At 44.8% G+C, this 71,810-nt stretch overlaps 1 protein-coding gene and 1 long non-coding RNA gene across 2 annotated transcripts; one reads left to right on the forward strand and one right to left on the reverse strand.

The window, feature by feature from the left end:
* Positions 1–15,653: 15,653 nt before the first annotated feature.
* Positions 15,654–48,336, forward strand: APCDD1 (APC down-regulated 1). Its single transcript, XM_059139510.1, has 5 exons — positions 15,654–15,830; positions 28,866–29,049; positions 31,977–32,508; positions 44,420–44,741; positions 46,213–48,336. The coding sequence occupies exons 1-5, from the start codon at positions 15,773–15,775 to the stop codon at positions 46,662–46,664; spliced, it is 1,548 nt and encodes a 515-aa protein (XP_058995493.1). The 5' UTR covers positions 15,654–15,772; the 3' UTR covers positions 46,665–48,336.
* On the reverse strand, positions 34,666–53,929 carry LOC131811227 (uncharacterized). Its single transcript, XR_009345852.1, has 3 exons — positions 53,830–53,929; positions 50,922–50,965; positions 34,666–35,333 (listed from the first exon to the last, which is right to left on the reverse strand). It is a non-coding gene; the product is annotated as an uncharacterized LOC131811227 (long non-coding RNA).
* Positions 53,930–71,810: the final 17,881 nt, after the last annotated feature.

The raw sequence follows: 71,810 nt of genomic DNA on the forward strand, positions 1-71,810 counted from the left end.
CATCCTCCTGTCTCCAATATAAGGTCTGGGATAAGGCAAAAGTATAACCACATGCTATGATGTTAAATCAGCACCTGACAGTTATATTCAGAGAAAGCTGATGCTGGCAACTCTTTCCTCTCCATGTCATGGACCCGGGAATAGGGAAAGCATTGGTGAGCTTTCAAGGATTTTCCTGCCTTAAGTAGGAGTAGAAGTTCCATGAGCTCCCAGTAGGGGCTCCAGGAGCTTCTTCAACCCTCATCATACACAGGGTTGGACAAGCCATGCTGGAGCCAGGCGACAAGGCATAAGCTACTCTGAGCTGACTTCCCGGCAACCCGGGGGCTCTCCCTGAGCTCGGGAGGAGAGACAGTGATACGTTGGGGATTTTGAGCCTGTGCCTTTGGCTGACTTCCCTTCTGAAAACCCAGTGATGTCCTCTTTCATACTCATATTTCCATATATTGCTTTCTATTCCCACTGTGTGTTCTGTCATTTAACCCCCTGGATGTCTTCTGCATGGAGACCCACCAGTTCCCACTTTCTAAGCTTCAGGGAAGACAGAGACTGTTACAGATGGGTGGGCCAAAGCACCCAGAGCCCAGCCACCAACCAGTTCTCAAATATCCCTTCTTGAGCCACAGCTGGCAGGTGCTGAAATGAACTTGGTCCCCACTCTGGAATCAGGCAGCCCCTAGGGGGCAGTAGTGCAGTCAGCCAGAATGAGGGCACCCCTCGTTCCCCAAAGAGTAACTTCAAGGGATTCCAAGGGTGCCAATCCAACTCACCCACCCCAGGTTTGTAGCTGGAGTTCATGGTGACAAGAAGGGTCCCCTAGGAATCCATGCTGGTATGGGTGTAGCCAGCAGGTAAAGTCAGTCATCACCTTTGAGGGAAAGGGACAGTAGTTCTAATGGTCATTCCCAGGGTTCAGTGTCAGTGGGGCCCACTGGGCAATCTTCACGGTCTGGCCCAGGAACAGCCATGGCTGTGTCTTTACCAGACCAGCTATGTGCTTTCAGTTTAAACCAACTGAAGTTGGTCTCTGTTGCTTTATAGGCAAGAATCCTAGCTTGTACAATTGATTCAAACAGATTTCAGGGAGAACGTGAAGAGTTGCCACAGGCTCTCATACTGGCTGCTGGCACCATCTAGCACCATTAAGAACTCATCTGCCCAGCTTATCTCAAAGGCAGCTCAGCTCTTCCCACTAAACACTCTTTTATTGGCATCTGCTAGGCGCCAGGCACGGTGCACAGAGCTTTTGGTGTCATCTCAGCTAATCCTCACACGATGCCATGAGATCCGCACAGCTGTCATTACCATTTTACGAAAAAAAAAAAAAAAAGGGTTTCGAGAGATTGACTAATGCACCAAAGCCCCATCGCTATAGTAAAGATTCAAAACTGGCCCCATCATACACCCAAGTCCACGTACTGACCTCCAGTCCTGTCTTCTCTTTCCCCCAGATGCATAGTTATCTACCACCGCGCAGACCAACAACACGTTCCTGACCCTGACCGGACCTCACAATTTGATCCGGCATGAACTAATTTTAAAACCAGGAGCAGTCTGCAACCTAGACGTCAAACCTTTGGTGCCAAAATGTAAGTTTGAGAGACAGCTGTGAAATTGGCCAGTTCGCGTCACTGTAGCCATGGCCATGACTTTCAGGGTCACTGAAAAAGAAATCGCCGAAAACCATGGTTGATGCCATAGCCTTAAGTAGCAGAAGAGAAACCTGTCTCCCACCGTGCAGCTGTCTGTGGGTCTCTGCTGGGACAGATTACTCCCTTGAATCAAGTGGTTGAGTGACCTTATCTGACTGAACGCTTACCAGGAGACATTATCAGAATTTTTCCTAAACATCTCATCAGTAGCCTTCCTGCTTTATATCTAAGCCAGTGCCCACCACATAGGTGCTACCTAATTGAACATCTCTTTTGTCATCTGTCTTGAGGCTGAGCAATGTGAGCGCTGATGCTGGGACAATAGAAAATCAGCACACTGAATACTCTCATTCATTGCAGATCCTAGCCCCCGTCACGCCTTCCCTGCGCACCAGTCTTTGCCCAGCAGATGGTTTAGTTTACTTTTACAAAGCTGTGTTGTCTAATCTAGTGACACCATCTACACTTCATACACTTCATAAAAGGAGTTGGTTCTCTTCGCTATGGTTTTAATATTTTCCCTCTTCGTAGGAATGTTAGTGCTCAAATGCTCACAGGACATTGTTAACTGGCTGACATGTGAACTTCGCCCAGTCCTGTTGTGTTTTTCTCTGGTTTATTCATATTACCATGTGTGTTCCGTGAATATGAAGCAGGCACCCCCCACCCTCACACACACACAAAGCTTGATTGTTTAACAGCTGCCTGAAGATGGCTTCATTGTATAGTAAGATACAATGTTTTTTAATATGATTACTATTTTTCTTTGTGTGTGTGATTTCAAGCTAGCTTTTAGCCATGCTGTATATTTTATGGATTATAAGAAAAACTGAGCCCCCAAAAGCAAATGAGTTAAAACTAAACTATTCCATTCTTCCTTTGTAATAACTTCCGTTTCCACTGGAAATTACCTGAATATGTTAAAGATTCTACATCTTTGAATTACTAGAAGAAGTTTTTCTACTTTGAAAAAAGAAAATAAGCCAAAGAGAAATTTTAAATAAACAGGGACAGCCCACCTCTCAGTGGGACAAGAACAACAAAAAAATATACACCACTTTCTTTGCATTTCCTATCTCATAAAGAATCACAAGGCTTACTGCAATCCAGAGAAATGTTTTTCATTTTACTGTTTATTTTCTGCCTTCTTATTTCTATTTATTTTAGCTTCAAAGAACTTTGCATCCGAAAGAAATCGATATTGTAAAAAGTTATTTTGGAATTCTGATATGAAAATGTCTCTGCTTTCATCCTCAAAAGGGGAAACCTCTTTCCAAATGAAAGAAGTGATAGTAAGTTGTTTGCTAGAGTGTGTCCTGTTTATTTATTTATTTAAGCCAGCTACTCTGATTTTCATAATGAGTTAAAAAATAAGTTTGTTATAGCTGAAATTTATCACACCAAGTCCCACAGGTAAAAATAGACTTAAATTTTCCCTTAGTTAATACTGAAATAGCAGATTGACTTTTTCAGCTCTCAGGCCAGGCAAACCTCAAACCCAGGCCACCATGACTATTTTCAGGGTCTTTGACCCATCTTTAGATTCATCTAGAGCCTGCAAAGTCCATCCTGACACAAAGGGCTTCTTCCAGCCTCCATCCACATTTCCCCATTTCAGAAGGTGCTCTTAGACAGCAGGGGAGACCATCAGCGTGTTCAATGATGGGACCATCGACCACCTCTTGAAATGCACCAACTGCCCATCTATTACAGAGAACTCATCTATTACTAGAACTCATCGGGATGCCACTGGCCAGTAGCAGGAATCTCGATCCCTGCTGACTGATGATGGAGAATTCGCCACCGGGAAAGCTAAGATACAGCAATCTGAGCACAACAGGGAATGAAAACCAGGCAGAGCTTCCGGTTACGCCATGTACGTCAAGTCTTTCTCCAGTGATACTTTAGAGAAGATACTGACTAGCCAAGCGATAGTAAAAGGAGAAGAGATGAGAGAACCTCTCTACATGTGAGAAGCAAATGATGCTATAAATCTAACTAAATATGGGGGCACCTGGATGACTCAGTTAAGTGTCTGCCTTCAGCTCATGTCATGATCCCAGCATCCTGAGATCGAGCCCCTCATCAGGTTCCCTACTCTTCGGGGAGCCTGCTTCTCCCTCTCCCATTCCCCCTGCTTGTGTTCCCTCTCCCTCTCTCTCTCTCTCTCTCTCTCTCTTTATCTCTATCTCTCAAATAAATAAATAAAATCTAAACAACAACAACAACAACAAATCTAACTAAATACGTACACGACTATTTGTAGTCATGTCTCATATTCCTCTTGGCTTTCACATGGGAAAAGGAAGGGTTTTGCAACCCAATTAATGGTTCAGGTTGAAGTTATATTACATAAAGTGGAAAACAGAATAGAACGAGATAACATTTACAAGTTAGAACAGAACGAGCAGACAACACTCCAGTGGTGTCACCAAATTCTCCACCCCCAGCTAGAGAGAAAACATAAAACAACCAGAGCCATAATGTAAACGAAAGAGAAATCTGGCTTCTCCGGAGTTCAAAACAAACACAGCAAAGCCAAGTCTCCACCACTCCCTCCCTCACACCCCCACAGGGGAGTGAGCAGCCTCTTACAAAGGAGCACAGAGGTTCACAGGCAACGTGAGTGCTGCGAGAAGGTGAGATGCTCTGGGATCTGGCGGTTACTCAAAATGGTGCTTGGATATCCTTCTGCTTTCAACTGAGATGCTCTGGGGTTGGGGTTGTTACTCAAGACAGTGCTTGGAGAGCCCTCTGCTTCCAACTGATCCCTAAAATTCCTCTCCGGTTTCATTCTGGGTCAGGGTTTCATCTGCAGTTTAAATGCTGACACTTCAGACTTATTAATTCTTTGCATTTTAGCATGAATGGTTTTATGAGATCAACTCTTGTTTTGTTAGGGAATAACGGCAGAGGACATAAGAGCCTTCTGGTATCTTTGGGGAGGATGGGCGAAGGAAGGAAGAAGGTCAAGTCAGATGAGTGCTGAACATGACCCAGGGCAGCACCAGGGAGAAGGGGATCTTTCGGAGACTCATTTCTCTAATCCTGATGCTCTTCTGTGTTTTTCTGGTAAAAATAGTGGTGCACTTATGTAAACAGAGTCTGAAATACAGTGGATGCTAAGTAAATGTTTATTGAATGAATGTATGATTTAAGGTAGATGCGGAAGGCTCTTGGGAGTTCGAGCAATGTTATAAAGGAGGCCCAGAAGGCAGGAGGACCTCATGGCAAGAGTCATATCCCCTGGAGAACATATTTCTTAAGATCAAGTTCACAAGCTACACTTTCAGTGGGTTCTGAAAAGCACATAGCATCATGCGGGAAATCAACAAAAAGATAATTTAGAGTTTCCCCCAGCTGCCTTTTCTCCTTCCAGCAAAGCCCAGTTGATATAAAAATTCTCCCACTCCTCCTTCAAGACAGGACTTAGGGCTGGGAGGGGTCTAAGAAAGCCCTGATCTTGCAAATGGAGAAACGGAGACCTTTAGCTGTCAGGAGCAGAGCTGAAAATAAATGTCCCCACCCTCTTCCACATGGTCTCCCAGATTCTCTATGGTCTCATGTTGCCCTGACTCAGATTATCAATAGAATGTGTCCAGAAGAAGATACGATTCTCAACACACTCTTCACGCTGACTCTGAGCTCCCAGGGGAAGAATTCTACTGGATTCTCATTTATATTTCTAGCACCTAGCTAGATGTCTAGAACATGGTATTCACTCTCTTAACCATTCAGCAAAAACGTAGTTGATGCACAGTTGTGCCGTGACTGTCTTCGAGGCTGGCCTGAGGCCCTGCCTTCCCACAGTCATCGAGTCAAGTGGACTGGCATCACTCCTCAAGGTCTAGGCTGGTGTGTGGGATGGCCTGAGGCCCAGGAAGTCTTCCAGGAGGAAGTGGCATCTGAATTCTGACCTGCGGATGTGTAAGAGGAGAAATAAGACTCGATGAATATTTGTTAAACTAAGGAAAAAATGTATTGAATATTTTCCTTTCTTTGCATTTGGCTCTCTGTATACATCAGCTTTATTCTAAGATTGTTCAGTTATGTTTTGTCCCTTATTCTTCATTCTTAGCTAGTTCCTGTTCTTTGGCTCATTGGAGAGAGCTGCTATTTGTTTTCAAATTATTTTGTTATCATAGGATTTCTGTGATTGCTTGTGCAGAAGTCTCTGATTAAAGACATGCTTAACCACCGACTTATCTCTTTGAGCTGACCCGGTCAGCCATGGAACTTACTTATTCAAGATGGGAGTTTGGTTTTGTTTTGTTTTTACTTAAGTTTTTTGTTTTAATTCCCATATAGTCAAAATACAGTTTGATATTAGTTTCAGGCGTGCAATAAAGTGATTCAGCACTTCCATATATCACCCAATGCTCATCATCACAAGTGCCTTCCTTAATCCCATCACCTACTTCACCCATCCCCCACTCACCTCCCCTCCGGTGACCTTCAGCGTGTTCTCTAAGTTAAAAGTCTTTTTTTTGGTCTGTCTCTTTTCTCCCCCCCCTCTGTTCATTTGCTTTGTTACTTAAGTTCCATATATAAGGGCAATCATATGGTACTTGTCATTCTATGACTGACTTCACTTAGTACTGTGCTGTCTGGCTCCATCCATGTGGTTGCAAATGGCAAGATTTCATTCTTTTTGATGACTGTGTAATATTCCAGTATATATATATATATATATATATATATATAGAGAGAGAGAGAGAGAGAGAGAGAGAGAGTATATGGAATTCCATAATATATTCCATATATAATGGACATATATACTATATCTATTATGGAATATATTATACATAATGGAATAGATAATAATATATTCCATATATAATGGACATATATACTATATCTATTATGGAATATATTATACATAATGGAATAGATTTTATATGTAAGGGTATGTTGGACACTTTATATGTAAGGGTATATTGATGGACACTTGAAGGTGAAGATTTTAAAAGTGTTGGAGTCAGACAACTGCCCATGTGGCCTTGTCCCCTGGCAGACATTGTAATAACCACTGCTGACTGTCCAGTGCTTTGTGGCTCTTCTGCTCCAGTGCCCACCTCCTGCGGCCAGACTCAGCTCTGTGCAAATGCTTGGGCTCCACAGGAAAGTCACATCTTTAGGGCAGAGCTGTAGAGGTATGTGTGGAAGTGGGGAATGAAGGGTCTTTTGTGAAAAATTGTGTCCAGGAGATTGGATTAAGATGTTAAATCTGAGTCACTGAATTCAAGTATCATATGTGGGGTCAGCCATCTTCAAATGGCCTTCCAGAAAGCTGTCCCACCTCAAAAAAGTGGCACATCTCAGGAAGTCTATCTGTCACTGTGGCTTCCATGGAACTGATGGCAACAGGGCACTGTGTTAAATTCAGTGTGGGTCAGGCAGGCCTCAGCCTCTCCTCCACGAAGCATGGAATCCACCACTGCTCCTCTCCCTGTCTACCACGTTCCTGGAGAGCCACCAAGCCTTGGCATACTTGTCAGTTATGCAATGGCAAGGAAGACGTCTCTGCATTTCATTCCGCATTAAAATATTAGAAAGATGAATTGGAGGGTCTAGGAAGGTATGACAGAGTCTCTATCAACACATAACCTCCAATTTCTTTCCTTGTCCGTCTCTCCCCAGACCTGCTCCACAACATGAATGAATTTTCAAGAGTAGTTTTCCCCAGCAAGTCATCTCACAGAATCACAGTGGCCCTTCTGCACAGAAAGGCACAAAGTCAACAGCTACCATGATGGAGACCTAAAGAAAAAGAATTATAAGCACCACAGATAAAGTTGAATCACTTAGTTTACCAAGTTAAAAACTTACAAGATTATAAATTAGGAGCTTTTTGTAAAGTAGAAAATATTTTTATCCAGGACAGAAGGACCTCATGTACCTCCAGAAGCAGCAAAGGCAGAAGAGATGCAGTGAAGGAAAGAATTAATGATGCAGAATATACAGTGATGAGGAAATCCAAAGTGTAAGTAATTCAACAAACCTAATGCCTCATGAGGTCCTGCTTTCCAGGATTTTTCCAGGTTTTTGATCATTATGACAAAGAAAATACAGATCTGAAGCAACCGGTGGAAGGGAGAGATGCTCTGGAATGAGATGGGACACCTGGAGCCTGGCCCCGGCTCTGGACCCAGACCCTGGTTTGTGTGACCTCGGGAAGGTTTGACATCAAGAGGCCTCCATCTCCTTGTGGCTGTGGAGTCTCTGGTTAACCTCAAGGTGCACATGACTCAGATTGTTCCCTCCTTGTCTGTTTTTCTAGCACAATTTGCCAACATATTTGCTGCTTTTCATTTCACTCGATGGAGCCATTGCAGTACAACCTTAGGTTAGGTCCCATCTCACCACCTGAGGGTCTGCAAATAACTTCTAATTTAGGTACCAGGCTACAGCATATGAAAAACCTAGAGATAAAATGTGAGGAAAAAAAACTATATACCCTTATAGCTTACCTAGATTAATATGATTAATTTATTTTTTTAAGATCTTATTTATTTATTTGACAGAGAGAGAGAGCACAAGCAGGGGGAGAGGCAGAGGGAAAAGCAGGCTCTCTGCTGAGCAGGGAGCCTAGTGTGGGGCTCAGTCCCAGGACCCTAGGATCATGACTTGAGCCAAAGGCAGACGCTTCACCGACTGAGCCACCCAGGTGCCCCTGATTAATTTATTTTCAACTGAACTCTGGTGCTTTTTGAGTGCTCTGTCTAATCAAAAAAGATTCCCTCTGCTGCCTGCATAAGGGTAGAGGCAGCAAGGACACCAAGTTCTGTATAAAAAACAAAACAGTTACGGGGGCCTGGGTGGCTCAGTCATTAAGTGCCTGCCTTCAGCTCAGGTCAGGATCCCAAGGTCTTGGGATGGAGTCACGCATGAGGCTCCCTGCTCTGCGGGAAGTCTGCTTCTCCCTCTCCCATTCCCCCGGCTTGTGTTCCCCCTCTCTCTGTGTCTCTCTCTGTCAAATAAACAAATATTTTATTTTAAAACATAAAAAATAAAATAAACCAGTTAGGGCCTAAGCTAGGGCGTCCTGTGCCCCAACAGAGCTGGAGTAATATTGTCAGTGTGTAGAGATGCAAAATGGTCTAATGTTCTGTGTCATGAGATCTTAGCACGAACATCATAATCCTCTCTGAAACTCGAGTTGGCATCCCGACATCAGCACAGCCCAAGCGGTCCTCTGGCCTTCACTAGATTACGTGAAGGTCAAAAGAAAACATGTCCTTGGACATCTTTTGAGAATTACAAAGTATGACACCATCCCGGAGGTTAGACGCTGCTACTACGGACTCCGTGAGGTTGCTGTTGGTGGCCCAGAGGACTGTTTTGTTTAAGTGCGTTAGAGACCTGCACTTCCGGAAGACGAAACACGAGCGCATCTAGTTATGCCTGCACAGCTCATCACCCTGCATATATGCTGCAGAAAGTGCATATAAGCCTACGAAAGCATGAAAGCACGGTGACACAGACTTCTGATGGGGCTGGGCCCGCCCTTCTGCGGAGAAGGTGAGAGACTCGGGGCAGCGCAGCTCCCTTTATGACCTCCTGCTCAACCGCCCTATCTTACAGACCTCAATAATCTATTAGAAATTAGACTCTTTGGATATTTTACATGTGGAACTGCAGCACCAACCATCCAGATGACCGTTGCAAGAAATGTCCAAAGAGCCTCAATGGCATTGTCTTTTTTAGTTTGTTTGTCTCAAAACCCAACTCAGGTTGTTTGTTTTTACTTCTGAGAGGTAAAAGGCATTATTTATTCTTGGTGGTATGGCCTTAGAGCTGAAGGTAACACCTCCTTTGGAAGTTAGGAACCCTACCAACTCCGCCCTTGGAAAGCTGTAAGACTTTTATGCAAACCATTTAATTTCTTTGGGCTTGACTTTAGCGTTCCCATCTGTGAAGAGAGCTAGTAATTGTTGAAGTATCTAAATCAAAGATAAACAACATTTGAATGTGATATCATGATGATGTAATCAGATGGTAGAATGCCACACCAGATGGTCAGTTGAAGTAAAACATTTGGTTTCATATAATCAAAATGTATCAAGTGAATTAAAGAATTGAAGTTATTATAAACGTTTCCTGTATGATTAATTACAATAGGACTCGCTTAAATTTCATTCCTCTAGTACTGGTACTCAGACTTTTCTCATTATTGGCCCCCAAGAAGCCTTTTATTTTATTATTTTTTAAGATTTTATCTATTTATTTGACATGGAGAGACACAGTGAGAGAGGGAACACAAGCAGGGGGAGAGGGAGAAGCAGGCTTCCCGTGGAGCCGGGAGCTCGATGCGGGGCTCCATCCCAGGACCCCAATATCATGATCTGAGCTGAAGGCAGACGCTTCACGACTGAGCCACCCAGGCGCCCTGTCCCCAAGGAGCCTTTTAGACATTTATTCCTAACTGCTTCCTGCCCCCATTAAATGGTAAGTAATGTGGATATACAGTACACATTAAGCCCTGTGTCCCTTGGGAAAGTCACAAACCATCAGAAGAGCTTTGTTTTTGTTTTTGTTTTTGTTTTCCACACCCTCTTCCCACTCAAACTCAATTTTCACCCTCTTGTGGGTGATTTCACCGTCACTGAGAACGTATGTGCTCGTCTGACATCATCATTATCAATAAGTGATTTATTTCAAGGTGCGCTGGCATTGCTCTTGACCCTGTGCAGGTATCTGCTACTCTTATTCCCACTTCACAGCCATGTTAAGTAACTTGCCCAAGGTCCTGGAGCTATGAGACCTGAGCCTGGTGGATCTGGCTCCTTACCAAGCGTGCCACACTGCCTTCCATTTGACAAACATGTTTGAGCGTTGCTATGTGTGCCATAACAACACAGGGCGTGCTCGGATTGAAACCCAGGGTTTTTGTGTCTTCCTGTTTCTGTAGTTGTGTGCTGCAGTGGCTTAGGGAGGTGTTGGCCTCATAAAGACCCTTTCTTGATGGTCTGATCTTATCCTTCCTCATCTACCAGCCCAACAAATGCCCATTATGGAAAGACTTGTGAAGGGAGGGGATGGAGGGAGAGGCAAACATAATACCCAATTTTCTTCCCGCCCTCTAAGAGCCAAGTAATTTCGTTAAGCAGATAAAGCAGTTAGACCTACAGGACAACCAGGCAGACAAGAAAGGATGTTATAAGGGACGCATGAAAGTATAGACAAAAAATGTTACTGAGGGGGCGCCTGGGTGGCTCAGTGGGTTAGGCCGCTGCCTTCGGCTCGGGTCGTGATCTCAGGGTCCTGGGATCGAGTCCCGCATCGGGCTCTCTGTTCAGCAGGGAGCCCGCTTCCTTCTCTCTCTGCCTGCTTCTCTGCCTACTTGTGATCTCTCTCTCTGTCAAATAAATAAATAAAATCTTTTAAAAAAAAATGTTACTGAGGTCCGTTATTGCCTCCTGTCCCCATTGATCTCATATTTTCCTTCAGTGTTAAGGGTCCCAAGTCTTGTCATTGGCCCTGCAAAGGCTTGTGACATGGGAAAATGGATGGGTAAGCTGGGCCCTCCTCGTATACCTCTCTTCCTATTTGGGGATGATTGTACATATATATCTATATTCAGCAGTGGTCACGTGTTGGATGATTGACTGGATGAATGAATGAATGAATGCTAAGTTCACAGACATTTTAGTGGTTTCCTCTGATAACAGCCAAGAGGATGCAATGGAACGTAACCTTTAATTTCTGAAGCTCAGAAGACCATGTCGCTCAGAAACACAGCTCAGAAACCACACTTTATTTTCAAAATAGAGCTTGTTCTAGCAAATGTATTTTTCAAATGTAAGTCAGACATATGTCCCTTTCTAAGGACTCCTCAGGATAATGTTATTAGCTCTGCCTCTGAGGAAGCTGTACAAGATTTTCTAAATGCAAGTCTTTATCAACTACAGAAGTCCTGCTGGGAGGAAAAGACTGAGAACACTGACACAGGTGCTCAAAGGGGGGCTGAGTCATGACTAGACACCATTCCTGTCCTCCAGGCCTCCCACACTCAAAGGCATTTCCACGGTGTCGTAGGCTGGTCACTGATGTCCAGCGGGTTTCGAAAAAAGTCTATTCCCAGTGATCCTTCCCATCTTCTGAGGATGCAAGTGCAGTAAAATGCTTTCAACTTTATTCATAGCTGAATATGCTACAGAATTCATGTTTTTATTCCTCCAACCCTTCTTGACACTATCACTTTCTCCAAGAAAGACATGGAATCTTCAACCTTATAAATGACTTGCCTGATGGTAAGCCTTCAGTCAGTTTTCTCAAGGACTGATTGGGAAATCAAATTTTGGCACAGGTTTTAAAGGACATTGGTTCTTGTGCCTTCCGGGATATCAACGCAGTTGAGCTTTCTGCTACTCTGCTCGGTCATACTTGAGACAACTTCCTAAGAAAACCAAGCCAGGGTGATCCACTCAAGCTATGTGGCCAATACAGTCCATTCCAGAAAATGTGCTCATGGTTCAGAGTGACTGGGAAAGAGCAAGAGCGTGGTTTTGACTCAGAGACGGAGTCGAATGTAGAGGCTCAGTGTTAGGATCAGCAGTGATGGTAGGAAAAGGCTACTCTCTGAACATGTTAGAGGCCCCGTGAGCTGGTGATCGAACCATCACGGAGTTCCAAGTGCACCCCTGACTTGCCGCGTGCCTGAGAACTTAGCCCCTTTGATTTTCCTCTTCCCCATCAACTCGCCCAAAGTTAGTTGAGTAGCTCTAACTATTGCAACGTACTGGTTGATACTGGTGAGGGTATCTTGTCCAGCTGTCCCGGCTAGGGACTCACTCATTATTACCAGGACCTGGCCACACACACTCCTGCTCAAGGAGTCGTTGAATGTGGACTTGGTCCTTGCATGTGGCCCCGGGAAAATTCCTTGCAGGTGGCCAGCTTCTGAGCTGGAACTCATTGCCACTTTGTTACCTCCCAGAAAAGGCCCTTCCAATTCTATTACTCTAGCCACATACTATACAATCACTCTAATACAATTCCTACTGTTGTTTTCATTAGTCCCTTCCAGAAGCGAGCACCCTCAGAGCAAAAGCAAAAGCAAAACAACAACAACAACAACAACAAAAAAAAACGAATACAGTGTGTGAAACCTACAGCTAGGACAAGGCAGGAGGTGATGAGGGAATTTCTGGGAGCGGCGATTTGGGCTGAATATTATGTGGAGGGTTGAAGGTCAAGCCTTTAAGTCTATGACACTACATGTAGAAAATAAACTGGCAAAACACATTTTAAACTGATGACACCATTCTGGCTATGTTTGTTCCACACCAGTAAAACCAGTTGGAAAAACAAAAATTGAATGAACTTGACTGTCAAGATGACACCCAATTACTGGCTGGCCTGCTGGTTTTCTTCTTCTTTTTCTTAAATAACAGAACCAAATAATTATTTAACTAAATACATGACCTAATTTTTCTGCTAACATGTGATGAATGACCTTAACCTTTTTCAGTTACTATCAACTCAGTCTCTTATTCATCCCTAATGTTCTCCCCTCTTGTTTGCTTCTTTCAAATATTCGCTGATAGACTTAAAAAGCATCAAATGACTAGAAGGCATAGAAAAGTTAAACACTGCCTAGTATGTGTTCTTGGTGACAAGGCGAATGTTCTGCTGGAAGCAGCCAAGTCGTCTGTTTACATCATTTCCAACTGCCCAGCACTCGTGAGGAAACCAAGTTCCTGCTCTAAACACGACTGACCTTTGGGCAACATTCAAATCCAGCAAGTCATAATCTGCTACCCAAACCTCCTAATGGGGACAAGCCAGAGGCAGGGAACAAAATGGGCCCAGAAAGATGCTGCAAAACAAACCCAGCCCAAAAGAATACTCCGGCTCAACCTTGCCTTCTCTCCCACAGTGAGAGAGTCTTTCATCTCTGAGATTTGCAAACATTGGCTTGGAATCCTCACAACAACCTTGTGAGCCAGGCAGGTGGTACATGTTATGATCCCCTCGTATTAAAGATAGAAAAGATGAAAATGATGGTGATAAAAACTGAAGCACATCAAACAGTATCAGCACCATCCCATGAAAAGTGCCATGGCTTTCTCAGGAAGAAAGAGAAAGGAGGAAGGAAGGAAGGAAGGAAGGAGAAAGAAAGAAAGAAAGAAAGAAAGAAAGAAAGAAAGAAAGAAAGAAAGAAAGAAAGAAAAGAGAGGGAGGAAGGAAGGAAGGAAGGGAAAAGTAGAAACTCTCAAATCTATTCTTATCTATTTTATGAAGTTTTACACCCATGCTAAGGTCCCACTAGTTTTGAAAGTCTAGAGCATAAAGAGTTGAATTGTTACATTGTTCAAAGGGGCAGAGAACTCTCTTGGGAAATTAGGCATTCTTTTTAAGTGTTTTATTTATGAAAAACACTGGCAGAGTCAAGAAATGTTCTCTTGATTCCATCTGGTCCCGTGGCTGCTCCTTATCCCAGTGTGAGGAGGGGGTGACATTTAGCCCAAGAGCCTGCAGAAACCTCCAGGGAGCTGGTGAATGGCCCATGGAGGAGCTCTGCAGAGGCTAGGACTCCAGAGAATTGAGAGAGCCCTGGCACATCAGCCCAGCGGGGTAGCTGCCTTGGACGGAAACAGCTTGTACCTGAGCCCTGGGGGAATCAAGGGAGTGGAAGCCATTCCCGCCTTTGGATCTTAAAAGCCACTGTAAAATTGACCATACCCCCCCCCCGCCCCCCACTCCCAAAGGCCGACAGAACATAGATAAAATCAAGTTTTGGGCCGGGCGAGAGGAGGAACCAGAGAAGGAGCCTCGGTGCCCTTTCCTGGGGACTGACAGCGAGTGTTTCTCGGAGATTTCTCCCGTGTTTCAACAAGTCCTTTGCCTCCTGCTAGGGGAAGGGGAACAAGAGCTCCTGTTGCCTCCACCATTCCCTTCACAGGTTGGGGCCTGCGACAGGGCTCCTTGCTCCCGAGGGTAAGATTGTCCGCGAAGCCGCACATGGCACCCCTGAGGCAGCAGACACTGCAGCGTCCCCACCCTGAGCAATTTTCCAGAACTCAACTCCTCTTTGCACTAATCTCCAGTCTCTCCTAGTCTCTTTTTCCCTCCTGCGCCCGGACACGCGCGCGTGCGAACACACATATACACGCACCCCAATCCTTCCAAGCGGACTTTTCTCAGACGCCCTCCACGAGTCCTGCAGCCCTGCAGGACCCCCCACCCCTCTTCGGAACACCTTTCACAAGCGGGTGCGCCCACCCCTGCGGAGGGGAGGGAAAGGGTCCAGAGTACCCGGGGTGGAGGTCAGGATGGCGTAGGGCACCTCTCTCCGGGCCGGCGCGGGGAGGAGGGAGAGGGGCGCGGAGCCCGGGGCTGGGCAGGGGGGATGCTGGCGGGAGGGAAGAGGTTAAGAACTGGGAGGGAAAGGGAAGGTGGAGGGGAGCGGCGGCGGGGAGAGAGAGGGAGGAGGAGGCGGGAGGAGGCGAGGGGGCTGGAGAGGAGGAGGGCTGGAGAGGAGGCTGGAGAAGGAGGCGGGAGAGGCGGTGCCCCATGCGCCCTTTCAAGTCTCCGCGCCCCCGGCCCCCGGGCCCCAGTTTGCCGCCCGGGAGGCGGTGGCCCGGCGGCGCCGCCCTGACTCCTCCCCCGACCCCTCCCCCGGCCCCTCCCCCGGCCCGTGGCCCGGCTGCCCCGCCGGCGGCGCTCGGGAAATATGAAGAGACGCTGCAGCTGCGGCGGTGGTGGCGGCCAGTGCAGCTCGGAGCGGCGCGCGCTGCGGTGGTGGTGGTGGCGGCGGCGGCGGCGGCGGCCGGGGAGGGACTCAGAGGGCCCGGGTACCGGGAGGCCGGGAGCGGGGACTGGACCGGGCCGGGCGCGCGGGGCCCCGACGGCGCCCAGAGAGCGCGCGCCCCGCAGCCCCCGCGCCGCGCCGCGCCCTCCGGGCATGGGGCGCGCCGCTGCCGCCTGACGCGCGGGGCCTGGGCCCGCCGCCCGTGTCCCCGCGCCGCCGCGCTCGCCTTGCTGGGCGCCGCCGCCTCGTCGCGTCCTCCGGGCTGGAGGCGGGGGCACAGAGCGCGCGCGGCGCCGCGGCCGTTCCGGGGGAGCGGCGTCCCTGGACGGCGGGCGGCTCGGGCGGTCCCGGAGGAGGACTGGAGATGTCCGGTCTGTGCCGCCTCCTGCTCGCGTACCTGTTCCCGGCTCTCCTGCTTCACGGTGAGTCCCTGCGCGGGCGACCGCTCTCCCTGCCCGGCTCCCGGGAGAGGGGGCTCGCGGGTTCCCCGGCGGCGCCTGGAGCTGGTTTGCCGCTGGAGCTTGCTTTCTGGAAGGGTGCGGAGCTCACACACAGACCCCTTTTAGCTCCTGAATGGATTGCATCAAGTTCCAGGGAAAACTTTGATGCGCTCTTGGGGTTTCAGAGTGCGGACTGTCATGAAATCGTGGGCTTGGCCATCCCGTCTCCAAAGTGTCAAGAGTGCCTGCCAGAGGGGCTCTTGATGTGGTGCAAGCTTTTGTGGGGCTGGAAAGCGAAACCGTGGTCATTTAAGGGGGAAAACAGCCCTCGCGCGGTTCACTGTGCCCTCGGAGAGGACTAGTGTTTGCTGACGGTGTGGTGGTGGGGCTCTCCCCCAAGTGGACTGGGTGCAGTCTCCAGGGGCAGGGGACTCTGAACAGTGAAGGTGTAATTATGAAAACCGGTCTCCGAAGGTTCTCCGGCCCCGGACACCTTGTTTGCCTTCAGACTCTTGCTTGATGGTTTTGTTTCTGCGCCTCGTGGGCCCCATTTCCTCTGGGGCTCCAGTAAACCCTTAGCCCGACAACATCAACTCTTTCAAAGAGTTCCAGGAATTGCACTGAGAAAAATAAGGCCGATTTTGTGGGAGAGTGGTGTTGATCCTCGCTGCAGGCGGTCGCAGAACACGCTGTGCTGATTGAGAAGTCCTGAGTGAACTTTCCCTAATGGTGGCCACCTGACATTTAAGGGAGCGTCTCCACCCAGAGCGTGGCTCTCCTTCCTCCACACCACCAAGCCTCCCCAACCTCTGCAGGTCAGATGAGCACCCTCAAGGACAGTCAGTTTCTCTCCCTAGAGCTTCAGAATGCATGGATGCACTTGTAGCTAGCACCCAGACCAGACTGTGACCCCCATCCCACCCCCCTGGAGTCCCCCAACCTGCGTGATCTAGAAAGGCAGGAGCCAGTGAATCCTGGAGCTATGGAAGTGGCTCTTTGCTTTGTAGTCCTGCTTCAGGGCAGACAGCTCCAGGCCCTGCTGAGGTGTCCAGTGCGGCCAGACCTGCCTGATTGCCAAGGTGTGTCTGCCGAGCCCCAGTGATCCCAGACTTTAAAAGTCAGGATGGAAGGCTTGCAGTTCCAGGGCCAAAGAGAGAAGGTATAATTATAGGGTTGCGCTCCTAGGCCCATCTGCTTAGAATTACAGAGCAGTTTTAATCTTTGGCTGAAACATGAAACAAATCAGAGCCAATGAACAGATCAAACAGCAGCTGCCACACACACCAGAAGAAAGAGAGTGAGAGAGATGAAACAGAGAAAATTGTCCCCCTTAAAAAAAAAAAAATCTGTTGTAATATCTGCAAACAAAAATGACAGGATGGTCAAATGACTTTTACATGAGAAATTACTTGAAAATTGGGCATAAATGGATTTTTTTTTTTTTTTTTTGGCATATTGAACTACAGAAGCGGTCCTCATATGCATCGTGGACTGGCTAATTCTGAACGCTTTCTCCCTCCTTTCAGAGAGGGGTGTTGTAATTATACTTCCTACCCTGCCTGCTAGTCTAAGCTGGAATGGTAACTAATAGTAATAAAAGCCCCAGTATATCCTTGTGAGTGTAGCCCCAAATCTCCCAATTTGAGTCTGTGTTGGCCTGAACTTCTTGGGATTAGAGATTGACCCGGTTGTGGTAGAAGGAGAACCTTGTGATGAGGAAGGAAGGGGTCAGTCTGCACTCTAACCCAAGTGGGGGGGGGGGCGCCTCAGACCCGGTGCACGGTGATGAAGAGGATAGAAGAGAAAAAAGGCATTTGCAAATTCTAACTGGATGTCATGGATACCCTGAAAAAAATGACCCAATTTCAAAGTGAATCTGCAATGGCAAAATTATTCATGCTGTAGTTGCTCACAGATCCCCTTGGATCTGGCAGGGAGTATTGGACTCTAGCACAAAAAATAAACAGATGGAATGGTGGTTCAACGTATAAATCCTTGGGATTTAAGAAAGGCTTGTCATAATTCGTTAGGATAATGTAAAGCACCAGGAAACAATTGAGTATTCTCCTTTTCCTCCTGATTTTTCCCGATTCATGTAATTTTAACTGAAAATGGGTATTGATCCTCTTAACCCTAGTGAATGGCTTGATGAATGTGTCCTACTCTATAGGAGGTTTTACAAGCATTTAAAAATTCTGTAGCGACAGATGAGCTTAATTGTATATTTCAATAGTTATGAGTTGAAGGAAATTACCTGAAATCTTCTTAGAATGGCTTAATGGTTTTTTTCCTGATACCTAGGCATCTTATTTTACTAACCCTAGGACATTATTTGTCTGTTTATGGTAGCAATTGTTAGGTAACAACAGATTTTCTGGGGTCAGGAGTGTATTTGTGACAAACTTTAAGTATAGTTTCAGACATCATTTATAGATAGTTACACTAGCAAGTCACATTAATAAGATTAAAAAGTACACGAGGCCTTCAGAAAGATTCTGTGTAAGGATGACATAGAAAAACTATGATGTTTGGCTTCCAGTCTTTGCTCAGTTTGTTAGTTACTTTTATTTTAACTCATTGCAAGTCATAAATCACCCCTATGTCCTACTGGTGAGTAAATTAGGCTCTGGCCAGACTTGGAGCCTGTTGTTTGTTTTTGCTGTTTTTTTAAACTGTAAATGTAGAGCAGGACTCAAGTTCAAAATCTAATGGCATAAAAGTATACACGTCAGTTTTACTTTCCTCTCCTTCCACTTCTGAAAACAATTGAATTTCTTAATCCAAATAAAACCTATTGAATGTCACGGAGGTATGCAGCTGGAAGACGTCCGTTATCACTGTTTTCTTTGCTTAGATGAAAAGCCACAAAAATCATCCGGCTCCAGAAACACAGATTAGCTTGAGGTATTCCAGAATAAGTGGTGCTTTAATGCACAGCAAAGTGCAGACTCCCCTTGCTAATGGAAATATTTGATTTTAAGTTTTGGAACTGATGTTGGGGGAGATGTTCTACCCCCCATGCCACTTAGTTGTGTAGCATTCGTTGACTTTTCTGAAAGGTGAAGGCATTTTTGAGCTATTCTCTTTCATCCAAGGAATTCTAGCAAAATGGAAAAAAAAAAGAAAAAAAGAAAGAAAGAAAAACTAAATTTTCAAATATGAGCTTACCCAACAAAACTGGCCAAAACACTTAAATAGGGTAAAATAAGAATCTTTGAAATACCATTTTACTAAAGAAGACAGTTTTTGTAACCAAGAAAACACTGTGTTTCCTGCACCCTCTCTCCCTTGGTCATAAAATGAAATCTTAAGAAGAAATCTGACTCAGTGGTACATAACGAGGGGCAAGGGTCTTAAATGTTAAATATTCTCTTGCAAAATCAATTGACTTGCTTCAAATACGCAGCTAGGCAGATCTATAATAACAATGTTCATTCTTTTTCTCCCCAAACAAGAAGAGAACTAAACCTTAAGTGGATGATATGACTGTGTAATTACATAGTGTTTAGGGACAGACTGATGACAACTTGATATAATCAATTAAAGTGAAGCATAAAACATTTAAGATTCGAAACATGAAAAGCTAGGTTAGTGATTGTATACATCTGCTGAACGCGCACACAGCAGGATGTGTCTTCGATAGACCCCCGCGTGTAGCTTTGAAATGAAGACCCTGCCATCATTGTCCACGCACGCCTTCTTACTGTGTCAAGATTATATGTGTTTGGGTTGTTGTGTAGCTCTGATTTGGGGATAGAATTGTTCTGGGATGTTATGGGATGGGTATCAAGGTCAGAGAAATGATAGGGGAACACCCTAAAATTATTAAGGGTGTTCTGTAAGGGTTTTCCAGTTTCATTCATTCAGCAAGTACATTTATGAGGCCCTACTCTGTGCCAAGTACTGTGTGTCAGGGACAGGAGCTGTGAGGAGGCCCATACTCCCTTTCCTGCAGAGCCCCAAAGAATATTGAGGGGTGAGGAAGGAAAGCTTGTTGCAAGGCTCCAGAGCTGGGAGGGTGGCATGCTCTGTAGTACTTTCCTTGCTGAGAATCCCACCAAACTGCCCCAAACCTATATATACCCCATGCACACCATGCACGTGTGTTTGCACATGCGTGCACACACACACACACACACACACACACACACACCACGCACACCTGCACATGTGCACGACTGTGCTGAAGAGCACTGTGTGGCAGCAGCAGTCAGTTACAAATGCAGCATGCAAATTGTGCAATTGACACAGGATGTCAACCCCAGTGTCTAACCTGGAGACTGTGGCATTAGGAGAAAATGACATAGACAATTACCTCATTTGCAGCTACGGTTGAATGGAGCCAGGAATTTGAAATCTTGACTTTATTATATTTCTCGTAAAGGGAAAAATAGTTTTAGATAAAAAGGTTTAAAGATTGGTAAGAGCAGCTCTTTCAGCTTTTATCTCAAAAAACAATTTGGAAATAAAAATAAGAGCTTGGTAGGCATAGCTACTCACATGGTAGTAAAATCCAGTATGTCTGCAACACATACAGGCTTTTATTCCAAAGCATGAAAAGCTGTGCTGGAGTTTATCTAGCAGAATCCATGGTAAAGCATACATTTACAGTAATGACTGCTTATTTAATTGGGCAGGGCAATTTCATGGCTAAGTAATTACCTGCATTTAATCTAATCAGTCACATTTTATCTGCTTTGGGTTTTTACATATCCCACCAGTTCTAACTTGAGAATACTTTCTCACTCTGATTATCCAAGTGATACATGTCACATTATTTAAAACAAAGGCATGCAAAGTGAACGAGAAAAGAATCACTCAGAACCCCCTCCTCAGAGACAACCATTGTTAATATTTTTCCATATGCTTATTTAGCCTTTAAAAAGTTTCTTTAAAGGATTGCTCTACATGTTATAGAGACTGTCCTGATCAAATATTAGTTTAAGTCCCAAGTATGCTTGAAAATCATTTCCTTCCCCACTAATTTTACATTTTATTACATAAAATAGTGTGGAGCTTTTGCTTCTCCATCTCGATTGGCAGGTGAGAAACTCTGGAATGTATCTAAATAATTCAAATTTTTTTAAATGTTATTGAAAAATTGGGGATTTGGATATGGGGTATATTTTTCTTCTATTTCACATTTCCTGTCATTTAAAAACAATGGCCCACACGTGAGGGAGAACCTCACAGATATTCAGCTATTTGGTAAATGAATGACTGTTGACTTTCAAACATTCAGGTAGTCATTGCTCACTGGTTCCCTGTTCCCCCATCTTTCATTCTTCTGTTTAGTCCCTCCCTGTCCCTGGACTGGCTACTTTCTGAAAACACCCTGGATTTAGGAACAAGCTTTGCTGGGGATGGCCACAGCAAAACTAATATGTTCATTCCCTTTGAGAGCTATACTAAGGACTGCTTTCTGAATGCAAACCGGTGACTTCAGTGGTGTCAGTGGTCACTGGTCACACGGGCTTTGTATTTGGGGTATCAGTCTCTGCCTAAATGGTCAACCCTATGCTTCCTTTCTTTTTGGGAAATCTGGGGCTTTTTATCGATGTCCCTGAGAGTTTTCAGTCTCTGAACAGTAGACTATGACAATTATGATAGTGCTTGAGGTCTTTCTGCAGTCATTTTGGATTACTGTTACAGAGTGATTTATTCCCTGGGAGTAAATCACTCGTGCACACACACGCACACACATGCAGGCATGTGAGTCAGCCTTCCAGAGCTCCGGGATCTCATTTAGTTCTCTATAAGTGGTAACCTGTAAAATAATACCCTAAAGCCTTCAGGAATTTTTTTTTCTCAGTAGGTGAATAATTTTCTTCCAGAGTCTACTATTCTCTCCCACACTTACTTGAAAGAAATACTCACTTGTCGTCATAATTTTATCTGAGCCCAGGCCCTAAGACCCCCAGTCTTGGAGACCATTTTATGGGGAAGTCTTTTTCCTGATTGAGAGCTCTGCTGGACAGGGTACAGGGCTATGGAGAGCTTCCCGCTTAGTCGGTATCATGGACTGGCAATTTATAGAATACTGCACATTTAAAAGTGGTTCCCTGCTTCTAACTTTCTAAACCTAGGTAGTAACTGGCATTCGAGAATAAGATAGCCTGTGCATAAAGTAAATTGTTCATTGTCACACGAACTTTACTTATTATCGTTGTTATAATTTTTACTTTTATCCAAGTAGTAGGCACATATGGTATTATCTGCCCAAAGCCACCTTGAAGACCAAATTCACAGTCACTTTCTAACTGGATGGTGGTTGTTTTTTAATCCTTTGAGTTATTTTTTTCCCCTTAGTAAGCAAAATCTTAATTAAAGAACCCAATTAATTTATCTTATCAGTTAACCAAAATATCTAGAATCCTCAGTTGACCCGTATGTTGACATGATTTGTGCCTGCACTCCCCCACACAGACTTCATCACTCTGGTCTTCTAAGAAAAAAAAAAAAAAGAAGAAGAACACTTCATGGCTTAAACAGGGCTGTTACCTGTTTGGTCCCGCATTTCTGTATCCGGCACCGATGTTCCTCATAGTGAGTCACTTTGGGAATCTGAATCATCAAAGATCGACCATAAATGTCAACTACATTCAACATAAAATGGCAGAATTTTCAGCAACCAGCTCTTGTGATTAGCCACACTTTCAGTTACATACGTAGTCCAATTAAATGGGGGGTTTAAAAAGTTATTATCTATAACAAGCAGATTTATTATAAATAATAGACAGCAGCTATTCTAATAGTTGCCACCCCTGAGTACTGCATTGCTAAGTACCGGGATGACGGATTTACACAATTTAAGATTAGGATGTACGGGACATATAAATTAGGACACGTAGGACATAAAAGTATTTTTGCACAAGTCTTTTTAGATGCAGTGCTAAATTAGTATTCATTCCTACTTTTCTCTCTCCCTCTCTTCCCTCCTCTTTCCTTTCTTTGTCTATAACTTCTTATCTACCTTCCCCACAACATGCAAAAAGATGGTCAGGACAAAAAACTCAAGAGACTACAAAAGAGATGTACTACTGTTTGTCTAGAGTGCTTCCCATCTCTTATCTTTCTCATTTAGTCAGGCAAAAATGATATGCTGAGCCATCGTCACAGAAGCTTCAGAATGGATCTTCCTGTTTCCCATCTGTTTCCATACCTCCGAAATTGGGAAAAGTGATCTTCCCAAAATGGAATTCCTGTTGTGCTAGTACCCTGGTGACATCTTTCGTGGTTTCTCTTCACCTTTCCAGTGAAGGGCGCGCTCTGTCTGCTATGTGGCACTCTTGATCATGGGCCTGCCTCTCTTCTTCTGCACCTCTGTTGTGGGCTACCCCATGGGGCCCGCTCCCTGAGCCCAGCCCCAGTTCCTCCTACGTGAACCCCTCCTCTCCACCACTTTATATCTGGATATGCTGTATACTCTGCCCAGACCACTTCCATTCAGCATTCAAGGTACGGTCGCCCCTCTATGAACCTTCCAAGGATGAATTCAGAGCCTGTTCTCTCTGTCCTACGAGTCCCTCTACAAGCCCACTTGGGGTCTGGTTTCTGGTCCAACTGAGATTCCCTCAGTCCATAATGTTTACAGCTTCCATGTCTAGAACAGAGCCTGGCTCTTCAGAACCTTTCTGATGGTTAGAATGAATGAGTTGCTAGTTTCAGTGCCAAATTGGAATTGACTTATTCTGAGCGACACAGTGAACACCGGGGTCCTTGGGTTGACCAGAAGTCCTTGGAGGGCACTCCATGGGCGATCTTAAGATGGAAGTCTGGGGGATAAGGAAAGCTGTTAACCTTGACCTCTCCTACAGCTAGACTTGGCGCTTCAAATGGCCTTTTAATTCTAAAAGGCATTTCATAGAAGTAGCACTCATGAGAAGGCCAACCAGAATTTCCATGCCAGAAAAACTAAATAAATATTGGAGACCACTCTTGGCAGTTGACTGTAGACCTAAGAGACAAGTTTCTCTGACTGTACAGCAGCCCCGGCTTTCACATGACCCATTTAATTTTGTTCCCACCAAGGTGATGGGTACTGGAAGGGCAAAGATAGAAAGGGAACCAATCCCATTTTTTTTTCTACCTTAAAAATACAATATCAGGGGGTGCCTGGGTGGTCAGTGGGTTAAAGCCTCTGCCTTCGGCTAGGGTCATGATCTCAGGGTCCTGGGATCGAGCCCCGCATCAGGCTCTCTGCTCAGTGGGGAGCCTGCTTCCCTTCCTCTCTCTTTCTCTGCCTGCTGTGATCTCTGTCAGATAAATAAAGTCTTAAAAAAAATAATACAGTATCAGCCTCAAGTATGAACCCTAACTCACTGTATGCTGAAGAGCTATGCTAACTGTAGAATTCTACCTGGCTATTTATGCTGCCGCTTTTCTGCAGTGACAGTCTTGCTGTGTCTGTGACCTTTGGTCTGTGACCATAAGAGCAATAGCCAAGTGCAGAGTTGTCCCTAGAAACCCGAGTGATGTATGATCTTGTGCCTGCTTTCGAATGATCGGCATATTGGTGGTTCTGGGATTTTATTTCTTCCACCCCTGGTTAAAAAGCATCCCTGTAGTTCCCTTCCTTTGTGACTGGCCTTAGGAACAGCCCATGCATATTCTGACCACCACTCCCTCTTCCTCTGACTTTGAACTCCCAGCTTCCTTCCCAGAAACCCCCTTCATCATCCCCACCCTTGCTCTTTGACATTCAGGCCAATGAGCCCTTAAGAGCCTCAAGGTCGGAAAAAACTTATCTTCATTCTTCTTCATGCTTCCGGCTCCTAAAATATACAAAGAGTGAATAGGTATTTGTTAAACTGAGCCACAGAGCCCAGCGCTTTGGGTCCCGCCTCTTCTGCACAGGGGTCACCAGTTAACTTGGTCGCGGAGCCCTGTGTCTTTTTTTACTCTGAGCTCTCTGGCCTTCCCAGCGCTCAGAGGGAGCTTGGCTGTGGCTGACTTTTACCGTTATTTTAACTCTACTGTTAGTTAGGAAGGACTTTTTGAGGGTGGTCTAAAAGCCTAATCATTATGGAAAATAATAACACATTTCATGAGAACTATGTCTGCGCTCGGGAAGACAGTCTCCACAAATCCTGAAACCAATCCTGAGAGACGGGTAATGTTATCCCCTCTTCACAGATGAGTAGACGGAAGCTTGGAGGTTAAGTTGTTTGTTTCAGGTAACCAAGTTAATGGTGTGTTTCATTGATTGGAAGACCCACCTTTTTTTTTTTTTCTTCCCCTATTTTAAGATCTCTGCAGTGGAAGTGCATCTGAGGGTTGAGGGGGGTCCCAGTCCACGTTAGCTTGCAGGCAGCAGTCATGGGGGAGGGGGGTGCTGCAGGCTGGGCTTGTGTGAATCTGGACACAGCAGCTCACACTGTCATCACATCACTTCCTTTATGTGGCCCCTAGTTACTCCCCATCTATGGACTAGTTGCAAATAGGTCAGTTTTGAAAATAGAGTCGATGTCTGAATCATGCGTGCTTGGCTATTTTCTCCATAAGTCACTTAATAAATTTCACCCTTCAAAACCAGCATGGCCTTGGAGCAGAGCAGTGGGGGGCAAGTTTGACCTCAGTGAGGCAGATACTTACATTGCAACCGTCAATTACGTAGAAAGGAAGATACCCACCAAAAGATGAGGCCCTGTTCCTGTTTTGCTGTTGAGATATGTGCAAAGCAAACCCATTACCTGTCACACAAGAAGCGTTGCAACGGAAGGCAAAAAATGTTGTCAGATGTCTCTGAACAGAGCAATGTCAGAGAAGTAGGGTGCTGCTGTGCAGGATTCAGGGGGATTTCGGGACCCTCGTGCAGACATCATTGAACGGCAAGTGTTTTTGTCATTGGTTGTAAAATAATAATGCATCTTAATAATCCTTGAAGTCTTGGATTCGGGGAAATTCTTTAAGTGGCTGGTCTAGTTTCAGACTCAGGCAGCCGAGCTCCAGAATCTTCGCCCATATCCACTCTCCTTCCTGCTTTTATCATCTTTACGGGAAAGCAGTTGCAGGGTGTAAAGGGGTTTACAAATCAATTTTTAGAACATAGCATGGTCGATAGGGAGATGATGATGGTTCTTTGCCGCACGCTCGGTGTCCCATTTAAAGCAGCATCTTCCCCAGCTCCCAGTGCTTCACAACTTGAATTCAAATCTGTTTTAAGTTAGCCACATCGTAATTGAGCACACAGACGGTTGAGCCACCATACAGCGAGCTGTCCTATCCTTCATTTCTTGATTGCCTAAAGGCGAATTCAGGAACTGCTTCCCATCTTCAAGATAATTACAACTCTTGGGATCCGTAGAGGTCCCTAGTAACCCCCTCTTCCTCCTCTAGTTCAAAGCCAACAGAGAGATCAGCAGAGGTCTCAGACAAATGGGGGTGAAAACATGAGAACTGTGATAATACTCAGTCAGAAATCACAGTATCGGGGCACCTGGGTGGCTCAGTGGATTAAGCCTCTGCCTTCGGCTCTCATGATCTCCGGGTCCTGGGATGGAGCTCTGTATCAGGCTCCCTACTCAGCGGGGAGCCTGCTTCCCCCACCCCTACCCCCGCCTGCCTCTCTGCCTACTTGTGATCTCTATCAAATAAATAAAATCTTTAAAAAAATGAAAGAAATCGCAGTATCGACAGATGTCCATGGTGGGATTGCTAACAGTTCACCCCGAAATTTCTCAGCCATTCTACCTTGTGCCACAGCCAGACAGCCAAAGGGTCCGGGTGCCTACTCCATGGCCCGGCAGACACTAATAAAATGCATGTGCAGTTGGCCCTTGAACAACACAGCTTTGACCTGCGTGGGTCCATTTACATGTGGCTTTTTTTTCCGATGAAGACAGTACAGTACTGTATGTGTATTTTCTGTTCTTGATAACATTTTCTTTTCTCTAGCTTACTTTACTATAAGAATACAGTATATAACACATAGAACATGGTGTTCAAGAATGAACTGTATTTTGAAAAGAGGCCGTGCGGCAGACGGAAAAAGACGAATCGTGTAGTTACGCACACCTGTTCCCGTCGTGCACACAGCTTCAGAGGGTTGGGGAGAGAACTCCCAGAAATGTCGTTCTGCTGTCCTCCGTGCAAGCAGGGGCCACTGGTAGGAAGGGCCTCGTTGAACCTCCAGGAGCCCATGAGCACCGACAACGCCAGACGTGGATTTCAGGGTTTTAATGTTTCTCACATATTCTTGCTGGGGTCCGAATCTCTGGGTTGGGCTCAGCAGGGTTGGTGATGAAGTTGCATTTCATTGGTACGCAGCACCGTTCACTCCTTTCGAATCTCTTTTCACTCTTTTTAAATTAGTTGAATCATACTTATGGGTGTCTCTCCCTCATTCGTTGCCTTTTGCTTCACTTAAGATCCATGGGAACAATTCAAAGTCTCTGCTCTAGTCCAAGGTCAGCATTCTGCTCAGAGGAAGAGCCCAGAGTTCCCACATGTCTTCTCAGTACCAAAGACTTCCAACAGAAGATTAGTTCAGCCCTCTCAGTTACGGCCAATATCTGAATATTTTCTAAATATCTGAATGTTATCAGCATGTGGTCTGTGTTTCTCCTGTAGATTTTCACCCTGTTGCTCTGAGTCACCATGTTCTGGGTCTAACTTTTCATTTTTCAACGACCCCTCTCAAGCCCTGGTTTCTCTATGAAGTTATTTAGATGTTCATTACAAAGTATATAATTGCCTCTTCCTAGTACAATTCTGAGGGGTGCATTTTATTTATTTTGTGTACATTTTTATTTTGCTTTTGTCTATTTGTCAGGGGCTTTTTGTTTTGGGTCTTTTTTTCTTTTTTGGTTAACAAGGTGCTCTATACTTAGTAGGTAGTAAAGACCTATTAATGTGTTAGTTACTTCAGGAGTAATTAACAGCAGAAGTCAGTGAATCTCCTTTGAGAAGGAAAGGAAAGGGAGAATAGGCTTTCAGATTGTAACTCAGCTGGCCATGCCTTCCTCCGAACAGGGGCTGATGGCTATTTTGCATTCCTTTAAGTGTCTGCCAACCTAAACTGCTTATACTGAAGATGAACTGATTCAGAATATTCCTTTACCTGTGGAAAATAAAAATATGTAGTCTTCTTGAAGTTATTCTTAATTTAGAACCCTGTATTAGCACTGCCTTTCTGGGTGTGAGGGGCTGGAGTGGGAAGGTAATTGGGGAAAAATGTCCCCCACTGAAGGGGGGTATATGACTTATGCCCCACTGATGGGCAGCCCTGTAGAAGGTGTCTATCCAGAGACAGAGAGAACCAGAAGATGCCCCGCTTGCGGGGAGCCGCTGGGAGCCAAGCCAGGGAACAGATGTCAGTTAGGAGCCCTCTGAGTTATTCCTGGGCCTTTTTCCGCTCCATCAGAATTCCCCCTCCACTGAGTCTGGTCTCCATGCTCTTGCCCCTCCTCACCTTAATGTGTCACCGCACAAGACCACCCTTCCTGCCAACCCCTTTCTTACGCCTCCGTTGAGTGGCTTTGGAACATATTCATTTCTCTCTTCAGCCCCTGTTACATTCATTTGTCTGCACTGTAAGCTGCTCCCTTAGATGCACCGTTTTATGTGCCTTTGCAGAGAGGCACAGGTTTGAGCTCAGCCTTTGCCAGGAACTGGCCAAGAGATCTCCCAGGAGTCCGCGTTGTCTCCCTGGGCCTCGGTTTTCCTGGCTCTCCCCCCTGGGAAATACATCCCCCTTTGAGATGTGAACTCCAGGAGAGCAGAGGCAGTGATCAACCTGGTGGGGTAGGAGTGCATTTCCTACTTGCAGTGATTTCTTTTTTAATCATTTTTTAAAAGATTTTATTTATTTATTTGAGAGAGAGATACAGAGAAAGAGCAGGAGCAGCGAGTAGCCCGAGATCATGACCTGAGCGGAAGGCAGACACTTGGCCCACTGAGCCACCCAGGCGCCCCCGCCATTTGCGGCAATGACTTGTCAAGGAGGCCGTTTCTCAACCTGACTCCTGTGTGCTGCGAGATCTCCCTTCAGCAAACTTCCACTTTTTTTTTTTTCAGGGCTGGGAGAGGGCTCTGCTCTCCTTCATCCAGACAGCAGATCCTATCCCCGGTCCGTAGAGAAAAGTGCCTGGAGGGCTTTCAAGGAATCGCAGTGCCATCACATGCTCAAACATCTCCACAATGGCGCCAGGATCACCGTGCAGATGCCGCCAGCGATCGAGGGCCACTGGGTGTCCACTGGGTAAGAGGGTCGGGGCTGGACCAAGGCGGGGAAGGTGGAGGGTCGGGGTGGACCAGAGAGCACACATCTGTGGAAGGCCTTCCTCGGGGCTTCTCAGATGCCCAGAGACGGTATCCTATCTGTAATGGTGCATGTGTTATCTAAGTTCTAATTAAAAACCAAGCAACACTTTGAGATTCCAGTGGGTAAAGCATGGAGCTCAGGACTTTAGAAAGGTTAGCCAAAGCAGAGATGATGCTTACCCCTGTTAACCACAGGCTGTGAGTGAATGGGTCCTTGTTTACTGAAAGCTCCTGTATGAAAAGAAACCATTAGCAAGTGAAATTAGGAGTCTGTGTTTCACCAACACTGAAACATGACTTGCAAGCTTCTGAGGGTCTAAATATTCTAGCCATATTCTGGTAATTTAATATATGGCTTCAGGGTTCTAAGAGTACGTGGAGAGGTACTCAGGCTACCTCTACCATACAGGGCGTAGTTCTTGGACTCTCCCAGGCTACAGAGCTGAGATTTATCCCAGTTTGAGCTCTGGCTTATCTTCCATTAGAGCTTTTAAAAATAGCCTAGAGGCATACCTGCAGTTTTTCCCCTACCCATTAAATTGTTGAGAATTAACAAGGCTCACTCTGGGATCTGATCACTTCTCCCTCGCAGCCTCCCGGGTACCCTGGGGAGGGATCAAATGCACACAGAGAAGAGAAAAAAAGGAATTTTTATAAGATGATGAAGACCCAGAGGTGTTACCCCCCCCCCCCAAAGAGGGGGTTTCTTAAAATAACCGCATGATAAATATTTGCACAATCTTAATGTGATGTACTTTTAAAGAATTTATCATCTTATTCAAACACCTATTTATTGAGTGTACAAATATTTACGGTGTGCCCAGCACCATTCTAGATTTTGTGCTTCTAGCAGTGAACAAAACAAGACACGATCCCTGTCTTCAGGAATTTTACAAATAAACATACAAAGAAGTACTATGAAGAGGGAAAAAAACAACAGGTGCTAAAGGAGGATACCAGGGGCCTTATTTTAGGACGGGGTATGGGGTCAGGAAAGGCTACCAGAGGAAAGGACACTTGAGCTGGGATGTCCTTAGCTGTGCAAAGACCCAGGGAAGAGGTTTCCATCTGGAAGTACCAGCAAAGACTGGTTTGGAGAAGCAACTGACCAGGAGTCCTTGTAGCAGGGGGGGAGTAAATCCCGGTGGAGGGACTGGGGCGGGAACGGTGAGGCAGGGACAACTCCAGAGCAGATCTGGCCTGATTGGGGTTAGAACTGGACGGTCATTGAGGAGTTCGCAGCATGGACCATGCTTAAGACACGATCCAGCTTTCACATGAGGCACTCTGGCTGCAGTGTGGCAAATGGATAGTAGAAAAAGTGAGAGGAGGATGACCAATTAAAAGATGGTTGTACCAGGTGCATCTAGAGATGACAACATGTAGGTGAGGGCGTGGCAGGCCGGTGCAGTGCCTGAGGACTTGAGATACGTTGAGCCCTGAGGCCAGGCAGCACACCTTCAGGGCCCTTACGAACAGACCGCAATTACGGCTATCGCTGGACAGGGCCTCCTTCACAGTGGGGAGGACCTTTGCAGCCCCTCTCGTGCCTTCTCTGCAGAATGCTGGGCTCACAGTTCCACCAAGTGCCTTCTGAGCATGCGCCCTCCCAGACTTATGACGACAGCCTTTCCCAGAAGCAGGTGTCTGCTTGGAGTGATGTTTACCTTTCAGCAGTGTGTTAACTGAAAAATGGAAGTGTTTAGCAGTTTTGAGAATAACAGGTCTTTGGGATTTCAGCTCAAACCATGCTGAGTCTGCTCAAACCATAATTTCTATAAATAATGCATAGTAAATATATATATAATATACTATATGTATATTACTGAGTTCTGATATTATATCATTATATTTTATATATGTGTAAAAAAAAAAAAAATATATATATATATATATATCACAGACTCGAGCAGAATTATAAGGCCAAACCTGATGGATGTAAGTCATGATGTAACTGAGATTCTGATCTACTGGAGAGTTCCAGAGGTTGGATTCTGTGGTGGGTATGTTGGAAGAAGCCCGCCAGCGCTTCCCTGGTATGGGCTGGGCTGCAGCCGTAGGAACGGGCCTCATGTAGGGCAGTGATCAGTTTCTGCTGGCCATATGTGCCCTGTAGACTTAGTCCATGTATTTCTGGCCAGCGAACCTAGCATTGATCTAAGGCCACAGCAGAAAACCACTTTGTCATTGCCATTTTGTCAATCAGCACAAACAAAGGGAACCCTTAGTTCTGTTCCGTTAGCTTTGCTTTCACTAATGGACCCTTTTCCCCAGTAGAGGGAAAATTCATTTTCATGAGATGAGAGGGTGAATTTCCACTTGCCCCTAAGAGACTTCTCCCCAGACTAGACTCCATGGCAGAACAACAGACATTCGGCACCCGCCCGCTCTAGACAAGGACCATAAAACGGAAGTGTTCAGAGTATCAACTCTTTTTGAGCTGGCATAAGGAGCCTTCCTTCATAGGCCAGCACCATTCTCTTCCCGCTTTCCACAGGAAAGACCCTTCTCTGAAGTCAGGCCCCCAGGGAGGAGTGAGAATGGCCGGTTTGGGCTCTGGTGGCTTGTTCCTACAATGAATAAAGACTGTGGTGTAGAGAGATTAGAGAGATTAGGAACACTGCTTGGAGCCAGACTGCCTGGATTCATGGTCTGGTTTTTCTCCTGGTTACATGGCCTTGGTTTCTGCACTGTGCAATGGAAACGATACCTCCTTTAGCCCTAGGTCGTTGTGAGGAGTCAATACATGGGTGTCTGTGAAGGCACAGAACAGTGCCTGTGACCCTGGTTTCTTGACACCGTAGCGAATCTGCCCCTCAGTGCCTTTGGGCTTGAAAACGTCTTTCCTCCCTTTTCCTCCTGCAGCTGTGAAGTGAGGTCGGGCCCAGAGTTCATCACAAGGTCCTACAGATTCTACCACAATAACACCTTCAAGGCCTACCAGTTCTACTATGGCGGCAACCGGTGCACCAGCCCCACCTACACCCTGGTCATCCGGGGCAAGGTCCGCCTGCGCCAGGCCTCCTGGATCATCCGCGGGGGCACCGAGGCCGACTACCAGCTGCACAACGTGCAGGTCGTCTGCCACACGGAGGCTGTCGCCGAGAGGCTCAGCCAGCTGGTGAACCGCACATGCCCAGGTTTCGTGCCCGCCGGGAGCCCCTGGGTGCGGGACGTGCCCTACGACCTGTGGCGGGAAGAGAACGGCTGCGAGTGCACCAAGGCCGTGAACTTCGCCATGCACGAGCTGCAGCTGATCCGGGTGGAGAAGCAATATCTGCAGCACAACCTGGACCGCCTGGTGGAGGAGCTCTTCCTCGGAGACATCCACACGGACGCCTCGCAGAGGACGTTCTACCGGCCGTCCAGCTACCAGCCCCCCCTGCAGAACGCCAAGGTACCCCATAGCTGACCGCACTTGGGACCCGCGGGCAGGTCTTGATGAAGTAGGATAAGGGAGCCATGGGGAGGCATGGCGGTGGGGTCCGTAGGGACCTCTGCGAGGTGACCAGCATCACGGGGGATATTGCAGAGGGCCGCCCAGGGAGGGACCCGCAGCAGAGTCCGGACACCCGGCTGGGCCACCCTCTTGCTCTGCCATGGGGGTGCTGTGCTTTTCTGCATGATGTGGGTAATGGCAGTGGGCTTGTTGGTGTGCTAGGGGCCCTGGTGGTGGTTCTAGCATATTCCGAAGGCTCTCCTCAGCTCTAACACTCCACAAACATCTTTGGTTCTGAAAGGAAAGCACAAAGGCAACATGGAGATGTTAGAACCATGCTTGGGAGAGATGCCACTGGCAGGAGTGATCCCGGCCCTGGGGGAGAGGGCAAGGCAGCTGAGGGGAATAGGGAGGGTGCTCTTGTAGGCTGCAGAGCTGATAGTCTCCAACCCCCACTACTGCTTCTGGTCTTCCCAGCGAACCCCTGAGGCAGATATGGCTGCCCCCTTAGGCAGAAGGGAGAGGTAGCGGAGATTCAGGGGTTTGTCTCTTTTGCCTGGTGTCACCCAGGCGGTGAGGTTCTGCACTGGAACTAGATCCCAGACCGCCTTCTCCAGACCCCACGTTCTTTCCATTCAGCAAAGTGAAATGTAAAGTCACTGTGATCCCCGGGGGAGGACGGAGTGGGGCAGGAAATAATTAAAACCTTACAATGTTCTTTTCGTGAATGATAGTCCAGTAATTATATTTGGAATTCACAAAACATTTCCTTTCCATGGGCCCGGGATCCAATGTCAGCCTGTAGCACCATCTTCCACCACAGAAGTCAGGGACGCTCTAGGCAAGGAGGGGCATGCAGGGAGGGGGTCAAGGGAGATTTCTCCTGTGGCCGCCCGCACCCCCGCCACCATCCGACTGGCTTCCGTGGAATCCTCTCTCCAACAAGGACTCTCTAAATGAGGGGCCCTGTTTGACTTTTGTTTGATGGTTTATTCATTATTTTAATCTTTTTTTTTTTTTTTTTTTCTTAGTCCTTTGAGCTTATTTATGACTGGTAGAGATATCCCAGAGTACTTCTCCTGCCAGAGACCACTCGGTGTTATCTTCTGTTTATCTGTGTTATTGTGAGCTCCTGTAATGAAAGTCGCCTTTATTCTAATTGTGGGAAATCTGCTGAGGAAGCCCACTTGGCCAAGACTCCTTCCTCTGGATGCGCCTCACCAGGGACGGTCCCCGTGTGTGAGGTGAAGCCAGACCGGGGGCCCTGGGCCCCAGACCCAGCCCTCCCTGGGCTCACAGCATGACTCTGGGCGCCAAACGGGAGTCAGGGCTCCTCCATTCTGCCTCGAGATTCCAGATGCGCTGAGGAGGAAGAGGGGAACAGGGCAATGAGGGAGAGCATGGCCTTTCTTGTCTGTCTCCATCCCAGTATCGCCCTGGGATGCCCCAGGCCTCCTCAGGAGGGGTAGGGAGCAGAGGAGCTGAAGCTGCACCCATTCCACGGGTCACACAAAGGCATCCAGAGGACAGTGGCCATAGGTGGCCCCTAGGCAAGGGCATGGTCTGTTGGGGGAGGGGCAGACAGGACTCATGGTCTCCCTGTCCATCCTGAGATGCTTCCACATGGAAGCTGGTCCAGAGTTGGTGCTGAGCACTGCAGCTGAACAGCACTTCTCTTGATCAAAATCTCTGGTGCGAGAGAGCAGCAAGGTAAAGGAGCTCTTCGTCTGAACATTTGGCTTCCTCTGAGTCTGGTCTAGCCAACTTTTAAATTATCTCTGGTAATAGGAGGTAAGAATGTCATGAATCAAAATGGCCCACAGATAATCCAGAAACTTTCTGTCAGCCAGCAGCTCCAGCCCAGTCCTTTCTGCGTCTGCTCGCCCTCCAGCAGAGACACTAACAGGCAGCGAAGGGCCAAGAGGCAGGAGCAGTGAGGCAGGGAACTGAGTAAGGAGGAGGCAGTCTGAGGGAGGAGGCAGGTGCCGTCCCGGAGCTGTCTGGGCTGGAGTCTGGCTGCTCTCCCGGCCACACCTGACCTTGGATTAATCCTTTGCACACACTCAGGTTCACTTTCCTTTTCCTCAACTGCAGACACACATGGAAGCTCTTTTTAGGACTGAAAAGAAAAAAGGACAAACCCTAATACCTTTCTTTTCTTACGTCCGTTCCCTCACTCTGATCTTCCGGTGGCTGCTCGGGCAGTAGGTTTGATACGTAAAATCAGTATTCCTAAGACTTGCAGCTCTGCAAGATTCTCTCCTACTCCCTCCCCAGGCCCGTAGGAGGCATTTCTCCTGCTGTCAGTCGACTCCCTGAACAGAGCCTGTCTGTTGGGAGAGCAAAGGCACACACTTGTGGTTCCTGGAGGAAAAATGTCTTGACCATGAGTTATTACCATTGGCATAAGGACTAAGGATGATAGTTGTAAGACTGACCTTAGAATTTTTATAAACACAAAAGTGGGAGACATGCTTTTTTTAAAAAAAAAACAAAAACAAAACAAAACAAAAAAACACTGTCTGGATAAACTGGCGAGAATGCAGACTTTGGAGATGGTAGCCAATCCTGGAGTCCACTTCTCCTGTGGCCATCAGCTGCAAGGTGCTGAGGTGGCATTGTCTGACCTTTGGGAGCCTGGATTTTTTTTCCCATGAAGTGGTAAGAATAGAAGAGTCAACTCTTAGTGTGCTGAATGCTATCTGCCATCTGGATAAAACCCTTCACCGAAGTTCCTGTCTTGCCCACTCCTGGAGTAGGTAGCTCTTCTGGGCAGGTGTCTCCTGGAGGGATGACAATAACAGTGACATTGACCAGGGGTCTCCAGGTGTTTGATGATGCTTCACCATGAAGCATCTCCTCCCATTTTCTCCTCCCCTCCCTACTAAGGCAACTGTGAAGACATTGACCCAGATACTTAAGAGGGAGACTCTCTAAACCCTAGGCCCGAGGCCATGATTTAAGAAATTTTAAGGATAAAAAGAACCTTGGGCACACTGTTAAATACAAAACAAAAGAAGAAGATCATCTAGAATAGCATGAACAGTATGATACCATCGTGTGAAACTAATCATGGAAGAAGAACAAGGTAAATTTACAAAGGAGGCAGTATTTTTGGAAGCGCACATGAGAAACATGACAGTTGCCTCTGAGAAAGGGAACAGTTGGGGGACAGTTGGACTGCAACTCATCACTGTATGCCTTTTTTGTACCTTTTGCGTTTTGTGCCATGATCTTGTATTGTCCAAACAGAGTCACCATGCAAGAAGGAAATAGATTTTGGAAGCTAGGGCTCTGAGGCTCAGAGGGGAGCTGTGGCCACTGCCAGAGCTTGTGGCAAGGCTAGGAGGAGGACCCAGGCGGCCGTCCAGGGCCAGTGTGTGCTGCCGTCTGCTTCCGTAGCCAGCCTGCACGGCCACGGGCGTCCTTCGAAGGCCAGTGAGGTCTGCATGGCTCTGGGAGCTGAAAGGGCCCCTTCTTCTCTTGTTGTCCCTGGCATTGAACATCTTGGCCCACAGCATGCCGCAGAGTCCTCAGGAAGTTTTTAGATCCCTCCACAGGACAGCTCTGAGAAGGAAGAAGCGGACTTCGCCATTGGTGCCTTTCCGGACTCAGCGCAGGCAGAGCCCCAGGTGCTCCCCACCCACTGGCCAGTGGCAGGTCGCCTCACCCGCTGGGAACTGGGAACGGGAAGGAGGAGGGCTGGGAATGCATCCGGAGAGACCACATTCCCCCCCCTGCCACCCGCCTCTTTGAACTTTTTGCCTCCTCTAATTGCTGGTCCATAGAGACCTGGCTGAAAATTAGTTTAAATGCTAAATTGAGTTTGAAACCACTCGTCTCAGCCCCTTTGGAAACGGGACACCATGTAAAAATAGAAACTTTAAATCAACTTGTTTTTCTAAGCTTTATACAGCTTTGCTGTGAGGTTCAGAGTCCTTTGGCAAAGGCATCCTGTTTGAAGAGAATCAGGTGTGCTAGGAGGATTCTTCCAGGATGAAATTGGCCGCTCTTCACTAGGAAAATCAAGACCACATAAAATAACCCTCCAAGAAGATGGTTTCCCTCAACCGAGTTTCCCATCAGGGCAGCCGTCGCCCTCTGCTTTTCGTGCAGTTGAAGGGTGAGCAAGCCGAATTCTTTCAGTGGTAGAATCAAATAGTAATTAAAAGCAAATGATCACCGGGGTTGTTGAGGATGCCAAGAGCCTCGGGATCAGACTTGTAAGCAAATGGAATTGGTCTCTCTCCAAAACCCTGCACTGATTTAGCCACAGCATCATAAATCAGAGAGGTTGTCTGAAACCAGACAACCTTCCCCAAGCCATGCATCTTCAATATTCTGCCCCAGCGCGTTCCACAGCCCCTCTGGGGAAGACAGGCACCGAAGTATTTTCAAGAGTCGCTGAGCACTAAAAATGAAGAAGGTGATACTCAAGTGCTTTCGCTCTTGAATTCTGTAGAAACCTCTAGACTGCGAACGAGCGTTCGTTTTTGAGGGAGCTGGCCTTTCCAAGCCTTTTCAGAATCTGTGAGAAATACAGATGGACTGTGAGACTTTCTGTATCAGGGACATCTGAGGCACCATGGGTCAGGTGGCCACGGGCAGTGCACTTTTCTGCCCATGCCCAGGAGCCGGCTCTGCCACAGGACGGGGTTGGGGAGGGGCTCCTCAGGTGAGTGTTTGGTGGGCTTCTGGGGTGGGGGCCTGGGTGAGTGAGCATCACAGGACTAATGGCAGGAGGAACCAGGGAAGGTGGTTGTGGAAGAATTTGCCTGCCTTCTCTTTCTGCTCTGGAGGGAGAGGAAAGGGGTTCGTGGAGATGACAGGGACCAGAAGAGGTGATAGAGGACCAGTGAATTCAAGGAGTCATGACCTAATCCAAAGCCCGTCTCACATCAAAGAGGAATCCTAAAGAAAAGTGTGGCCCTGCTCCCCAGGGCTGGGTGTTTACTACAGAGCAGCCAATATTGCACATGGTTGGAGAAGTCAGAGTTGACGATGGGGGTTGGGATCATGGGGTCTTGACTTGGAAAGACTTGCCTGTGTGGACCTTTGATTTGGGCCAAAGTATGAAGTAGCTCTGTTCCCCACAGCTGCTGGCATCTACTTTCTTTGCAGAAACAGTTCGTTACATTTCTTGACTCCAGAGCATTTCAGCAGATAAACAGACATGCGAGGTTGCTTTATTTAAGGAGTTAGCCGACCAGGAAATACTTGTTGTCAGGGACAGGATAAGTGGTAAACAGTTCATCCCTTAAAAGGCAAGAGAACCCAGAGGATGGAGTGAGAGCCCCGGGCGTGCCGGAAGTCAGCCGTTCAGTCTGGAGGAGGCCTGTAGCATGCAGGGGGGCCAGCTGGGCACTGGGGAGAGCGTGCAGGAGAGGAAGAGGGCCTGACCTGGGCGGGGGGGGGGGCGGGGGGGGCAATCTGGATTTACAGTAGATTTAATGTCATTATTACAGGGAACCTACTTTAACTATTGAAATGAATTTAAATTGACAGTGGAAGACACAATCAAGTAAAAATATCAATCAGAAATTTTTTTCCGAAACCGTTCTTGAGGAACTTTGTTTTAAAGAATTGGCTTCTCATGGCCCTTTCTGGCTGTTGAGTCTGTACACGATGTATGTATATATATATAGGCAAAGGTGGAAGCAAACTTCTCTTTGGATGATTTCCTAATGTTCTGTAAACTGGAAGGGCCTTTGTGAGCTAACTTCTTAGCTTCTGAACTTCTTAGAAAACCTCTTTTTAGAAAATGATGTGTTGCTTCCAGTGAGCCCCCTCCCCTGCCCCCATGCCCCTTAACTCCAGGACAGCGTTGGGTTAACTTTTGTCTCACTGAGCCGTCAGGAGACAAATGTGAAGCCTGAGACATTGGCAGCTCACACTTCTTATGTCCTTCCGTTCTCCTTTCACTCCCCCATCCCTTCGTGGCTACTAACAGCCCCGTCCAGCTCCTAAAACCGCTGTTGGAGAGACCCAACATGCGTGACCATGGCTATTCCACATCCTCCTGAAAGTGGAATCATCGTGACCCATCGAGGTGGTCAAAATGAGCCCAGATTCATGAATTCCTGCGACCCAAGATCTGAAATGCACCCCAGGAGGCCCCTTCCACAAGGCTGTCAGCTTTCATCATTTGCGATGACTGCTGCCTACTCTGTTCATACTGTTAAAGAGTCAGTGACAACATTCTAGCAATCAGTCTGCCACGCTCCCCCAAACGTCATGAGAGAGTACTCTGGTCTTGACCTCCAAGAGCTTGGAGAGATTCTTCTCCAGTGAAATAGAGAGGCTCCAGGAAGGCTATGTGTGTAGAAATAACTACAGTAGAAATGCAATCAAATGCAGAGAGAATTGCTGTTGTAAAAAAAAAAAAAAAAAAAGCTTTTAGCTTCAGTCATTGGCAGGTCTCTTCCTGAGAAACATGAATGTGTTTTTGATCCCATGGAAGGAAACTCTGTGAAAGGAAGTTTCCATCATCTGTTCCCATTTCTCCTCCTCCTTGGGCAAAACTTTTAGCCCAAGAAATGTTTTATTCATCCTGCTTCTCTAGTTGATCAGTTCACGGCAAGATGATATCAAGTAATTTCTTCCATTCTGGGAAGAGGCTGGAAACAAGTGGATACTGTCAGCAAATGTTGTTGGTGAACCATCTCTCCAGAAATAAATGTTGGCAGGGAACAGGAGGGAGCCTGGAGAATCTCTATCAGTCATCGGCCAGAGAAGACCTTTTCTAGGGACCAGTGTCCTTGATAGACATCTGTTCTCAGCCTGAAGGGCGGCCTGGGGCCCGGGGATAGCACTCAGCAAGCCCAAGACCAGAGTATGTTCCAGACTCTACTTTTGGCTTGTAAACTTATCTGGGCCATGTTATTCTATCTCTTTGTGCCTTGGTGGCCTCATCTGTAAAAGTGTACTCATGGTCTCTTCAAGAGGTCGTAAAGCTAAGGGGATGGTGTACCCGAACTTGCTCAGTCTCATTGTGCTGGACAGGAATTGGAATGCAGAGTGGGCAAAAACCCACTCTTTGCTAGAACATTGCACACTTAATGAAGTTGAAGGTTGATTGTCATTTTTTGAATAAGTTTGATTATCTTCTTTTAGGAAAGTAATTCCATGGGGACTTGTTTTTCTCCCCTCCTCCTTCAAAATTAAAGCTTTTTATAGTTGGTGTGAAGAGTAGCAACAAAGAAACACATTCTGGTCCTGCTGCTTTAACCTTCGGATCTTCTGTGTCCAGAAACCCTAACTTTAAAGTAGCTCATTCTAAGATCCCAGAGAAGGGAGGGAGGTAGAAGCCCAGTGGGAGAGCCTACAAAAGTATAGCTTCTCAGAGGAGAATCAGTATGAGAGCATGGACCTTAAAAGAGGAATTTCATAAAGCAAATGATATTTCAAAGTACACATCACTCTTCATGTCAGGAAACTCTTCCCATTTATTCTTTTTGAAAAGCTACTGTTTACTTATTTATTTAAGATTTTTTATTTGAGAGGGGCACCTGGGCGGCTCAGTGGGTTAAAGCCTCTGCCTTCGACTCAGGTCATGATCCCAGGATCCTGGGAACGAACCCCACATCGGGCTCTCTGCTCAGCAGGGAGCCTGCTTCCCCCTCTCTCCGCCTGCCTCTCTGCCTACTTGTGATCTGTCTGTCAAATAAATAAACAAAACCTTAAAAAAAAAAATTGTATTTGAGAGAACACAAGCACAGGAAGCGGCAGGCAGAGGGAGAAGCAGACTCCTCCCAATGTGGGGCTCCTCCCAGGACTCCAGGCTCATGACCCCAACCAAAGACAAAAGCTTAACCAACTGAGCCACCCAGGTGCCCCAGAAAGCTGCTATTTTAAGAAAAGCATCTGCAAGAAGAGAAAATTTAGAGCCAGAATATAGGCCTTAATTTCTGCTTCCACGTAATTGTTCCTATAGGTCTTTCAAGTTTTATTCAAGCCAAGGATGGTGGAAATGAAGAGCATAAATTAGATTTTTTTTTTTTAAATCTGTCCATACAACAGAAAGGTTTCCCCCTTATCTAACCATGGCTAAAACTGTCTGCTTGGTGACAGTATGCACAGAGAGGCCAAAAATCCCACCCATGTTTATGACCTCTTGGTTTCTTAATGGCTACTCAAGAGTTGTTACGACAGGTTACTAGTCAGTACAACAGTAACAAGAAAAACAACCCTATTACAAAATGGGCAAAGGACTTGAATGAACACGTCTCTAAAGAAGATCTACAGGTAGGCCGTTAAGCACATGAAAAGATGCTCAAGATCACTAATCATTAGGGAAATGCAAATAAAAACTACAGTGTGATCACACCATACCCATTTGATTGGCTATTATCAGAAAGAGGAAAAAAATAGTTTGTGTGCAAGAATGTGGAGAAATGGGAACCCTTGTGCACTGGGAGTGGGAATGTAAAATGGTGCAGCTGCTTTGGAAAAACAATGTGGTGGTTCTTCCAGAAGTTACACGTGGGATTATGGTATGATCCAGAAACTTCACTTCTCAAAGGATGCCCAACAGAACCCAAAGTGGGGTCTTTAAATAGATTGTGTACCTGTGCTCATCGCATCGTTACTCACAGTAGACAAAAAATGGAATGGTCATCAGTGGATGAATGGATAAATAAAATGTGGTACATACATACATCGAACTCTTCTTATTCAGCCTTAAAACGAAAGGAGATTCTAACATGTGCTACAATATGGGCATACCTTGAGGACATTATGCTAAGTGAACTAAGCCAGTCACAAAAAGGACAGATCCTGTGTGCTTTCACGTTTGTGAGGTACCTAGGGTAGACAGATCTATACAGACAGAAAGTAGAATGGTGGTTGCCAAGGACTGGTATCGAAAGAATGGGGAATTGGTGTCTACTGGGTACAGAGTTTCAATTTGGGAAGATGAGAAAGTTCTAGAAATGGACCGTGGCAATGGTTGCATAATATGTGATTATGCTTAGCGCCACTTAACTATGCCCTTAAAATGGTTAAAATGTTAAGTTTTACGTCATGTATATTTTACCATAATAAAAAAAAGTAGGAATTTAGCAAGACCAGTAGCTAAGGGCCAGATTCGTCCCACTCCATACCACTCCATCCCTAAATTCTCACAGACCCAGCTGATGGATGGCAAGCTTCCCTTGCCTGTGGCTTTTCTCTGCTGACAAGCAGAAATGCTTCAGCCGGGTCCCCATCTCCGAGGTCAGACCTCTGTGCCATTGTTCTTAAGAGCACCACGTGAATGCCACATGCTACCATGGCACCTTTCCGAGAGAGCCTGGGCCCGAGGGCTGTGCCCACCTCCTGTCACCGAGCCTGTTCTGGTTCTGACGGAAGAGCGCTTGATCCCTGGTGTTACGCTGGGGGCAGAAGCACTTGTGAGAAGACCCCTATTCCCCCACCCCCTCTACCCTATCCAAGAAGCTTTCTGGGAGGTTCCCAAACTGATACTGGTATTTGAGGAGCCAAATTCTGCCAGGAAATGAGACTCCTATCTCAGAATGGCCAGAAATGAAGTGGTCACAAGTGATGTTTTTAAATCCCCAAACTACTGGGGCGCCTGGGTGTGGCAGTCATTAGCGTCTGCCTTCTCTCAGGTCACAATCCCAGGGTCCTGGGATCGAGCCCTGCATTAGGCTCCCTGCCCAGCAGGAAGCCTACTTCTCCCTCTTCCACTCCTCCTGCTTGTGTTCCCTTTCTTGTTATCTCTGTCTCTTTCAAATAAATAAATTGTTTGAAAGAACTAGTCAATCAGGCAATCCCCAAACTACAGATAGCAAAACCATTTGTGGGGAATGACACGAAAGAGCATTGTTAGTGAGCACTGAGATCTCCGCAGAGATCTGTGGAGGCATGACGGCCAAGAGTCCTCTCCCACTGTCCCACTCTCCCGCTCTCTGAGATCTCCAGCCTCCTAACCAGACAACTGCAGCATCACCCTGAGTCACGGCTGGACAAGAAAAGGCCTTTGAAATCTGGATTTTTGACTCTGGGAAGCATGGGCATGCCCTCCTGTGCATTCCTGTCAGTGTCTGTTGTTAGGCCTGAGACCACACCTGTGAGCCTCATGGCTGGGGGAGCCCAAGGCCAGTGTCCACGAGCTGTTTCCCCCGACAGTTGGCTGCAATGGTGACCCTCCCGCCACTGCACAGATCAGATTGGCCTCGTGCTTCTGTAAGCCCTGTCAGCTTTAGCACCGCTGGTGTGGGAGGGAGGGTACCAGAGACATGGCCCCCCACGTCCAGGGGCAGGCAGCCCACAGCCCACAGCTGTCCCGTGGCTCCAATCAAACAGGCCATGGAAGGTTGGGCCCAGAACCCAGCTGTCCTACCCTCTGGACTCTGGCATTCGGAGGGGAGCCCCGAGCCCGCTGGACAAACAGCGTTTACGTGGCTGGCAGTCTCCGGCCACCTCTGCTGCTTGGGACGGTTTCTCAGCCACAGCTGTGGACAGACAGCCATCGTCGGGAGGCTAGGGGACTGTTCTGAAGCAGACACTCAGGGAGGCAGCCCCTGGAAGGCAGAGCTGCAGTTATCTTGATCTAGTGAAACGGCTTAAAGCTATATATAGAGCAGGGAGCAAGTGAAGAGACCATAAACCACCAGGCCTCGAGGCCAGTCTCGACGTGTGCAGGCTGCCTTCACGGAGTGCTCCGCTCCTGCCCACTTGCCGGCCGCCTCCTTAAGGGCCTCCTTTGAAAGGACCCCTGCTTTACTACACAGCTCCCTTTGTCATCCCGGCAAAAAAAAAAAAAAAGCGTGGCCTTTTTTTTTTTTTTTTTTCTTAGTTTCATGTGTCTCCTAATTGTTTAAAAGTGGAAAAAAAAATCTGATTGTAAAAGACGCATAACATTTCCATCTTAGCTATTAGACGGGTCCAGTCCCACGGCATTAAGAACATTCACACCGTTGTGCGACTGTCTCCCCCATCCGCCCGCAGACCTTTGTCATCTTCCTGACCTAAAGCTGTGTTCCCATTAAACACGAGCTCCCCATCTCCCCTCCCCCAGCCCCTGGCCACCATGATTCTACTCTCTCTCTCTCTCTCTGAATTTGATCACTCTGGGCGGCTCATAGAAGAGGGACTGGGATCGTATGGTATTTGTCCTTTGGTATCTGGCTTATTTCACTTCGCATCCTGTCATCGGGGTTCATCTGTGTTACGGCCTGGGTCAGAATTTCTTCCCTTCTTCCAGGTTGAATAATCTTTCATTGTAGGTGTGGACCACATCTATGTCTCCATTCACCCGTTGACATATACTGGGTGGTTTTGAAGCATTTGGCCTTGTGATTGCACTGCTAGGAACATGGATGCGTGGCTGTCTCTTCAAGACTCCCGTGTCCTTTGGACATAAACCAGAGGAGGAACTGCTGCATCGTATTGGAATTCCTTCCCTCAGCCACTGTCCCATTTTAGCTTCCCAACAGCGGCGCACGTGGGTTCCAGCTCCCCCCCATCCTCCTTGTCCACACTGTTCTTTTCAGATTTTGTCCCTAGTAGCCATCCCAGTGGTAACCCTATAGCCTTGGTGTAGTCAAGCATCTGGGACATGTGGTAGGATTCTAAAGAGAGTACAATTCACAGCTGACATATTTAGGTAAGTTTGGCTGATGTCAGCCAAACACACATGTGCACTTGTGAGCCTACACTTAGACACACACACACACACATACACACCCCACCGCCCTCCCTTCCGTGCGTGAGGGCCTACCTCCAGGTGCCTCCTGGGTTCCCAGGTAACAAATGACGGGATCCCCCCTCCCCCAGTCCCACCGTGGGCCTCATTTGAAGTCAGCACGTGTGCACTGCCCAGTCACGATGACCAAGATCTCTGCGCATGTGTGTTTCTCGTCCCCAGAACCACGACCACGCCTGTATCGCCTGCCGCATCATCCACAGGTCGGATGAACACCGCCCGCCCCTCCTGCCCCCCAAGGCCGACCTGACCGTCGGCCTGCATGGCGAGTGGGTGAGCCAGCGCTGCGAGGTGCGGCCTGAGGTCCTGTTCCTCACGCGCCATTTCATCTTTCACGACAACAACAACACCTGGGAAGGGCATTACTACCACTACTCCGACCCCGTCTGCAAGCACCCCACCTTCACCATCTACGCCAAGGGCCGCTACAGCCGGGGGGTGCACTCCTCCAGGGTCATGGGAGGAACGGAGTTCGTGTTCAAAGGTAGGGCTCCTGCCGCGACTCGCGAAGTCACAGCCTAGCCGGTGAGGAACTGAGCGGTTTGGGGACCTTTGCATTCAGGCAGAGCCTGAGAAAGGGCCTTTTCTTCTTTTTTTTTTTTTTTCTGGGACAGATGTGGGGGGAGAAATCAGGGCGTCCTTTCTGCTTCAAGGTCATCATTCACATCAGGTTCCCCTCTGTTCATAATGGGGCCGGCAGGGGCGGCTCAGCCCGTGGGCCACAGTGCAGAAGGGCCCACACGGCTCTGCACGGTGTCAGAGGTGGCCAGGGAGGACGTGACTAGGAATGAAGCCTCACGTCTGCACATTACTTTTTTTAAAGAGAGAACACAAGTTGCAGGGGTGGGGAGAGGGAGAAGCAGGCTTCCTGCTGAGCAGGGAGCTCAACTCGGGGCTTGATCCCCCATGTCAGGTCCTGGGGATCAGGACCTGAGCCAAAGGTAGATGCTTAACTGACTGAGCCTCCCAGGCGCCCCTACCCATTTCCTTTTTTGTATACCACGCAGGCTGATTTTGAGCTGCCTCTGTGATAGCATCATACTTAGCTGCGTCTGTCATGCACCTGAAAGTTGTCCTGTGCCTGGAGGTGGGAGGTTTGGGGTTTGTAATGATTACTTAAGCGAGGAACATAAGGGGTGAAATTCACCAGGCTGTTATCAGCAAGGGAGGTCTTGCAGCCTCTCTTTCTAGAATTTCTTTCTGCTCTTACACATCTTTTCAAGCTGGTGTCAGTCGTATCACAAGTAACAGAGACGTAGCCCATGTACTGCGTGTGACCCCTCCTAGGGTAGCATTCCATGGTTCAGTCTATTTAATAGGAAGTATTTCTGCCAACCTGATAAGACTTAGGCCTTCTTAATCCCCCACCTAGGAAGGAAGGTTTTCTCCAGGAAGGGTGGACCTTTGCTAAATGCAGCCAAGAAAACAGCCACCTTGGCCAGGTTCCACCCCGAAGCTGCTGTGGTGCACATAAGATACAGTCCCCTGGGTTTTTTCAGAAACAGCCCTCTCTAAGTGCTGGGATTTCTGTTTCATACATTCACGCATATTTTTCTTGCTTGCAGCCTCATTCATTTTAGATGCCTGATCTGTGGGCCAGTATGAATTTGCAAGGCTCCCAGCTAGGATAGGCATTCAACACCAAAAGTATTTAAAAACCTCAAAGCCCTTTTCACGAAAACAGAATTCCAGTTTGCGTTGAATATTGTGTCCGTCCCAAAGACGCAGTGACACCAAAGGCAAGTCCTGGGAGACGCTCTGTGTGACAGTTTGAGTTCACGTGAAGAACGGCAGTCACATTCACATGTGGAACTTTCCCTACTGGGGTGGGAGCTGCTCTTCAAGACTGCGACCAGTGGGTGGCCATGAGGGACTGGGTTTAGAGCTAGAGTGCTTTCTGTTACCACATGCCGCACCCGGCTTGGTGTCACCGACCTGTCCTCTCTCCTTCACAGTGAACCACATGAAGGTCACCCCCATGGACGCGGCCACTGCCTCGCTTCTCAACGTTTTCAACGGGAATGAGTGCGGGGCCGAGGGCTCCTGGCAGGTGGGCGTCCAGCAGGACGTGACACACACCAACGGCTGCGTGGCACTGGGGATCAAACTACCTCACACCGAATATGAGATCTTCAAAATGGAGCAGGACGCCCGTGGCCACTATCTGCTGTTCAATGGCCAGAGGCCCAGCGATGGGTCCAGTCCGGACAGGCCCGAGAAGAGAGCCACCTCCTACCAGATGCCCTTAGTCCAATGTGCGTCCTCTGCGCCCAGAGCCGACGACTTCTCTGAGGACCCCCAGGGTCACCAGTACGGGAGCTGGGCGCCCGAGAGGAGCGCTTGTCCCCTGCTTCTCGCTGGGCTCGCTGGTCTTTTGACTCTCCCGCACTGGAACGTCCTCAGATAGATGTTTCTTAAAAAGCGATATTTTTCCAAGCCAGGATTCCTTACAATGGACAAATTTCTTTACAAAAAAAAAAGAAGAAGAAGAAAAGAAAAGAAAGGACACTCCTTCTCATGATGCACTTGAGATGCACTTGAGTGCCCCAGAACTGTGGCTCCTTTTCTGCTGCCAGACCCCCCTCCCTCCCAGCCTGAGTCCCGAGCAACCCTTTTTGAAGTTTCTGCTTTGAACTCTGGCCAGTGGGATCCCAGGCCGCCGGGACACCTTCTCAAGAGTAATTGCACTTTAAGACCACAGAGAGCGTGGAGCTCATGTGTTTGGAAGATGGAGCAGGGTGACAGCGAAGTCCTCTTCTTCTCTTCCTCATGATTATTAATCTATTTCTGAGTTACACGTAGACGGATATCAAGCTCCAGCTTTTCCTGCCACTGTCCTCCCCCGAAACTGTGTTACGACCTGGAATCCAGTGCAGATTTGGGTTAGGAACACCAGCAAAACACCTTCGATTAATAAAGAAGAGACTCAAGTGTAGATATGTATATAGGGAAAGACACATGGTTTCGCTTTACCATCCTGACAGCCTTAATGAAAAAAAAAAAAAAAAAAAAAAAAAGGAGGGAACCCTAGCTTTCCAATGTGGAGGGGAAAAGTATCTGTAATTAAAGGTTCAACGTAATTTAAACTATCCATTGTTTGAACTTGTGGGGAAAGGAGACTCGGCGAGATGCTGGTTTCTGGGTGGTCGTGGAATGCACGCTGCTTGATGACTGCCCAGCTGACGAGGGTGGTCGAGAAAATACCAGAAGCAGTACACACAGGACCAGCAATGTACGGGATGGTGACAGTGCATTAAATGCCAACAGGACGATTAAAAAAAAAAAAAAAGTGCCTGTTCATTCCAGTTTCCTCTTCGTGGGGCCCTCGTCCTGCCTTATGCTGTATCTGGTCAGGGTGGGCAGATGGAGCCTCATGTGGCCATCCTGGCTACCTTCAAAGATGACTATGCAGAGACCACACTTTAATGTTCAAAGACAGTGTAGCGGGGATATCCTCCTCACCCGGGCTGTACGAGACCCTCAGTGTGCCTGAAACCCAGGCTTCCAGTAAAGCCCCTTTATCGCCGGATGCGACATCTTGACTCTTTTTCTGTCCTGCTGTTGCCTTTGGTCTGTGGCTGCACAGGGTCTCAGGGTCACCTTCCAGAGAGTCTGTGAGCTTCTTCCTTGCAGACGTTGGGAGGGGCCACGTCTACTTTGGACTGTTCCAGATGGTGCTCTCTGAACACCAAGTGCTATTGCCGATAGAGACCAACGGAGGGGAGTAGCAAGTCTGCAGAAGCCTGGACAGAATCGGAAGTGAGCATGGAAACCACAGTCGAGAGTTGTACTTGTATTTAAAAAATAACTATATGAAATGCTGTAGCATTCCGTGTGGTGATGAGTTATCAGGATAGCATAGAGTCCCAAAGTGCTTTATCTTTAGAATATATTTTAAGTTGTGGGGCATACTGAGGGGGTTTATTCAAATGAAAATACTAACTTAATGTCTGCCAAGTTTAATAAACAAAGATGTCAAAAAATACTCCCATAGAATACGTTTTACCTGTGGATCTATTTAATTAAGGCTAATGCTAATGCTGTCTTTAAAGGATATAATAAAATTATGTGAAAAACTATGTTCACTGCTAAAGAATACCTCAGTGATTTGTCATAGAAGTGATAGACTTATAGCCATTTAATTCACAGGCACTCACCCAGACTTAGCTACTCAAACTTTTAAACAATACACACACATACACACATATGCATACATACGCATGTATATCCAAATATATAGGTATTTACATGTATATGATGTATGCGTATGTATATATGTCTTAGAGACAACATGACTTCATGAGATCGTATTACTTTCTGATACACCAGGAATCATTACAGAGAATGGCTGATGTATTTTACTCACAGATTATCAACACAATTCAATGTATGCCTGTCACTTGCTGTATCACCCACAAGTATCACATCTTGGTTATGTCATATTGATACAAATAAGGGTCAGTACATTGGTGGCAGGTAGCTCCACTCTAAATCCTGGGCTTGGTAGAAGAAGGAAGTACCTAAAGGATGGCTGTCCTTGACCGCCCTGGCCGGGAACTAGACTTCATTTCTTCCTGGGTAGCAGGCTGATGATGGTCAGGGTCAGAAAGTCATTCCTCAGGTAACCCTTGTCAACTCCAGGTGGACCTGGACTCAGGAGCTTCCTAGAGCCTCCAGTCACCCTGTACGGAACAAAGGTAATTTGTGCAGACATGACAAATCTGGTCATCTGCATAGATGCCCAACATCTGTGACTTCCAGGTGGAGTCCATCCTGCCATCCTGAGCAGTCCGTCGTAGCATCCGATGCTTTGGCTGTCCACTAGGGTAACTCTTAGCAGCGCCCAGCACCGAGGTTCCCTGCGCGAGAGGCTGGGGAGTCCGGGCGTCCTCGACATGGTTTCACACACACTTGTAAAAACGACTGGACTGTAAGACCTGCAGTTCTGGGTTGAAGGGAAAGCTCTCAAAAGAATAGAAGAGATCCTCCAACCCACCCCCTCCTTAAATAGATCTTGAAAACAGAGATGATGTTCAAAGTGATCCACACACATTGCAGTATTTCGTTTAGAGCGGTAACCCCCCCACACCTTCTGTCCCTATGACTTCCCAGGCGCATGATAATGGAGGGCAGCACCCAACAGATAGCATCTAAGTGGGCATTTCTGGACACTGTTCTCAAAGGAAAATGCAGACCATTCCTAGGTGGCATTAGGGGAGCAGGGATGGTGGGTGGAAACACACAGGAAGTGGATTCACCCTGACACAGAGAATTTATCTATCTGACACAGATTTTTTCTGGCCTTTTTGAGACATTGAAAGCTTTCATGAATCCAAACATCTTTCATAAGGATACACCTGCAGCAAGAGGAAATAAAGGTAGCTTGGATAAATGTTTCTCACTGATTTCTAGACTCTTGAGAATTGCATAAGCATTCTTTTCTTATAAGTAAGAGAATCCTATGTCCTAAGACACCAATTGAATCCTTTAAGTCCCTTTGAGGACCCAAGAGCTTTCAGCTTGCAGGGTAAATGATCTGTGCATGTCCATGGGGCTCCTATCTTAGCACGACCCCATTTTCCCTGGGGTTTCAGTAGGTAGAAGTAACACTATCACGAGGAAATACTGGGGAGGTGATGCCCTCCCACTTCTCCATTGAATGAGACCTGATGACACAGACACTTGACACAATCACAACTGCTCCAGGGGAGACCTAACACACTGGCCAAACCCAGACTTCACACTGGACAGCAGGTTGCGGGATCTAACCAGTGGCCTCTCGTGGTGTCCATGAATTCATTTGGGTCTCTTGGTTTCTGACATCGCTGTACAACCACCTCCTACCCCTATGCCCTCTGGAACACCACCCGAGCGATTCCATGCCCCCATCACTTAATCCATCTCGTAGAGCTATTATGTTAGAATCTGGAAGCCAGAGGCTTTGTGAGTGCAGATAGCAACACTTTGTGAACCCAGGCCTCCAAGCTTCTTCAACCACCAGCTGCATCTTTGTCCTCCTGAGCTGGAGGGCCACTGGCAGCTTTGTCCACTACTCGAGGACTGTTCCAGCCTCTTTAATCCGCATGAAGTCTCTCCCTCTCAAGTGATAGGAAAGGCTGAGAGAGATCCTCGGCAGGTTCAGGATTGTACTTCCTGAAGACTTTAAGCTTTTGAGGTCTGAGCTTTTTCTGCAGCAGATGAGGAAGCATATGTAGGACAATCGGGAGGACATGACCTTCAGAAAATCAGGTTATAATAAGCAAGGGAGGAACACTGTGTGTTAAGAAACTCATTTGCAGAATGTCTTCCCATTCCCTAAATAACGCAGTCCATGTTCTCACACACTGGGCCCAGGGTAATATGTCTGCCCTGGAATCAGGTAGAAACACTGAGTTATCTCACTGAAACTGAGACCTCCCATAGATTGAAAAATCTAAGTACATGTTGCATGTTGCAGTTTTATCCTCCAACTTATTTGGTAAGTGGAGCTATAGTATATCAGAGTCCCAGCATCCCTTACGTGAAAGAGACGAGTGAATCAGCCTCATAGCACCTAAGTAGAGCATTAAAAGAAAAAAGTTCCTGAAAAGAGTGTGTCATCTCGAAGCAGAAGAGAGTATTGTGCGTTGTATTAGAAGCCAGTAGCTTGGCAGGGGAAACTCACATAGGCAAGAAGAGAGCTCCCTTCCACTGGCAGCCTTGCTATCCCTGAAAACAAAAGACACCTTAGTAACATATAAGACCGCTTTGCCTTCAAAGCCCTTTGCATCCATTAAGCTTTCAAAATGAATTGTCTTCCTGGTATCAGATGGAGAGCACAGCAGTATGAGTACTATGGCCCATTAGAAAGACAGCATTTGTTATAGGGTTTGTTGCCACTTACATAGGAAGAGAAGCAATCGGTATCCAGTTCCAGTGGACACTTGTGTCCATTTTCAACGCTTCTTCCACCCTTTGTCAATGTGAAGATCTGTTTTTTAATTATATGTATGTTTCGCCAATCTACAACTCAATTCTCCTTTCCTACTAACTACATGTTCCAGATTAAATCTGACCCGTTGTTGAAGTGTTTGTTAAAGTAAGGCTAGCGATAAGAGCATTGGATTCCTTGGAAACCTCAACCGGCTCTAGAGAAGACCAAAAAGGCATCACTAATTTCTGGTTCTAGATGATAAAGGTGACACTCCCTGAGGTCAGGATTAGGGAATCAAAGAGTTGTTGTGGGAGCCATTCTTTTCACGCTCCAGAATTTCAGCCTGACCTTCTCAAGCACAGCAGCCGTTTCTCGAATGCACAGTGTCTGAGGCGTTGTAACCTGTTCTTTACATCCATTATCTTGTTTCATCTTCACTACACCCTAATACTTTACCATTTAAAATTCTTGTGGGGAAATCCGGTTAGAGTTTGCAGAATGCTCGTCCTAACTCCCCACAAACAAGCCAGCTTTTCTTTAGGGACTTTATCACCCACCCTTCCAGAACCCGGGAGACATAGCAAAGTTGGTGAAGCATATGTCATTCCCTGATTTCAGGGGAGAGAGAGTAGAAACTAGGGTAGCGTCAGCCTCTGCTTTTAACTTTGCGAGCTCCTTATATGATTATTACCCCCTGATCAGGCTTAGGGAAGCCCAGGGAGCCTCCCTCCTCTCAGAAGCCTTCGGGAACCATCAGGACGGAACAACGCGTGCCCTCTTTGCAACAAGTGGGCATTTTCAACCTCCAAACATCGTCAGGCTTCAGTGACCCTCAGTTCCTCAGCCAGATCTTTCCTGGTCCAAGGTCTCCAGACCAGTGAGTGAAGGTGACTTAGGGATGGGCTTCTGCATCCACGAGCACACACTTGATATTTCAAGCTCAAGGGACAGGTATTTGAGCAGCTTGGGTCAAGCCAGAGAGAGATTTAATGCACTCACTGAAACTCCTGAGAAGAAACCTGGTGTGCAGTGTAAGGGATCCTCCAGGTGGAAGTACATGTACCAGTGTCTGTGCTCTCTGGGGCCAAAGTAGGTTCTAGCAAATTCTTGGAGCAGGCCAGCTTTCATCTTGGCCTTGGCTTAGCACACCATCCTGGTCAAGCCACGTCTGCCTGTGTTTATTAAATAAACACTGCCCAGGCAATCACTCCCTTGAGCTCCTCATACTTTCCTTTAGTCTTTGTACTCAAGTCAAACATTCAGCCATGGCTCCCGTCCATGGTGGGGCGGTGGTATCCTCCAGGCCATAAGCTGGTCATTTCAGACAGACAGGCTTGTCCACATCTTGAGGATGAAGGACTCAAAAGTCACGTTCAGCAAAAGAGGCCCCAAGGAAAATCTAGGAGGAGCACGTATGGTAAGCAGGGCAGGATATTGTCCACTGGGCTCTCCAGGTCCAAATCCTCCACCCTTCCTGACCTGGGTCCCCACACAGATAGCAGCCATGGGCTCCCCTTATCTCCGCCATCTGACTGAAATCAGCCAAGAGGGGCATAGGCGGGCAGTCCCAGCCAAAACAGGAGGAGGGGGGGGGGGGAAGTTATCCTCTGGTTATCTACTTGCTGGGTCCCTGTAGGGTCAGCTTCCAGAGCCACAGTTCCTATCTGATGGTCCTCTCCAAAGAGCTGCCCTCTCTGCTCTCTTTGGAAGCCCTTCCGCCCATACCTTTCATGGCTCCTCTTGGAGTACCACACTCGCCCTTGTTGTTTGTCCTTAATTTTTGGTACATTCCTTCATAAATAATAGTCCTTTCCCCTTTCTGGTGACCAGCTCTGTTTTTCTCTCTCTGTGGCTCATCGGATCATTTTAGAGGGAACACAGAAATAATGAGTTTGCCTCATTTTTTTTCGGAGGATGCCTTTTGTAAATGCAATCCTATAGCATTTGTCTTTCTGAGTGGCTGATTGCACTTAGCAGAATGTACTTCTAGCTCATTCACGCTATCATATTTGTAGGATTTCCTTCTTTTTGAATGCCAAGTAATATTTCATGGTGTGCATATACTATCTTTTGCTTACCCATTTGTCTGTCGATGGACATTTAGGTTGTTTCTACTTCTTGGTTATTAGAAATAATGCCACAGTGAACATGGTGTGGGTGGCTTTTTGAGATAATGATTTCATTTCCTTTGAATAAATACCCAGAAGTGGAATTTCTGGAGCAGATGGTAATTCTATTTTTAATTAACTGAGGAACCACCATTTTATTTCCCACAGGGGTCACACCATTTTACCTTCTCATCCACAGTATACAAGGGTTCCAATTTCTCCACCTCTTTTCCAACACTTGTTAGTGGTTTGTGGTGGTGGTAGTGGGCAGGGGGGTGGTTTCATAGTGACCATCTAAGCATGTAGAATGCGATATTTCATTGTGGTTTTGTTTGCATTTCCCTGACAATTTTAGTATGTTTATTGGCTATTTGTATATCTCTTTGGAGAAATGTTTATTTAAGTCCTTTTCCCATTTTTAAAATTCAGACTATGAAGTTTTTGGAGCAGCTTAAAGTTCACAGCAGAATTTTGGGGTAGGTACAAAGATTTCCCATATACCTCCTGCCCCCACACATGCACAGCCCTCCCTCCCATCCCCCATTACCCACATCTGGACACCAGAGCGGTACATTTGTTAGGACTGATGAACCTACATTGATATGTTGTTATCATCCAAAGTCCAGAGTTTACCTTACAGTTCACTCTTGGTGTTGTACATTCTATGGGTTTGGCCAAACATACATAATGATGTACACATCATTATGGTGTCACACAGAGAATTTTCAGTGCCCTAAAAATCCTCTATGTTCTGCCTATTCATCCCTCCCCCATTCTATCCCCCCCCAAGCCCCTAGCAACTACTGATCATTTTACTGTCTCCATAGTTTTACGTTTTCCAAAATACCATGTAGTTGGAATCATACAGTATGTAGTATTTTCAGATTGGTTTCTTTCACTTAGTGATAGGCATGTAAGCTTCCTTTGTGTTCTTCTCATGGCTTGATCAATCATTTGTGTCTAGCACTGAATAATATTTTTTGGATGTAGCACACTTTATCAATTCACACACTGAAAGACATTTTGTTCCTTCTAAGTTTGGGTAATTGTGAATAAAATTATTATGAACATCCATGTGCAGGTTTCTGTGTAGACATGAGTTTTCAACTCCTTTGGCTATACCAAAGAGTGCTCTTGCTGGAGCATACAGTAAGGGTATATATAATTTTATAAGAAACCAGTAAACTCTCTTGCAAGTGGCTGTACCAGTTTGCATTCCCATCAGCAGTGAATGAGAGTTCCTGCTGCTCTACCTTCTTACCAGCATTTGGTGTGGTCCATTCTAATAGGTGTGTAATGGTATCTCATTTTAATCTGCATTCCCATAATGATATATGGTATGGAGCATCTTTTCAAGTGCTTATTTTCCTTCCCCATCCATATATCTTCTTTGATGAGGTTTCTGTTAAGGGCGTTAAGTCCATTTTTAAAAACTGAGTTGTTTGTTTTCTTATTGTTCAATTTTAAAAGTTCTTTGTATATTTTGGCTAAAGTTCTTTATCAGATGTTTATTTTGTAAGTATTTTCTTCCAGTCTGCAGCTTGTCTTCTCATTCTCTTGATGTTGTATTTCACAAAGCCAAAGTTTTTAATTTTAATGAAGTCCAGCTTATCAATTATTTTTCTCATGGATCATGCCTTTGATGTCCTATCTAAAAAGTCTTTGCCTATGTTATACCTTCTACAAGTTTTATGTTTTTCATTTAGGTCCACAGTTCATTTTGAGTTAATTTTTGTAATGGGTGAAAGGTTTGTGTCTAAATTCATTTTTTAAAAAGATTTTATTTATTTATTTGACAGATATCACAAGTAGGCAGAGAGGCAGGCAGAGAGAGAGAGGAGGAAGCAGGTTCCTGGCTGAGCAGAAAGCCTGATGAGGGTCTCGATCCCAGGATCCTGGGATCATGACCTGAGCCAAAGGCAGAGGCTTTAACCCACTGAGCCACCCAGGCGCCCCTACATTCATTTTTTTGCATGTGGATGTCCACTTGTTCCAGTACCATTTCTGGACCCATTGCATTGCCTTTGTTCTTTGTCAAAGATCAGTTGAGTTATAATAATGTGAGTCTTGATATTCAGTAGTGTCAGCCCTCCAATTTTGTTCCTCTTCAAAACTGTGCTGGTTATTCTGGGTCTTATCCCTCTCTATATAAATGGTAGAACCCGTTTGTCAATATCCACAATAGAACTTGCTGAGATTTTGATTGGGAATGCACTGAATCTAAGATCAGTTTGGGGAGAACTGACATTTTGAAAATACTGCATCTTCCTATCCATGAAAATGAGAGTGTTTCTTCATTTATTTAATTACCTTATGTCTTTCATCAAAGGTATGTAGTTTTCCTCTCAGAGATCCTGTACAATATATTCTCTTTGGTTTATAGCTACATATTAGTTTTTTTAGGATGCTAATGTAAATGGTATTGTGTTTTTAATTATAAATTCCACTTATTTGTTGCTAGTACATAGGAAAATGATTGACTTTTGTGTATTAACCTTGTGTCCTGCAACCTTGCTATAATCACCTATTAGTCCTGGAAGGGTTTTTGTTGTTGTTGTTTTTGATTCTTTTAGATTTTCTATGTAGATGATCATGTCAACTATGAACAATTTTATTTCTTCCTTCCCAATCCATATGTACTTTATTTCCTTTTCTTGCCTCTTGCATTAGCTAGAACATCTAGTATGATTTTGAAAAGTGATGGTAAGAGGGGATATGCTTGCATTGTACTTGATTTTTGTGTGAAAGCTTCCAGTTTCTTACCCTAGGTATAATGTTAGCTGCAGGTTTTTGTAAATAGTCTTTATCAAGTTGGAGACTTAATGAAGTCCTCTATTCTTAGTTTAGTGAGAGTTTTTATCATGAATGGATGCTGGATTTTGTCAAACACTTTTACTGCGTCTATTGATGTCATCATGTGGTTTTTTCTTTTTTACCCTATTGATGTGATGGATTAGATTTTTGATTTTCAATACTGAACCAGAATTGCATACCTGAAATAATTTTCACTTAGTCATTGTGCATAATTCTTTTCATTATTTATTGTATAATCAAGATATTTATTTTTTGTTCTTGGGTTATAAGAGTTCATTATAATTTTTTAAATATTAACCCTTTGTCAGATATATAGTCTGCAAATATTTTCTCCAATTCCAAAACTTGCTTTTCACATTGGAATGAACTTAAGTAAGAAAGTGAAAGACTTGTACACTGAAAACTACAAAACATTGATGAAAGAAATTAAAGAATACTTACAAATGGAAAAGCATCCATGTTCATGAATTGGACAAATTAATATTGTTAAAATGTCCATACTCTCCAGAGAGATATATCGAGTCAATGTAATTCCTTCAAAATCTCAATGACATTCTTGTAGAAATAGAAAAAATAATCTTAAAATTTATATGAAACCCCAAAGGACTCTGAAGAGCTGAAGCTGTCTTGAGAAAGAAGAACAAAACTGGAGGCATCATGTGCCTTGATTTCAAAATATATTACAAAGTTATAGTAATTAAAACAGTGTGGCATTGGCATAAAGACACAGACCAATAGAACAGGATAGAAAGCCCAGAAATAAACTCAGATTTATTGAGTTCAGTCAACTGATCTTTGAAAAGTGTACTAAGGTACCCTTAACAGTACTAAGACTACACGGGAAGAGTCTCTTTAAAAAATTGTGATCAGAAAATTGGATATCCACACCCAAAGAGTGAAATTGGAACCTTCACCATACACAAAATTCAAACCAAAATGGATTAAAAGCTTAAAGTCCTGAAACTGCAAATTTCCTAGGAAAAAACAGAAGAAGATCCTCATGACATTGGTCTTGGCAATGATTTCTTAACTACAAAACAGAAGGAAAAATAAACAAGTGAGCCTGTATCAAACCAAAAACTTCTGCACAGAGAAATCAGTAGAATGAAAAGGCAAGCCATGAAATGGGAAAAAATATAACAAATCATATATCTGATAAGGGGTTAATATCTAAGAAATATAAAGTACATATATTTTATAAAATATAACTCAATAGCCAAACACAAAGGAAATAACTCAATTTTCAAAAATGGGCAAAGGACTTTCCTCCAAAAACAATATTATATTTTATATTGTTTCTTCCTTGTCTTTTTCTAAACTTTTTAATTACTTTTTTTTTTTTTTTTGCCTTGGAAATAACTGAATGATGTCACAGATTCCATAAACATGGAAGTTCGGACTTCACAAAAGAGTTGGTCAAAGATGAGAAATAGCTCTGATTTCTAAATACAAATGAGTTCAATAGCCAAAAAAACAAATTCCCTTGTACAATAAAATGCATTCTCTGAAGAAACTCCTTTGAGTGTGTTCCAGCACCAATGTCTACCTACAATATTCATAGCAAACTCTAGCCAACCTCTGCATTTCCTTATTAGCTTGAAACTAAATGGCAGGAAACACCCAGGGGCACCAATAACACTTTAGAATCTTGTGCCAGTTCCAAACTGGGTAGACAGTACTCTGCAGCTAGTTTCTTAATACTTTGAAAAATTCCATTGAAATGAGAGATAACGAACTTGAAAGGCAAGTCTCCTTTTTGCATCAATAAATAAAACATCAAAGTGATTATTGAGCCAAAGATCCAAAGAAGTCATGTGCAATTTTCAGCATAATAAGGCAGTGAATATGAATTCAAATGAGCAGCCTGATTGGAAAAAAAATACTTTCTATTTCTGGAAGAACCTTTCTTCTAAGGAATGATGTAGGCACTAACATCACTGTGTTATGCCCAATTGTTCACTTGTGCCTAGTTTCTGATCATTTTTCCAGACAACAGAGAGCCAATATGTTCACTTTCCGGTTGCAATTCACTTGAAGAGCACCGGGGTGTTGGAGAAAATGATGGTGATAAAAATAATTAGGAACTCATGAGAACTCTGCAAGCTCCAAATGTTTGTGACAATACGTACATACATTTAAGGAAGAGAATGTGAGGTCTCTTACCTTTAGCTGACCCTTCTAATGATCTGTATGAGATCCAGAAAGTCACCGATCTTTCCCTGGAAACTGTTTTCTCCTTTTTGCTGTTTCCTCTGAGCAAGTGAGGCAAAGCGGTCTTCATTTCCTGCAGCTCTTCCCTGGGTTTTTGTGCAGGACATCCAGTCGTAAGAGCACGGGCTTTGGAGCTAAACACACCCCTGTTTGAGTCCCTGCTCACCCACTGTCCACTTGCCTTCACTGGTAAGTCCTTCAGCTTCTCTGTGTTCAGCCTCTGCATTTACAGAATGAGATTCAGAACCTGGTGAAATTGAGCTTTTAGAGCAGACCTGCACTTCTCAGTGATCTGCATTCATGGACTCTCCCATTCCCTCCAGAAAATATCCTGGCTGATGCCACGGAGAGCCTCACCACCTTGTTTCTCAGAGTATGGACCGTGAACTAGTGGCACTGTGTCACTTGGGAGTTTATTAGAATTGCACAGTTGGGGCACCTGGGTGGCTCAGTTGCTTAAGTGTCTGCCTTTGGCTCAGGTCATGATCTCAGGGTCCAGGATGGAGTCCTGAGTTGGACTCTCTGATCAGCAGTGAGCCTGCTCTTCTTCTTCCTCTCCCTCTGTGTTTTCCCTCCTCAAATAAATAAATAAAATCTTAGAAGGAAGGAAGAAAGGAAGGAAAAGAAAGAAAGAAAGGCACAATCCCAAGCCCCATTGCAGACTTCCTAAATTAGAATCTGCATTTCAATAAGATTTCCCTCTCTAGGTAGTTCCTGTGCATGTTCAAGTTTAAGAAGTCTGACTTTAGCTTGCTCTGGAGTATACTCAACACTTCTGCTTCTACCCCTGACTTGTATACCTATTAAGCTGTTTTAATTCCCATGCTTATTTATGCTTGCTTTTCTTTTTATTGTCATTATATAAATAACTTCAAAGCTGATTTTTAAAATGAGAGAAAAGAGGGACGCCTGGGCGGCTCAGTTGGTAAGCATCTGCCTTCTGTTGGTGTTATGGGATCGATTCCCACATTGGGCTCCCTGCTCTGTGGGGAGTCTGCCTCTCCCTCTTCCTCCTGCTTGTGGTCTCTCTCATTATCTCCATTTCTCTCTCTGTCTCTCTCTCTCTCAAATAAATAAATAAAATCTTTTAAAAACAAAATGATAGAGAAGAGAAAAATTAATAAACAAAATAATTATTTAAAAAATTTCGAAAGAAAATTGTTGTCTCCATGAAATTGACATTGAATGTGCTGGGAAGACAGTACGAAAAGGGAATGAAAAATGTTCCTGCTGAGTAAGGTGGAAATAAGACAATTCTACATCATTGACTGGGTTGGTAGGATGTAACAATATAGCAGGAATCTGAGCTCTAATGATTTCACAAGTGTTTCGAAATTCTCCCTTCTCTTGGAAGAAACCCAAATTGGAAATTGGGAGACTGGGTCACATGTTATAAGTGAGCTGTACAAAAAGAAATGATGAGCCAATGGGCAAAGTAAGTTCTTAGCTCCTTATGAAAAGACTAATGAATAAATGTATGTTTATATGTTTTCAGTTAAAATAAAATGTTCAAAGATATATTTGGATCATCATCTAGAATATTTTCATTTTAATGCACCCTTGGCATCAGCGGGCCAGTTGTCATTCCCCCCGCGCCAACCGGGGCATGGGTACTCTGTTATACCCACTTTGTGGAACTGTTGTAAAGATTAGAAATAATAAATGTGCTCAGTTCAGGGTAGGTGTTCCAGAATTTATTACAGTGGTCATGCTGCTTGTCGTATATCTTGGGACTTTGGGGCTTTGATGCACCTGGGGACCTCTTTCCTCCCCATGAAGCATTTTACTTTAAGGACATTGAAAGCAGCACTGTGAAAAATACCGTATTAGTACACTGACTCTGGCTTCCAAGGGTTTGCCATTGAATATTTTTTTTTTTTTTTTTAAAGATTTTATTTATTTATTTGACAGAGAGAGATTACAAGTAGGCAGAGAGGCAGTCAGAGAGAGAGAGAGGAGAAAGCAGGCTCCCTGCCGAGCAGAGAGCCCGATGCGGGACTCGATCCCAGGACCCTGAGATCATGACCTGAGCTGAAGGCAGCGGCTTAACCCACTGAGCCACCCAGGCGCCCGCCATTGAATATTGGTAAAACAACAGAAATAACATTCATTTCAGGCAAGCTGTTATCTGTGCATTTTGATATTCACTTTCAGAAAAACATGACACCCAGTGAAGTGTAGACAATGCCTATAAATTACCATTTGAATAATAATGGTTTTTATTGTGCGTAAAGTCACGTAACTTAACATTCTCCATTTTAACTACTTAACTGAGTAAACTAAGCATTCAGTGCTCATAGTGTTAGACACCCATCACCACCACTTAGTTCCCAAGCACTCCCATCACCCTTTAAGCAACCACTGCCATGACCCACTACCACCCCACCCCACAAGCCCCAGGCAATCACTAATCTGCTTTCTGTCTCTATGGGTTTGTCTATTCTAGATACTTCATTTGAATGGGCTCATACAATATGTTGCCTTTTCCGTCTGGCTTCTTCACTCAGCATGTTTTCTGTGTTCATCCTGTTGGGACATTTATCAAGTACTTCATTCCTTTTTATGGCTGAATAATATTTTATTGCATATCCCATTTTGCTTATTCATTCATTAGCTCCTGAGCATTTCAGTTGTTTCCAACTCGATCTTTTGCCTTCTAACCCATTGACACAGATGAGTTTCAATTTACTTAGGTCTTCTCAAATTTCTTTTAACAATATTTTGTGGTTTTCAGTTCACAAGTCTTGGTCTTTTCAGTTAAGTTTATTCAGAACTGTTTTATTCTTTTAAATGCTATTATAAAAAATGCAACTGCTTTCTTTTTTTAACTTCCCTTTAGAATGTTCATAACCAATACATAGAAATACAACTGATTTTTGTGTGATCCAGTGTCTTGCAACTTGCTGAATTCATTTATTAGCTCTAATAGTTCTTATAAGGATGTTGTAGTATTGTTATACGTGAAATATTATGGATAGTTTTATTTCTTTATATTTGGATGTCTTTTCTTCCTTTTATTTTTCTTAACTATTCTGGATAGAGCATAAAATTTTTAATAAACATGGCAAAAGTAGGCATCCTTGACTTGTTCCTGATATTAGCTGGAAAGATTTCAGTTTTTCATCATGGAGTAGTATTATGTTAGCTGTAGGGTTTTTCATAAATACCCATCGCCATTTTGAGAATGTCCATTCTATTCCTAGTCTGTTGAGTGTTTTTATGATGAAAGGGTATTGGGTTTTGTCAAATGTTTTTTCTCCACCATTTGAGGTGTTCATGGGGTGTTTTTTCTTTCTTTGTTTTATTAATGTAGGGTTTTGAATTGATTGATTTTCCTATGTTGCATTTCTGGGATAAATCGAGTCCCGCATTGGGCTCTCTGCTCAGCGGGGGGCCTGCTTCCCTCTCTCTCTGCCTGCCTCTCTGCCTACTTGTGATCTCTCTCTGTCAAATAAATAAAACCTTTTAAAAAAAGAAAAATCCCACTTGATCATTACGTATAGTGTGTTCAGTATGCTACTAGGTTCAGTTTGCTAACATTTTGTTCGGAAATTTTTAGTCTATAATCATTGGGGATGTTGGTCTATCATTTTCATTTACATTTTTTAAAAGATTTTATGTATGTATGTATGTATGTATGTATTAGAGAAAGAGAGAGCTAGAAAGAGTACAAGCAGGGTGAAGGGCAGAGGGGGAAACAGACTCCCCACTGAGTAGGGAGTCCAAAGTGGGATTTGAACCTGGGACTTCAGGATCATGACCTGAGCCAAAGGCAGACACTTACTCAACTGAGGCACCCAGGAACCCCTATTGTTTTCATTTTCTTGTAATGTCTTTGTCTGGTTTTGGTATCAGGGTAATGCTGGTCTCATAGAATGAGCTAAGAAGTGTTCCTTCCTCTACTATTTTTTAAAAGTATCTGAGAAAATCTTAGGTTTAATTTTTTTAGTATTTGGTAGAAGTCAACATCCTGGGCTTCTCTTTTTTGGCAGGTTTTTGATTACTGATTTAGCTCTTTCCTTCTTATAGGTAATTGAGATTATCTATTTCTTCTTCAGTCAGTTTTGATAGTGTCTTGTTTCTAGGAGTTTGTTCATTTTGTCTAGATTATCTCATTTGTCATGTACAAGTTTTCATAGTATTATTTTATAATCCTTATTTCTACAAAGTTGATGCTTTAATTTCTTATTTCAGTAATTTCATTGTTCTTTTTTCTTAGTTTTTCAATTCTGTTGATCTTTTCAAAGAACTAATTTTTAGTCTATCCATTTTTATACTCTATTTCATTTATCTCCATAGTTACAAATTTCTATCTGAGTACTGCTTTCACCGTAACCCATAAGTTTTGGTATGTGATGTTTTTGGCATCATTTGTCTCAAAGTGTTTTCTTATTTTCTCTTGAAATTTCTTCTTCAATCCGTTGGTTGTTTAAGAGTTTGTTGTTTAATTTTCACAAATTTGTGCATTTTCCAGTTTATTTCTATTACAGATTTCTTGTTTCATTCCACAGTGGTCCAAGAAGATACTTTGTATAATTTTAATCTTTTAAATTTTATGTGGTTGTTTGTGGCCTAACATATAGCCATACTGGAGAATGTTTCATTCATTCTTGAGAAGAATGTGTGTTCTGCTATTGCTGGATAGTATGTTCTATAGAACGTGGAGCCTGATGTGAGGCTAGATCTCATGACCCTGTGATCACGACCTGAGCTAAAACTAAGAGTCTGCCACTCAACCAACTCAGCAACCCAGGTGCCCCTGCTTAGTGAATTTTCTTAAAGAAAAGTCATTTTTCTAAATGACTCATTTCTAAAATGAGTTTTGTAAACTCCAAATGAGTTTTGTAAAGACTGTATTCATTGTTACTCAAGGTTACTGATTCTGTATTCCATTAGCTTTGTCATTAGTCAGATTTCCTTAAATGCATAGAGCTAAAAAAAAAAAAATATATATATATATATATATATATATATATATATATATACCCTGAGTTTGCAGGGTGGTTTTTGTTGGGACACTCTTTCCACATTTACCCAGGCTGCTGACAAATCTTGTCTTAACCTTCATTTCCCATTTATCTAGAACCTAATGGTCAGTCAAAGGGGAAAGTTCAGGGTCTTCTCAGTCTTTCTTGAACTATCTAGCCCTGGGCATGAGCACGGCCTTCTAGATTCCGTGGTACACACAGGAGATTTTTAAAGCCCTTGTTTCGCCATGGTGTCTCCTTCCCAGCCTTTTTCTTCCTTGGTTTCTTGGTCTGCTGCTTGCCCTTTGGGGGGTGGCTTCTGCTGGTGTATTTGTGTTTGGAGGCACTTGACAAATACTGCCTAGGAAGCCATCCAGCCCTGAGAAAACTCCAAGACAGGAAAACAAAGGTTATCTCCACCAACCCCTAGGACCCCCACAGGAACCTCCCCAGTGCTAAGCCTCTGGGAGTCACCAGACAGATCAAAGCCCACAGACACAATCCTCTGATAACAAGGCCCACACCCCTCCCACTGGTTTTAGCAAGCTGCATCATGGATTCCTGGTTGCTGCCATGCTGGGGCACGGACCATCACGGGCAGCTAAGGAAAAATGCCACCATTATCTCCCATTCAATTTCAGTAACTTTTTCCTTCTTTAATCATTCCCCAGGTGTAAGTTATTAAATTATAGTCCAGAGATCCTAAGAGTGAATTCTGACAGGTTTTGCTAGCTTAATCATTGCTTTAGTGTGGGGGGTGAGGATAGGGGGAAGTGGTTCTGGAGTTCTCTAGACTACCATTTTCAGTCATATAATAATGTTTTAACCTAAACTTTGCTACCACTGTTACTCATGTCATATTTAATAGCACAGTTTATGCTGATCACAGAAAGGATCTTTGTGCTGAAAGTCCAAGACTTTGCTACACCTGTGAATCAGATTTTCTTTTTAAATTTTTTAAATTTAAATTCAATTTAGTTCACATATAGTATATTATTAGTTTCAGAGGTGCAATTTGTCAGTTATATGTAACACCCAGTGCTCATCACAATAAGTGTCCTTCTTAGATCCCATCACTCAGTTTCCCCAGCCCCTCACTGACCTCCCCTCCAGCAACCCTTAGTTTGTCTCCTATAGTTAAGAGTCTCTTATGGCTTGCCTCCCTCTCTGTTTTTATTTTATTTTATTTTTCCTTCCCTTCCCCTATGTTCATCTGTTTTGTTTCTTAAATTCCATATATGAGTGAAATCCTATGGTATTTGTCTTTCTCTGGCTTATTTTGCTTAGCATAATTCCCTCTAGTTCCATCCACATGGTTGCAAATAGGAAGATTTAATTTTTTTGATGGCTGAGTAACATGCCATTGTATATATACATCTTCTTTACCCATTCATCTGTCGGTGGCTATCTGGGTTCTTTCCACATTTTAACTATTGTGCATATTGCTGCTATAAACATTGGGGTGCACGTGCCAGTTTGAATCACTATGTTTGTATCCTTTAGATAAAGACTTAGTAGTACAATTGCTGGGTCATAGGGTAGCTCTATTTTTTAAGTTTCTGAGGAACCACCATAGTGTTTTCTAGAGTAGCAGTAGCAGCTTGCATTCCGACCAACTGTGTAGGAGAGTTCTCCTTTCTCCGCATCCCCACCAGCATATGTTGTTTCCTGACTTGTTAATTTTAACCATTCTGACTGGCGTGAAGTGATAGCTCATTGTGGTTTTGATTTGTATTTCCCTGTTGCCAAGTGATGTTGAGCATTTTTTCATGTGTCTATTAGCCATTTCTATGGAGAAATGTCTTTGTGACTTCTGCCCATTTACTTTAAAGATTTTATTTATTTATTTGACAGACGGAGATCATAAGTAGGCAGAGAAGCAGGTAGAGAGAGAGGAGGAAGCAGGCTCCCTGCTGAGCAGAGAGCCTGCGGGGATCCATCCCAGGACCCTGGGATCATGACCTGAGCTGAAGGCAGAGGCTTTAACCCACTGAGCCACCCAGGCATACTCTGCCCATTTTTTGACTGAATTTTTTGGTTTTTGGATCTTGAGTTTGATAAGTTCTCTATAGATTTTGGATACTAGCCCTTTATCTTATATCTTTACATATTTTCTTGAAAGGCATTGAAGTAGGATTTATTCCATACTTTTTTATGAAATAAAAAATATGGACAAAATTTTGTGGCAATCTTTGATTGCCTCAAAATAAAATCTATCTATTTATTGACCATGTCTTAAAAACTTAGGCCTTCTTTCCTTCTAATAAATTTTAGGACCTGGTTCTTCAAAATAATGTCATCTGTGAACAACAAGTTGGAGACTAATACTGTTTTATTATGTTCTATCTCTCAGAACAGAATCAAGAATAACTGTTGGGAATGGGAACTTGGCTCTTCCTATCTAAAAGATTATTTTGGGTACATTTTGGGTGACTTGTAACTTCACAGCCTTTCCCTACAATCCGTGACTCTATAGGCTTATTACCAGATACTCTGGTAAAATTAAAGTAGGGTCTGTGAAATCCCAGCATCTTCCTTCATGCAAATTGCATATCCTAACTGCTTTTCACTAGGAGTTATGGTATGAAACAGTGGTGCATGCAGATTAGCTAATCTTAGATGACTTAAATTAATTATTCTAAAGTTCACATATTTATTGTGATAGTTTGTCACTTATTTTTACACGACCGATATTATGAAAACCAATCATTGGGCTGTGCCCTTCCAAGATTTAGCAATAGCAAATATGTTGCAACAAGTAGAGAATTTTACACCCAATGAAACTTTGAATCTATCTAGTCCTACCACAGACCCAGTGCAGTGATCCTCTCAATGCTGTAACTGATGGGGAAATCAGTGTTAACTCAAACCCTTCCAGAAACATTGCTTAAGTCTCCAAGGCATGTCATTTCCCTTCTAAACACTTACAATTCTCAAACATTTTCTAATATTGAGTTAAAATGAATTTGGTTCCACCCATGGCCCTAGTTTTGTTAGCATAAATTAAGCTCTTCCTTCACTTAAGGGACTTCCAAATAACTTTTCTTTCCAATTCTGTTCTTTGGTAGTTTCTTCACACTTTCCTAATATGACTTGGATACAGTGTTAAAAATCACTTCTTTATTCTTTCTCTTTTAGTTAGCTTCAGTCTGACACATTAACATTTCTCTTAAAATACTGAATAATATGTCATAGACATTTAAATGAACAGACCAATGAATTGGACAAATGAAAATAATATTAGTACCACTGTTTCCCCTATTCTAAACCAATTCTGATTGTATTAGTAACTTAGAGTTTTAAATCTAAGACTTGCATTTATTTTTGGCATTGTGTCTTTAAAGATTTAGAAGCTGAAGTTGTCTCCTTTATGTTGTATGGTGTAGAAACGTACAAACTTGGTTCCTCTAAGAGGAGGATTCAAAGTTTTTCATACCAAAACAATTTGTGTATTTGTTGTGTCTGTCTCGAGCTCTTCCAATGCACCATCCACTTCACCTCCTTCATGTGTGACATCTAAGACATGCATTATATATAATCAACAAAATAACAGATATTGCATAATAATACTGGTTAAAATATTTTACCTTTGACAGACTTGGTGCTTATTAAAGGTCACAGATGATACTTCATTGCAATGGAGGAATGAGATCAGTCCGCAGGATGAGACATTAGGGCCTGTTTGGGAATCCCTGGAGGCAGGACCCCTGAGTTTCATTTCCATTAAGGACCACCAAGTTTTAAGAATTTGATGTATTTTCAGGGGAAGGTAAAATAGGGAACATTACCTTGCCCTGATGGTGAATGGTTGTATTTAGAGCAGAGGAGTGGTTATAAACGTATATTTTGCATATCTTAGTGCATTATCACTCGTGCTTTGAGGGGTTGATTGCTATTCCTGGCTTTGATCTTACTGCATTACTTTAGTAGATTTAAATCATTTGAGTTCTTTTAATTCACAATCAACATTTCCTTCTTTATTTATTTATCCCACTTCACTCCCCAAATGATTCAAGGCAGCTAACAGAAATACCTACAAGACCAAAATAAAATATCAAAATAGCTGAGGGCAACTGAGCAAAGAGAATGTAGGGCTACAAAGACAGGAACGATCCAGACGTGACAGGGTATTCCCAAGATGAGCTGGCGAACATCCATCCCTCACTTTGAGGGAAGCCATATTTAACGTCAGGCTTGCTACAAGCCAAAATGGCAACATGACTTCAAATTCCCTAAGACTTAAACACATTAATGCTCAGGAAAAAGGAACAATTTCTAAATTTTCTTCTTTGGAAAATTTATTCAGTAAAGAAGAATCTGCTCTTTTATTCCCAATCTAGCCCTTCCATTGAGGAAATTGAAAGCCCCACAATCTTTGCATCTACTGAACTGGATGCCCTTTTGTGTATTTTTTAGGAGTAGCAGTAAGGGTGCCTGTGTCATGTACCCCAGCTCTGCACCCTATTTAGTCCCAGTATGGAAGCTTTCACTTAAATTGAAAACCCTGGGTCCATCTGAAATTAGCCTTCACTGGTCCAGGGATCCTTAGAAAACATGCTTCTCTTATTTGTGTGTACCTTTGATGTATGTGGCTTTCATGTTCAATTACTGTGTTAAACACAGTGATCTTCCTTTCCAGGGCTTTGTGTAGCAGAAGTTGACTTTCATCCTTCAGTTAAATCTAATTAAGGAAATCAACTGAAGGAACTTCTCATAAAAGTGAGATGTTATTATGTGCTAATGAAAGGCAGATCGGCTCCTTGTTACCCCAGTCATAAACACGAGGCTGCTTTCCCATCAAAGGGTCTTAATTATCTGTCCCCAGAGCGCTCCCATAATTATGGTATGCTATTATCAGGTGTCAATGAATGCCCAAACATGCCGTCTGTATGCAGAGAACATTCTGCGGAATAATGACACGATGGTCTTTGTTCAGCTTATCCAACGTTAAAACCCTAAATTGCTCTACTTCTTTAGAGCAAAACTGTTTATGGTGTAACCTCCATGTGGAAGGGTCCTTGGGTTTTTTTGTGTGTATCCAAGGATCTTCTTAGAAAAGTTGTTCTGGAGGGAGGAGTGGGAGCAAGTGCAACAGGGAGTTCTGCTTACTGTCCCCACACGAGAGGGTGTTGATGAGACCAGCCGTGGTTCTGCTGCTCTCTGCACCAGTGTTGATGGTGTCGGTTTTGCTCTCCTTCACCCCAGCTCTCTCACCAATTGCCTGGCAGTAGAGTCTTTTTTTCTAGGATCCCTCCTGCTTAGACAATCTGCCCCAAACCAACGACATCAGACCTCGGTGCTCTTTCTTTATGATAAGTCAGCTGGCTCTCAGGGCCGTGGCATGGCATCCGAACCACTAAGGATAGAATTTTCCTTTCTCTTGATCATAAGTCATTTTCTTGTCCTACTCATAGGTGGGAGCCTTCTAGAGCTCAGTCCCTCAGACCTACTGTCTAGCCTCTTAACTTGCTTTCTTCAGGTCTCCCTTATCTTCTTGCAGAGGATTATTTTTTAAGTCCTCAGTCCAACCTCTTTTCAGAGAACTCTCTGCTCTCCCTAAGAGAGGTGAGTGTGTGTGTGTGTGTGTGTGTGTGTGTGTGTGTGTTTTGCCTTACAAAGCTTTTCCTTTGTCTTATAAACCAGTGTCCTGGACTTTAATGAGAGTTGCCTTCTTGGCTGGGTCACAGCTGCACCCAAACAGCAGGAGAAGGCAGTGGTCCCTAAGTGGGTTCAAAAGATACTCCTCCAAACCTTCCCCACCTTCTGCAATGGCACGAGCTGGTGCAGATTTCATCACCAGAACAAGCAAGGCACCACACGAGCGCTATTTTTTTTTAACCATAGCATCTGAACCTTCCCCGGAGTTGCTTCCAATCCAAGAGCAATCCAGATCAGACTCCTTTCTTCCATTCCCTTCTCCCCATGAAAGTGTTTCCTCAGTTCATTTTCATACAATTCTACTACCCACATTATCAATAACCATTTATTTATTTATTTATTTACCATTCTAAATTTTTTTTTAATTTTTAATTTTTTATAAACATATATTTTTATCCCCAGGGGTACAGGTCTGTGAATCGCCAGGTTTACACACTTCACAGCACTCACCAAAGCACATACCCTCCCCAATGTCCATAACCCCACCCCCCTTTTCTCAATCCCCCTCCCCCCAGCAACCCTCAGTTAATAACCAATCATTTAAAAGCCAATCATTCTAAGGAATAATCTTCAAATGTGAAGAATACCAGAGTTACAGAATTATTTCTTTCTCTTTAATTCTTACATTATTATTTCTCAACTTTTTCTGCCAACTTTTCAGTATTTGAGACGTTACCTGTAACATACTGATGAAGCATTCGGTCGATAGGGACTGAGTACCTGGCTACTCAGAGGTCCACATCCACACTCCATGTTCAGCTGGGGTTCATGGGCAAGTAGCTCACTCCGTTATCAGTGTGCCCTCTTCCTTAGAATCTCATCTCCCTAACTTTTTCCTGAGCTGTTTGAGATCACACCCATGCCCATCCTTCCCTACACTCCCCTATCCTGTCCCCCTGCAGGCTCTACTTCCATACTTATAATTTTTAAAAACATTATTAAGTATCTTTTGGTTTTGCTACAGAGTGAGCTCCCCCAGGGAAGGCAAGGTGCCCGACTTGCCCAAGGTGTGTCTACATCGTGGACCTCAGTTTTTCGCAAACATGTTCTAGATAAATAAGTGAACGCTAATGCAAGGTCTGGTTTCCCCGCCAACCATAAAGCCTGGCTTCATTAAAAACTGTCCAGGGAAGAATTCAAAGTCGCACACTATTACCAAATTTGAACATAAAGAGATTTCATTATAGCTCTGGCAATAAAATCAACAGAACTCTGGATTCAAAATAAAATCTTTTTTTTTTTTTTTTTTTTTTTTTTTTTTTTTTAAAGATTTTATTTATTTATTTGAGAGAGAGACAGTGAGAGAGAGCATGAGCGAGGAGAAGGTCAGAGAGCGAAGCAGACTCCCCATGGAGCTGGGAGCCCGATGTGGGACTCGATCCCGGGACTCCGGGATCATGACCTGAGGCGAAGGCAGTCGTCCAACTAACTGAGCCACCCAGGCGTCCCCAAAATAAAATCTTTTGATTCAATTCAGAACGTTCAGTTCTGTATAAAACATACAGACTTTCCCCCCAAGAAGAATGTTAGTCTACCTAAAACTATTGTCAGGAGCAAATTTAACTGTGAGTTCTCCCCTACATAAAGACAGTCAATGCTTGCCTAATAAGACACAGAAATGGAATGCTTTATTCCAGAGACACAAAAAGAATCTTGTCTGAGAAAATTACACACAGATAGTCCCAGCAACAAGTGTAAAGATCTATGTCTTTTCTATTCCATGCCTGGCGAGCAAGGCAGCTGAAGCTGGTCTCTGGGTGCCAAGAGCACCAACTCGGCCAACCTTGACCGAGACCCAGTCCAAGGCAGGGGGCCACCTCTACCATAAGGGCTTCTAACAACAACCGAGGAGTCTTGATACATTGACAAAGGAAAAGCTACTAAGTTTATCCACTTTTCTAAGTTTGTATTTTTAAGAAGTAAGATATAGAAGTTTATAATTCAGTAAGAGAGTTGATTTGAGAGCTGATTTTGAATATCAAAAACTTGTACAGTAGTTTAACTGTAATTTGCCTGCTGGTAGATGCTTCCCTAAATCATAGGTCAGCCTTGGACGAAAAAGTCAAAACCATAAAACTCAAGCTCTACAGTGATAATTGAGACAGCTTCTAAAGGGTGACTCTGGAAGTGAAGCTTTAGCAGAGCCACGAGATTATTTGTTTAGGTGGATTGCCCCTGCCTCTTCCCATGGTATGGAAGCAGGGTCTTTCCCCGTTGGTCTGCAGGACCAGCATTGATCCCTGGAAATGGACAGAGATCGAGCAGACCACAGCAAATGCAGAAACGTTTCCCAGAATCACTCACAAACACCCTCCATCCTCTTAACCATTTGTCTCCAGTGTAAAACGCCCCTTTGTCTTTCTGTCCCCAGTGCACTACTTGGTGGGTAAGGAAGCAAGCAAAGGCAACAAGGAGCCACACCGGGAGTGTCCTTCAAAGGTAATGAGGCCAGTGGGGAGAACAGAAGTGAGCTGAGGCTGTATGCCAGGTCACCAAAAGACACCAGGGTCAAGCCTGTGGGAATACTGTGGAGATGTGTGCTATGATCCCGAAGGAGAAACTGAAAACATGAGCTCGTGTGACAAGAGAGAACAGAAACATGAGAAGTAGAAGCTGGACTCCTTTATTTATTTATTTATTTATTTATTTATTCCCTTTTTTCTTTTTTGCTTTGTAGGCTCCATGCCCAGAATGCAGCCCAATGTGGGGCTTGAACTTATGACTCTGGGATCAACACCAGGTACCCCAAAGCTTCCGTTTCTAAGTGGGCATAGAGGAGGTCACAGTGGCCGTGTGGGAGCCCTGCTCCAAAGCTATCAGTCCTTGGGGAACAGGAGGGTGTGGAAGCATCAGGACAAGACTTGAAGTGCCCGGTCCCAGTC

Source organism: Mustela lutreola, chromosome 11 (assembly GCF_030435805.1).
Source record: "Mustela lutreola isolate mMusLut2 chromosome 11, mMusLut2.pri, whole genome shotgun sequence".
NCBI lineage: Eukaryota > Metazoa > Chordata > Mammalia > Carnivora > Mustelidae > Mustela > Mustela lutreola.

Excerpts from the sequence above, each read along its gene's own strand:
- APCDD1 (XM_059139510.1), top strand. The coding sequence starts at position 15,773 with ATGTCCGGTCTGTGCCGCCTCCTGCTCGCGTACCTGTTCCCGGCTCTC. Across the intron at positions 32,509-44,419 it reads CCCCCCTGCAGAACGCCAAG|AACCACGACCACGCCTGTAT; the intron begins GTACCCCATAGC and ends TCTCGTCCCCAG. Across the intron at positions 44,742-46,212 it reads AACGGAGTTCGTGTTCAAAG|TGAACCACATGAAGGTCACC; the intron begins GTAGGGCTCCTG and ends TCTCCTTCACAG.